At 33.0% G+C, this 60,948-nt stretch overlaps 1 protein-coding gene across 1 annotated transcript; it reads left to right on the top strand.

Moving 5' to 3' along the window:
* Window positions 1-323: 323 nt before the first annotated feature.
* On the top strand, window positions 324-46,962 carry LOC147075762 (uncharacterized). Its single transcript, XM_085942376.1, has 10 exons — window positions 324-500; window positions 6,100-6,337; window positions 7,509-7,639; window positions 15,197-15,349; window positions 17,721-17,868; window positions 35,276-35,391; window positions 38,796-39,030; window positions 40,666-40,796; window positions 42,096-42,248; window positions 46,802-46,962. The coding sequence occupies exons 1-10, from the start codon at window positions 440-442 to the stop codon at window positions 46,960-46,962; spliced, it is 1,527 nt and encodes a 508-aa protein (XP_085798502.1). The 5' UTR covers window positions 324-439.
* The last annotated feature ends 13,986 nt before the right edge of the window (window positions 46,963-60,948 follow it).

The following is a 60,948-nucleotide window of genomic DNA, read 5'->3' as shown; positions in this document are numbered from 1 at the left end:
TACTGTGATACGGAGAAATGTAATATATGCAATAATTTATATCTAACCCATTATTCCACCCTGGGGCAAAATATAAACACAAAATAATATCTAACGCTGCATATTTTTAAAACTGTGTTAAATAATAAGTTACGCAAATAACTACTATGTTAAACCGAATTTTGTTCAGGGTTACAACTGGTTGTAAATGATCTCAGCAGTGTTGCAGTTGGGTTTAATTGAGTTCGTTCTTACAGTCTAATCCGGCCATTTTATAGCAATAGGTTTAATTCCGATATATAAGGAGTCGACCGGACGTAGGCCGTGCGTACTAATCATTTTGTTCCTGACGCAATCGGGTCGTCTATCTACAGACAGATATCTCGATATAACGAGAAAATCTTGTGCCAAAGAATTTCAAGTAATAATAACTACTGTTGAGTTTAGTAAACCAGTGAAAATGAGAGTTATATTGTTATTTGCGTCAATTTTATTCTGTGGTAGTGAGGCGGCTGATCTACGTATGTATAAAATATTAATATATCTATTTCATGTTTTTATTTATTTATTATTTAGTTATACTAAGTTATACTAACTTATTATTAATATTAAGTTATACTTCACTTAAGTAATAACCGCGGAACCAAATGCAATAGGAATATTATTGTTTCAAGTTAAATATTTTAACTCGAATTAGGGATAGGTATTTGCGCTGACTGGAAAAAAAATATCAGGCCTAAATAATCATCTTGAATGTTGACAATGAAATTGATTGATTTCATTTCAATTTAAATTTATTTATTTTATTACAAATATGGTGAACAATGAATGGCAAACTACAAATTTAACGCGTACACAACATAATATAAAAATAAAGAAAATAAGTGTTTAGAAGATGGAACTATACCGAATGAGCTATGTAGATCATATTTAAAAAAGTATATATATAATAACGCCCAACTGAACTCAGCTGATGTAATTGGAATATATTAATATCCGAAGCGATTTGGTTGAATCAGTGTTATCAGTGTTATTGTTATTACCCTCACATTTGCCATTTACCAATGGTATGTAAGTTCTGTATCCTGGGAGAACAAACTGCTGTCGATCCAGATTTCTAAGAGACAACAAGTCAATACTAACTATTTAGACAGTTACTTAATCAGTTAATCGTAGATCATGTAAATATTATTTTGTTCTAATTTATGTCGTTTGTAAGTAGTATACTGAAAATAGGGAATGGCCATTTGTTTATTTTCTTCATGAGAAAATTAACTGATGCGATAAGACATGCAGAGGGTGGTAATACACATACGCCGTATTTATGTTCCGTGATACTGTATGCCAATATATTATATTAAAAAAAAAAGTATTAGGGCTTGTTTATATGGGCTTGGTACTAATCATTAGTACTCACTACTCGCACGACACGTGGTGGCCGGCGTTATTACTAATTCGGTCTGTTGGTGATTACGAATGATTAGGCTTACTATTTTAGGTGATAACAAATGAATAATAGGTACCTAAAATAATATGTAGTTATAATTGGAAAATATGTTATTAAAATTTCATAATTAGGTGCTAAAAAAACAAAAATTGGTGCTTTAAAATTTAAGTATTACAATAAATCATATATATTTCAACAGTTTAATTTATTATTTACTCACAAACAGAAAACGCTGTATTACAATAAATAATAAAATAATGCTTCAAATTTTTGAAAATGAATCTTTGACGATTTGATCTTAGCAAATTTTTATACATGGAAAAAGTTCTTTCCACTTCTACAGATGTTATTAAATATTGCGTATGTAAATGAAACTATTTCTGAAGTAGAAATAATTGAAACAACTGAGGCATCTGATGGATTTTCCAAACCAGCTCTAATATTTTCTGCAGCGTTTGAAGTCCAGTATTTTTATTTAAACACTACATAACTATTTATTTTGTACTTATTTTTATTCCAATTGGTCCAAGAACATTGAAATTTTGTTTTGCAAAAGTGTTTATGTGAAAATATGTAATTATCCAGAAATATTTAAAAATAGGGCTTAAATGTCTCAAAATTGTCTGAAACACATAGATATTTTTGATATTTTGTTGTGGGGCCCGCTCAAAAAAATATTTAAATACCTAAGAATCCTAAGCCTACTAATGATTAACACTAAGCCCGTGTAAACAAGCCTTTATTCATAATTACTACACTCAGTATTGTCAAATAACTTCACTGCTATATACCGAACGATTGAGGTATACATTTAAGAAAAAAAATGCCAATAGAAATGGCGTATTTCAAAACAATACTACCTTATTCTTATGTCAATAATTATTATAAAGCAATCATTATTCGTAAGATGCTTATCACATTCTAATGGTCAAAAACATAGCTTATAATCAGTATCCTTAGAATTATCTACAAATGTGTTAATTGTGCCCATTTTTTGAATAATAAAATGCCCAATTTTTGTCAAAAAGGATCATAAATATTATAAAATATATTTTTTTATCGTAAATATGTCACTAGATAATGTTAACATTAATTTTATTAATGGTTTTGTAAATGCGTTTAAAAATTAATAAATCTAAAAAATCTTAACACCACTTCACATGGACGTACTGAAATATGACTATATTCTAAAACTTAGATCGAGATGTTTAAACGAATACTATTTTATGTAATAAAAATACTTTATACAGTAATCAAATGTTTAAATTAAATATAAAGGATAATAAGGCTTCAGAATTATATAAACAGATTATCTACAACGTTTAAGGAATAAGGAATGTTATTATATGTGTACCATGGACCCCACATCCTGAAGCGGGCCCCCAGGCTAGAATATTTGGCGGCCCCCTTACCTATTGCTAAAGTTAAAGGCAGTGTGACGATCTACAGTGGTGTATTCCAAATAGTGTTCGAGGTCAAATTTAGGGTATTTTTTTATCGATTTTTTGTATTTTCAATACACCCACCTGAATTATGGACTTATCGAATATTGACAAACAATAATCAAAAATTGCATCGTACAACCACATGATTTTAAAACGGCCCACGTGCTCGTCGTAGGTCAAAATTGAGTTTTTATTGTATTTTCAAACCATGATCCTGGACACTCCTTAAACGTTGTAGATAATTTATTTATATAATTTTGAAGCCTTATTATCCTTTATAGTTATTTTAAACATTAGATGACTGCACAAAGTATTTTTGTTACATAAAATAGTATTCTTTTAAACCTCTCGCTCTAATGTTTTAGAATATAGTCATATTTCGGTACATAACTGTGCAGTGGTGTTAAGATTTTTTACATTTATTAATTTTTAAACGCATTTATAAAACCATTAGTATAATTTATTACGAGATAATTTTTGTAAAATATTCACGATAAAAAATTATATTGATAATCTCTGTGATCCCAAATTTGACAAGAATTAGGCATTTTATTATTCAAAAAATCGGCAAGATTAACACATTGGAAGATAATTCTAAATATACTTATTATAAGCTATGTCTTTTACCATTCAAGTGTGATAAAGATCTTATGAATAATAATTGCTTTATAATAATTATTGACCTAAGAATAAGGTAGTGTTTTTTTGAAATACGCCATTTCTTTTGTCATTCCCCAGTGGTTAAGCTACAACATACGGCCGTAGCCATAAATTGACAAACTATAATTGAAGTAGGGAGTAAAATGATATTGACGCGCGTATTTGAACATGTACCGTTTAAAAAAAAATAAAAAAAAAATTCGGTTAGGTACATGTTCAAACATGCACGTTAACATAATTTTACTTCCTACTTTAATTATAGTTTGTCAATTTATGGCTACGGCCGTATGTTGTAGCTTAACCACTGGGGAATGACAAAAGAAATGGCGTATTTCAAAAAAACACTACCTTATTCTTAGGTCAATAATTATTGTAAAGCAATCATTATTCATAAGATGTTTATCACACTTGAATGGTCAAAGACATAGCTTATAATAAGTATCTTTAGAATCATCTTCAAATGTGTTAATCTTGCCGATTTTTTGAATAATAAAATGCCTAATTCTTGTCAAATTTGGGATCACAGAGATTATCAATATAATTTTTTATCGTGAATATTTTACAAAAATTATCTCGTAATAAATTATACTAATGGTTTTATAAATGCGTCTAAAAATTAATAAATGTAAAAAATCTTAACACCACTGCACAGTTATGTACCGAAATATGACTATATTCTAAAACATTAGAGCGAGAGGTTTAAAAGAATACTATTTTATGTAACAAAAATACTTTATGCAGTCATCAAATGTTTAAAATAACTATAAAGGATAATAAGGCTTCAAAATTATATAAATAGATTATCTACAACGTTTAAGGAGTGTCCAGGATCATGGTTTGAAAATACAATAAAAACTCAAATTTGACCTTCGACGAGCATGTCCCCCCTTAAGTAAAATAGCGCCGCCGTCGATATTTTTTACTATTATTGCAATTTTGTGATGTGTGTTTATCTCACTCGATCCGCCAGGCCGGGCCTCCTTTAAGCCCGGGCCCCCAGGCTAGAGACCTGTCAGCCCCCCCCCATTGTGGGGGCAATGATGTGTACCATTATAAAATAATACATATTATTTTGAATAATCAGGAATACGTCAAATAAAACAGTCATATATTTTTTTTTTTGACCATGTATGATTCCTAATATGATCATATGGGCCTCCACAGAGTAGAGGTTTGTATTAACAGATTTTGTTTTTTACGAGAAATGGATGTCAGCCACTTGCTCAACCTATTAGGTCCATACCCTGACTCACACACAAACTGAAAAACAATAATATGTGTACTTGCCAGACCCAGGATTCAAACCTGAGACCCACATCGTGATAGCCCAACGCTTATGCCGCGCGGCCACTGTGGGCGATAAATTGCGTATACGTTAAAATAAACGAAATAATTGTTTACTTACCTAATGAGTTTCGCGTAAAACAAAGGTCACGTGTTGCATAAAAATATTCCATTACAATAAAAGACGCCTTGAATTTTATCCATTGCAACGGTTAAACATAATGATCATTAATTACTTAGTAATTTTATATTATTTATTTTTATAATTTACAAGAAACTGTGAAGGTAGCACCATGTGTATCTAACATAATCGTTAGATTATTATGTATGCAAATTTTATTATTTGATAATGGGAAATATATTTTTTTAGGTAACGTATAAGATTAGTTTCAGTTTCTTCTCACTGATGAATCTATCCAGCTATATGATTTATTAGTAGCCATCTTATTTAACTTTTTGTAGTCTATGACTGTTGAAAAAAATGTAATCACTATTCCCACTTCCGTGGGAGTTTTTGTCAGAAGTCACAAGTCAAAGATAAACTTACAATTACAATTACAAATAAAAAGGATTTCATGTTATACACATTTATATTTTTATAAAAATCGATGTTTTTTTTAAATAAATATAAAAAATAATAAAACTATGAATTAGTCAAAAATCTCTATGTCAAAACATAGAAAACTTAATAAACTAAATTTTAATAATAAATAAAACCATACAAATAATGTAATAATAACCGTAACCTATGTACCAAATATGTGACAAATTCACATTTTTTTTACAATTGTAAGTTTATCTTTGATTAAAAAAAAAATCTTTTCAGATACATATTTATTAATTAATACAGATCAATAGTGGAAGTAAACCCTTTTACCTGTACAGGCGTCATTAATTTACAAATTCACTTTATGAGATTTTCAATTCGAAAATGTTTCAACATTTTTTGTGACTTTGTATTATACAATCATACACCTGATAAACGGGTTTGTTTGATTGGTAATAATTAATATTAATTTTTGAAACTGCGTTCAGCTGAAGCTACTGAAACTGTTTTGTAAATCAGTGATTCTGAACACTAACCTACTAATAACCGAACTAATTGTCTGGCCGTTGATAGTAAAATAACCTTGCTAAGAAAACTGATAGGTATATAAAAAAAAACTACTCGAATATTATATTGGTACCTAATTTTATCTTTTTCTTGAGGTACTGTCTGCACAAAGCTGAAGAATGAGTCACATTGTGTATTCACCTTATTTAAGATGCATTATTTCATTACAGCATCCTACTTCCAAATATGCAAAATTAATGGTGCCAAATTAAACGACTGCGTTCTGGAAGCTGGTCGAAGCGTCCTGCCAAAGTTCAGCGGAGGAATTCCAGAGCTTGGGGTGGAGCCTCTTGATCCTCTCTTATTGGGGAGGGTGGATATTGCTGCGGTAGGAAATGGAGGCCTGGGAATAGTCTTGCAGAATACGAAGGCTCAAGGCCTCGGAAAGGCGCATCTGTATTCGATAAAGTAATTCATTTATTTTGGCAAAGTACGCAAGCGCGAATCCAGTGGACACGGGTTATGCCTCGCCAGGCGTCATTTTTATCTATTATTATTATATTGTCTGAGTTGTTTTCTAACCTAACCGAAAAAAAAATATCTTTTTTTTAACAGTAGGTACATGTTAAAAAAGGCGCGTTATCATGATCTTACTACCTACTTCAGTTTTAGTTTGTCAATGTATGGCTACGGCCGTATGTTGTAGTTTAACCACTGGGAAATGCCAAAAGAAATGGCGTATTTCAAAAAAAAACTACCTTATTCTTAGGTCAATAATTATTATAAAGCAATCATTATTCGTAGGATGTTTATCACATTTGAATGGCCAAAGACATAGTTTATAATCAGTATCTTTAGAATGATCTTTAAATGTGTTAATCTTGCCCATTTTTTGAATAATAAAATGCCTAATTCTTGTCAAATTTGGGATCACAGAGATTATCAATATAATTTTTTATCGTAAATATTTCACTATAATAATGTCGACATAAATTATACTGATGGTTTTATAAATGCGTTTAAAAATTAATGAATGTAAAAAATCTTAACACCACTGCACAGTTATGTACTGAAATATGACTATATTCTAAAACATTAGAGCGAGAGGTTTAAAAGAATACTATTTTATGTAATAAAAATACTTTATGCAAAATGTTTAAGATAAATATAAAGGATAATAAGGCTTTAAAATTATATAAATAGATTATCTACAACGTTTAAGGAATGTCCAGGATCATGCTTTGAAAATAGAATAAAAGCTCCATTTTGACCTACGCTGAGCATGTCCCCCCTTAAATGATGGGGTATTAGCAAGCGGTTCCCGGTGTGCCGCGAATTTATATGAAAAAATAAAACCCTAAAAATATTATATTTTTTTATTGTATATTATGTAATCATATTATTATCACTTTGTATTTCAGTTAAGTATTTCACTATGATTCTAAGAGATGGCAATATATATTATGTTATCCATTAAATTATTTAAGATAATCAACCGGGACTTGTATAATTAGTGTAAAGTACACCGTATCTGCACGCTCATTTTCTATGGCCGGCCTTACGCGCACGGAATCGTTGAACGTGTAAACGAGCTTGAGGCATACATACATCTGTGAACATATTTTTTATTTGATTTCAGAGTGGACCCGGGGAAACAAAAAGTTGCCGTGAAATTTGCAACAAGTTTGCATTTGAAAGGACGTTATAAAGTCAACGGACAAATTTTGATCCTGCCAATAAGAGGAGACGGTGACTTTACTATCAAAACAGGTGATTATATTGTTATTTCATCGATTTTAATCCGTTACAAGTACCTAAGTGTAATAACTTAAATTATGTTTTTAAAATCTGTAAGAATTAGTTTAATTTTATTATTTTATTTAGCATAACCATCGCCATTATCACCATACCTTGATCAATCAATCTACTGTTTGATAAATGCCTCTTCTAGGTGATTTCTTATCCTGCGTTCTACTGGTGGTATCTTATACTAAGTGTACATATTTCATATACTAACATGTTAAAAGTGGATACACATTGTTTGAATACTTTGCTTCTTAAGCACAATTGGGGTCTACTTTAAATACATTAAACAAACTGCAAAAAGGAATCCGGTTCAGTTTCATATTCGGAGAAAATCGCCAAACATACATCTATCTATAGTAGGCGCGTACGGAAAAGGGAGGGTTCGGGTTCGGGTTCGGGTTCGGTCCGGGTTCGAAACCTGTAGATAGAGTGTAACTCCTCTGTAATACAGCTTATTGCTCGTTAAATGTACAGGCTGCCAAAAGTACCATAGCATTAATCTGAGAAAAATAATTATTAATTTAAAGATTTCCATTTTTTTAAATGTAAGAATTCTGTCTATCAAAAACTGAAACCAATTTAAAAGTCTACGAGTAATTTGAGGAATCCAACATACTCCAAAATATCTTTCTCGGCTACTTTCTTGACTAAAATGGCCTGGTCATGTTCAATGGTTCAATAAACCTGGACCAATCAGCCTGGAAAGGTTTTGGTGTAAAACCTATTGGACTGAGGAGTGTTATGAGGCACAGATTCGTGTCGTTGTACGTCGTGGTCCAGGTTTGCGTGAATGGAATCCCGGATTGAAAAAAGATAGTGGAGGATAAACCGGACTGAAGAAAACCACTTGGAGGCCAATGCCTGCGTCCGATGATGAACCGATTTAGATATTGCAAGCAAATTGTTACAAAAATGACTAAACTGCGTCTATTAATAATTGTGATCTTCCCACTTTGTGTATATATCTCGGTAACTGTAAAAACAAAGAGGAAGGGTGACTACATTTTTAATATGATACTGGATAAGGATTTTCTCTCGTGGACAACATAAAGTAGAAACGATCCAATCGTATTTGGTCAATGTCAGAGAGGAAATTAAAAAGGTTCATTCATTTGGAACATTGAAGAAAGATACCTGTCAGTTAAATTATCACAATCTTCAGTACCGACTAATCCACGAAATGAGAGTATTGAATAATCGCCATTATTATTTGATAAGGTAATTCCGAAAGTAGGCAAGTCCAAATTAACAATTAGTTCTCGATTTGGTATTTTTGGGGCAGCCTCGACCTGAGGTATTTAAGTCAATTAATACATTCGTTAAACATATGATAATATTCATTGATTTCATCATATCCGATTAAGTCTATAAATTGTGCCCGACTCTGATTTAAAAAAAGTTCAAATGGGTGATTATTTATTTCACTACATAGCACTTAAGTGTTGCGTATCATATTAAAATTAGTAAATCAGTGGCGTCGATCATAAAATTTTAAAACAATATTATGTTGTAAGCTGTTACTTTTTACAGGGTATTGACGAGTTTGACGGTGTAATATGGTTTCGTTTTTTATAATATTATACTGCATAATGATAGCACGTAAAAAATATATGACAACTATATAAATATTCTAGCTAATTCAGTTGATTACGATCTCTTAAAACGTTTAGCCAGGACTAATGTAATACTATATTTGAAATGTAAATAATGGTACACCATAAATATGGATGAATAGTAAACTAAAATGATATAACAAGGTAAAATTTTTGATAGATTTTAAATTTAATCTAATCAATTATCGGTTGTTGAACATCGATAACATCACCATAAAATAATTACAAGATAATAAAAACTTTTTATATACAACGTTTTTAAATTTTCTGTTTAATTATCATGCTCAACATGCTCAAACTTGTACTTGATACGAAGTAAATAAAAAGCAAACAAATAAATATAGAATACTGAAATGTCATTTTGACATGTCATTTTGATTTCCATAGTAACGCACGTATATGTTAATAATTTAGTTGCTAGGACCACCCCCTTAGCAACCAATAATAGTCTTTTACTTTTTACGGATTTTCTGAAATAACTTTCCATACAAAACAGAATTAACTGAAAATGAATTCAATTTTGCTTAAAGATGGCTAAAAGTATTAAAAGAATGCATTGGCATCGTGATCTGATATATATTCTAAAAGTTTGAAATTATCGTTTTTTGACAGTATAACACGAGCATTAGAACTAAATTGCCGGTTTATCTGGCCCTTGTAGTGTAGTACTTCAGGCATTTCTGATGAGTTCACAATAAATGTATGACGTGATTTTTTCAAAACCTGGGTGTTTGCGATCATCTGAAATTAAATGATTTATATAACTACACTACTGTTACTGGACCTGTGACCTACTGTAGTTTTAAAAACAATGTATATACACATATCAGTGACGAGTGATGGAGATATGCTGTTGAGATTCGACATAAATAGTGCACACTAAACTTTGTCAGTCAAATTTATTTGTTTTCATTGAACTACGAATACAATTTGCAGATGGCGCTGGTTAGTTTTTAAAATTCAATTAAACCCTGCACAAACCTAACCACAATAGTCTAAGTATGTTAAAAAAGTGGTGCAAACTTTTTCAGTCATACTTATTTATTTTCGTCGAAGTAAGAATAAAATATTACATGTGGTGTTGGATAGTTTTTTTAAATTCATTAAACTCTGCCTAACTAAACCATTATCGATAAAAATATTATTTTATATATAAAATGATGAATGGTTTAATAGCATAATTTTACCTATTTTATGGATAAACGGTTTTTGTTACTATTATCTACTATGGCATGAATTAGAAAAACTAACAAACATTATCTACACATTGTAGTCTTAGTTCAATGAAAACAGATATGTATGGCTGACAAAGTTTAGGGTACACTATTTATGTTAGATCTTAACAGCCTAACTCCACCCTTCGTCACTGAAATATATATATTTTTTTCGATAAAATAGCTCATAAATCGTCTAAATAAAAGTTGTTTTGGATTTATAATGGTTACAAATTAGAATGATGAAATGTCAAAACAAGTCCCATTTGCCATTTTTAAATGCACCAACATAAAGGCGAATGAGGCTTTTTCTATGGTTCCATATTCATCACACTAAAACGTGTTAATAATAAAATACAAACATATGGATACCTCTAGTTATCCATAGTTTAAGGACTGATTTAAATGACTACACTAATGAAGTGCATTCAATGTCTACTGCGATACTATCTTAAAGCGTCTGCAAATATTTAATATTACAAATGTCAAATCGCTTAACCCGACTACAGTTTTTTCTAAGCGTATGTATGTTTCGATTATGCAAAGCAAAAACGAATCAAGTATCAGACGGCCCACGTAAGCGTACAATAATCCTAGTAATTTTAACCGGTTTAGGACTAATAGTGAAGTGCAGTAGTCAGTAATAAAGTGGCTCCAAACCCTGCATTAAAGCCCGTCTGGGATAGAATCAAGAATTACAGGGAGTCAATACGTTGCACATTTTATAATTCGACACACATTAATAGATTAGGATATGCAGTTAAGATATCTGATGGCAAATCCCCTCAGTTACTACGATCTCAAAAGTGAGATTAAATTGAATGTTAATAAAGATACAGCCATCTCATAACGTTTACGACACATTGTTTGGAAAAACTAAGATACGTGTCAGACCAATTATTATGACATAATATGACACCGGAACCAGAGCAGACACATTCAAAATAAAAATATATATTGCGTGAAAAAAAATCAGAAATCATACAGCTCCGAGAATTATGCGGAGTGTAAGATGTGGTCAAATGTTGAAGAAAAAGAGAAAATTAAATGCACACGTTGAAAAGAAACTAATATCTAACAAATTGTGATGGTGGATCCGCTGGCTGTAGTGCCTGCAGCAGAACTATGTAATCGGCCTAACGGTTGAAGGATAGCTAGGACTCAACCTTGTAAATATCTAAATGAAATACACTCTTAAGAAACAGAAGGAAGAGAGACCAGCTCGTTGAGGAATATCAAATATGTCCTGGTATTGGGGAAAACGGGTGAGCTTGGTAAAATTGTAAAGTTTTTTTTTTAAAGAGAATTGAAGAGAGGAATTTGAAAATGGTTTTTCACTCAGAGGAGAAAAGGTGGATCGCAGTCAAAGCTTCAGCAACATTGTAGACAGTTTATGAACTATATCTGAAGAATATGAAGCCAAGTTACATGAACTTGAACAAAATGTCTCATTTTTATTGATCGGACACGAGCTCAAGCTAATATCGAGGCCAAGAAGATAGTTCTATGGATACGATATTTTTGATGATTTCATGAGTGAAAGCAATTCGAAGCTTTGCAATGAGTGTCATGTTCATGAGATCATTTGACATAGCATGCAATGCCTCAAATCTGAGCGATGCTGAGTCTTAGGAAAGTTGAGGACCTGATAATTTTAATCTGTTCTAGCATCGCGGAAGACAGAATAATAATATAAATGGGGTGCCTGAATAACGGCTTCTCACTCAGAGGAGAAGACACGGTTTTACGGCGGCTCGCAGCCAAAGGTTAAGTAATAATATAAAAAAGATTTAATGACAGAAATTTAATATAAGATAATGAGGTTTTCCTAATAAATTAATGAAGACATTTATAACTTAATTTCAGAAAATATGCCATTTAACGAATTACCGTTATATACCGACAATATTATGATTTTCAAACATTTATTGCAGTCAATTTCAAAAATTTGTACAAAAGAATATGATTTGTATCCCCTCCAGTAAAAGACTATCAATAAAAACTCCATATATTTATAATTAAGTAATATCACTTTCTTTTTTATTGAACTTGCGTTTGTGTGGTAGAACTCCATTATAATGGTTTTGAAACACAGTTATTTTTGAACATACTTAATTTTGTAAACACTTATGAGAAAATATATATTAAGTCACCAAGCAGGAATCGAACCTGCATCACTCGGGTTTGGCGCCCACGCGCCCATGCTACAGAGTATTAAGATCCATTAGTTAAAATTTGTCGTAATTAAGTATGGCGCCTATAGCATAGTGGTATATGTGCATGGGCGCGAAACCCGAGAGATGCAGGTTCGATTCCTGCGGCGTGTCTTACTTTATTAAAAAAAGATTTTTTCTATTGGTTATAAAATAATATTTTCTCAGAAGTGTTTTCAAAATTATGTATGTTCAATAATTAGAATGATACATTCTTAAATCTTGTGAATTATTCGTTGAATAAAAAAAATATTAATTAATACGTATTAAGTTATTTTTGTTAATTATTCTACTTTAAGGCATTTACGTTGACAACTGTTTCGGATAATAAGCCCACGTTCGGAACGGTTGACTATAACTCACTAAAGTTGATTATCCGAATAACCTTTTCACAATCTCGGGCTATTCTGATAGGGATTAAAGAACATAGATCGGCGCCTTTAATTGAGAAGAATTATCATCTAGAAGTTCCAATATCATAGTTGTTATTAGCCCTTGAATAAAAAATGGATCGATAGTTAAAAAGATAATAATACTCACATAAAAAGTGAATGATGTGAATTACAATCCCATTCGGTAAAAATTTTGCTTTTTTTCTAATTGGTAGGTTTTTAGAAGTGTGTTTTATATTTATATTATATCTAGTATTTTGCATTAAAAATTTTCACATATCTGAGGGTCGTTACCATCGGTGCGTCCCTGGCATATATTATAATATATTATGTGTTAGTAGACTCTGACAGAGATCGAGAGTGTACTCAATAGACAGTGAATATCTCGAAAGCCTTGGACGTAAACTTGTCCCTGGGCAGGTTGTGAAACTGGTTGCCATATTATTTGAGAATGCAGTTCACTAATTCATATTGTGTGATGGCACGGTATAAAGTAATCGGTACCCTGCTAATATGTATATATGATATTATATTAGTACCTCGAGTCTTACCATAGACACGGCTGTGTACAAAATTGTACTTTTAAATTGAGTAATTAGCACTCTCAGTCGATAGTATTAGTTTTAAGTCATTTTTAATTCATGACTGAATAAAATGTAAATTTTTTAAGAATGCAACATTCTTAATTAAATATACACAATATACCAGTAATACCAGTGGCGAAGGGTGGAGGTAGGCTGTTAAGATCCGACATAGTCCACAATAAACTTTGTCAGCCATACGTATTTGTTTTCATTGAACTAAGACTAGGTAGGTACAATTTACAGATGGTGTTGGTTAGTTTTTAAAAATAAATTAAACTCTGCGAAACCCAAACCATAATAGGTATATAATATTTAAAAAAAATCGATAATAAATAGAATAAAATATAAAAATAAATACATTTTTACCATTGAGTACCTACAACACGGTTGCATTATGTTATATTTTGCTCTCTTCTGAAAAAATCTAATGTGTGACAACAAACGTTTTATTTCTGACGTACCTACTGAATAACTGAAAAAGTGACAAGTGTAAGCTAATATTTGTTTATTATAAATATTCACTTGGCCCAGTTTGCATGTTGTATGAAGTTGTGGCATATAAATAATATATGCAATGCTATTCAAACTATATGCATCAATGCGAAGATTGATTTATTTAAAATAAAATATAATAGCTAGGTACTTACTTAAATAATGTATATTATGTTATCTTTCACAGATTCAATTAAGTAAAAGCTTATGATTATTTAATATGATATTAACCATAATAATATGGTTTTTAATTACATCACTGGAATGGTAATAGCATTTTAGTTGTTTATAGGTATAGATGCTATATATTGATATTAAGTAATGTTGTATACTCTTGCCGAATATATTTAATAAAAATATAAGTACGAGGTACGTAAGGGGAGAAAGACTCAATACCTATATTTACGGCAAAATACTATAAATAAAATACCATCATAAATCGTCCGGTGCTCAAATTTAGAACTAAGCTCATCTAAGTATAAAAAAATATTGAATGATATGTCAAATGTTAGGATGTAGCGCCTTCACTCAGCGGATAACTTATACTGGAGGATTTATAGTAGGTACACTGTATCTTATTATCAATGACATTAATATGGACGAAGCATCTGGATAAAAAAATGACTCACTTTTTTTGTCGGGTCTGCCGAATGGCATAATCTGTTTTAACGCCATTATAATAAAGGTGATATTGCTATAAATTCCCGAAACTTTTTGCCGGGTCTGCCGAATGGTTCGGTTCGAACAGGTTCGATCAAACGAACATTGATACTAGAAACACTTTTCTAACGCCGTTACAATAAAGGTGATATTGCTATAAATTCCCGATGCGTGATATCGCATAATGTATATTGCGTGACGTCTACCTATACACGTGCGAATATCACTATGGGCGAATTTACTTGCTAGCTACTGTACTGAGTGCGTCGTCCATTAATAATGTCATTGCTTATTATAGATCATTTTTTTACGAAATAATTATGTTTTATTAATATGATTTAATTTATTTTCAGCTCGATCAAACTGCACGTACAAATATGATTATGACATTATAAAAGATTCCCAGGAAGTGAATCATTTAAAAATAGTGATCGACGATCTCAAGTGTAAACTCGGAAAAACTACATTTAATTTGAAAAATCTCTTTGGTGGCGATAAAGCTCTCGGTAAGAAATATGTTTATTTTAACTAATTAAATGCCTAGTATAGACTAGTGTGTACGAATATTTTATTATTTTTAATCCTATTTTTAAAAACATTGTTCCCCAGAATACACACTAAAAATAAAATGATTAGGTTACCAGACTAGACGCTAATTACTGGTACGCGTTTCAGATTTTTTTTTTTAGCAAATGTAAATTATATATTATAAATAAATTCTTGATATACCGACATCTATTGCTCTACCCGCCAACTCTTTTTGTGATGATAATAATTATTACTGTGTTATAAGCCGTGTTTTGATAATAATATAATATAAAATATAATATTGAATAAATATTACAGTTATTAGTAAGTTGCCTGTTATGTTCAATATTGCGCCATCTCGCGGAAACATTACATTATTATTACGAAAAGATATTAGATTTTATTCAATAATTATAACATCAAATTATTTACCGTAACGGATGGTAAGTTGAGAAAAAATACTTAATATCCTTGACTTTTATACATAATTATAATAATTAAAATTTAATGATGTAGGTATTACAAATTTAATTATTTTGTAATAATTGTTTTGAAATGTAAAATATTATTTTCTTATAAAATATCTAATTGCTTTGAAAACAGTTCTCTGAATCGAGTATCTATATTCTTAAAGAAATTAACATTTTCAGAGATAAATCATTTTCAAAATTGTGTTTCCTATGCGACCCCTTATAACATTCCGCCAAAGTGTCACAAACTATGTTATATCATAAATACTTGATATTTTATTACTGCAGTGCAGTAGGCATCTCTCGATATAATTATCATGAGCAGGGAACTCAGAAATAATGGGAACCAACTGAAATATCTAACGGGTAAGGAGTAGAAGATAACCGATCTCGAATAAGAAAGAATCCGGGATATACTTAAATACGTGTCAAGAATACGCCATATGTCGAATACTGACAACTGCTCTCGGTTTATTGACGCTCATTTAGTATTGGTGTATTACACACACTATTGCACCGTATCCGGAAATTTGTACGCAAACAGTTCACCGCAAGCCACTTATTCGTTTACGTGAAACATGAGTTCGTTTAACATTTAATCAAATGACGAGTTCTTCGTTGAACATTTCACCTTGGAGTATATTTGTACGTATGCTACAACTTATGGCGAATTTTATGAGATGTCTTTACTAGGTTAGGTTATGGTTAATCTAATTGGAACAATACTATTTGCAAACTATCGCCGCATTTTGTAAGATACGTACACATGTATTCCACGGTGAAATGTTCAACTAAGAACTCGTCGTTTGATAAAATGTTATATGAACTCATGTTTCATGTACTGCGGCGCACGAACAAGTGTCCCACGATGAACTGCATACGTACAACTTACATGCAGTGGCGGCTCTTCCACTTTCTATGTGGTGGGGCTTAGCCATTATACCTACCTACTCATAATAATATGATTTTATAAATGAGGAAATAATAATTATTATAGACTAACCATTACCAGTTTTAAACAACGACATACAGCGAGCGTTTTTACTCACCTAGGGGTTATTTTATTCACTCCCCAGTATGCGTATACTAACGCTAATGCATTAACATACTTTGTAGAACGAGATTTGCAGGTACCGCGGCTAAGTTACCCCAGTCTGCGTAAAATAGACGTCATAGATTTCTTAATTTGTATATAAGTGTCACGGTGAAATAGGGCGTAGGTATTTAATTTAATTAATTACTTTAATACCGCGCAATCATCATTATGTTATTACACAATTTACAATCATCGTTTTATTTATTTGTATACCTAATAATAAATATCTCTATAAAATTGGGACGGGTTTGGTTGGATAAAATAAATTAAATAGTTGATTTAAACATATAATTATGTAGGTATATTATGACAATGATAAAAATATCGGACGTGTATTTTTGACATGAAAACGATGTGGGGATGGTCCCTACGAACCCTTAAGGTAGAGCCGCCCCTGCTTACATGTAACCCTATTGCACGTGCATAATGCGTGTTTCAATTTCGTAGGACACTCTATGTTGTGTATTGAATATATAGCCTATCGAAATTATATTTATTATCCTATTCTGTGATCATGAGATTATCCTATCATTTCTTTCCTCTCACTACCCGATTTAAATAAACGATTCCTTTGTTTACGTATCAGTTTATATTTAAAATTAAGAATTTGCGTTTACTCTTACACATTTTCATGTTGTCTCTTGTGCGTTATAGATAAATCAAGACACATTTTACTATATTATTATGCTTCACTTATTATGATTATCTTAGGAAGTGTAACATTAAATAAATGTTGTCGGTATGGTTTTAATCATATGAATTGATATTTTTTCTCGTTTCCAGGAGATACGATGAATAGGTTCCTCAACGAAAACTGGGAAGACGTGATGAGGGAGGTCAGTCCGCCAGCAGTAGAAGCCATCAAAGTCGCAACTAAAGGGGTGGTCAACAAGCTTTATTCTATGATACCAATGGACGTGCTTCTACCTCCGCAATAATAAGAAAAAAACTAATCTAAAATTTTCAATAAATGTATTTTAGTATTATTGTCAACTGTATAATTATATTATATTCTTAAATATTTTTTTAATAAGCGCATATCATGATAAGGTTATATTATATTGTTTTATTTAATACCTTACAAATAATTAAAATATTGAGAAAACATTACATAGTACAAAAAGTTTACGACTTGACACGATAGATACAAAGAATAAAAATTATAGGTTATAATATACAATAACAAAATCAGTGTGATATAATATATGTGTGTTTGTATCTCTATTTCTACTATTCCATATCGCAAGCATTTTTAAATTATAGATATATTTTATTAAATTACTACTTAGTTAACGAAACACAAAAAAATAAATGTGTTTGTTTTCTAGATTGTAAATACTTTATATAGATGCTGGTGTGTGCGTTTGTTTATTTCGATAACCTTTTGCCTAAAGATAATCTTTCAGCCTATGGGATAAAAAATCTTTTTATGAAATTATTATCACCTGTCAGTAAGTTTTTGGATTATCCATTCATTCCATTGCGCCATAAAATTGATCACGAGAGAAGCATTTATCAAGTTAGTTATTTATTGTCACATTGAATGATTGATATATTAACATATTGCTCATCGTCGTGGCGAAACCAAGGCGAACCAAGAATCGAAACCGTTTGAAAATAGCTGGTGAATTGATTGGAATCAATCTTTGGATTATGATTATGGAAACAAACATATCGATAAAAATTTCAAGGTTTTGAGTTAATAATGCCAATGAATGTAGAAAGATCTTTTCTTATTTAAAATTCTATATTTAAAACACTGCCGAATGACTTCGGTACAATATCAGATAATTTAATAACTAAATAATAAACTATTTTAATAAACAGCGCAAAGGTGTTTACCGAATTAGATGTATCTCACTAGACGGATCTGATGTCACGTGACCTGATGATTATACAAAATATGTCCGGAAATCCTTCAAAATAATCGTATAATTCAATAGTTGAGAACATATTATGGCGCGCGCTGTGGCATATTTTTTTATAATACATTACTGCATAAGTATATGACAGATGTCGTTGAAAAATTGAATTATTTGTATAGATAAGTATAGGTAAGCAATATGCAATTAAAAAATATTTTTCTTAATCGCCTAGTATGGAGTGTTCGCCACTGCCATCAATGTTGTTTTTTATGGTTTAACTGAATTTAAAAATAGTTTGGAATTGTATTTACGCATTTATCTTCCACTGACACTGTAAAATTTATTTAAAAAATATAATACTACCAAATGTCATTAGCGAACAAAAATTGTTTCGTTCAAGAATTTTCCGAGTTAACAGGTGACATCAATACAACACTGATAGAGCAGGTAACAACCTCAATTTTTTAGAGACTCTGAGGGATGCTCTTGCATGATTTTTGCATATGAGGCCAATATTTCGAACTGCACCACTGAAACAAAGATAAGATTAATGAAATAAATTGATTATCGAATTCAAGGCGGACTATATTCAGGCCATGGCACTTACTTGCGAATTACGATGGTAGTGATAGTTATTTATTATCTTCTAATGCAATGCGGAAACCTTGTTACTAATTATTGCAATGTTTAATTTTAACTTTTAACTCAAGGTCTGTAAATTCAGTCAAAGATTTGGGTAACTGGTCCTGAGGGAATGGGACGATTTGACACCGCGAACTGGCCTCCGCCGATTGGCCTCCGGTAATTGGCCGCCGGTACAATCGGACGCCGGCCCAATTGGACGCCGACCCAATTCGACGCCGACCCAATTGGCCTCCGGGAGGATTGGACGCCGCATAGTTGAATTAAATGCGCAAAGGAATAGACGTACGTTACGATTTGTTGGAGTAAGTAAGCAAGTCAGTTTAATATGCTTCTATCTTCTCAGTAGTTGTACCTTATACATTTCGCGCTTGATACATTTTTAATATAGATTGAAAATAATTATTATGCCTTAATATGATGTTTATTAAAAGAAAATAAGTCTTCCCTCGCTAAAACTTAAAGATGTGCATAATCAATTAGTTAATTGTCTATACACGAGTATTTATTTATATTTACAACAAATATTAAAAATAATGTTAGATGTTAGAATGAAAATTACATTATATTTTAGCGTTTTATCGACTTAATATTATAATAAAGCTTAAACATGTATATTATTATACATAAATGCGTATTTTAAGATAGTATGAAATTAAAAACAAAATATTAAGTAAGTTATCTGCTAAGTATAAATGTTTCAGTAGTTTGATTGATAAACTACTTAGGTACTGGGTGCTGGACGAAATCCCGAAGGCCGAAATCCCGAATGATGAAATCCCGAATGGCCGAAATCCCGAAAAATAAAAAAATACAAACATCAATAATTGCGCAATTTTTGCAAGAAAATGTAAAATACACATATCAATAATTGCGCAATCGTGCGCGCAATTTTTGTAAGAGAGACAAATCCCATTTTTGCGGAAAATGGGTTTTCCGATTGCGCAATTTTTTTCAGGAGAGACCATTTTATAGAACGAATGGATTTTGTGTCTCTTGTAAAAATTGCGCAATTCACGATTGCGCAATTATTGATGTTTGTATTATTTTTATTTTTCGGGATTCCGGCCATTCGGGATTTCAGCGTTCGGGATTTCGGTATTTGGGATTTCGGCTTTCGGGATTTCGGCTTTCGGGATTTAGGCTTTCGGGATTTCGGCCATTCGGGATTTCAGCATTCGGGATTTCGTCCCAGTACCTTCCCAGTACCTAAGTAGTTTATCAATCAAACTACTGAAACATTTATACTTAGCAGATAACTTACTTAATATTTTGTTTTTAATTTCATACTATATTAAAATACGCATGTATGCATAATAATATACATGTTTAAGCTTTATTATAATATTAAGTCGATAAAACGCTGAAATATAATGTAATTTTCATTCTAACATCTAACATTATTTTTAATATTTGTTGTAAATATAAATAAGTACCCGTGTATAGACAATAAATTAAGTGATTATGTACATCTTTAAGTTTTAGCGAGGGAAGACTTATTTTCTTTTAATAAACATCATAAGGCATAATAATTATTCTCAATCTATATTAAAAATGTGTCAAGTGCGATATGTATAAGGTACAACTACTGAGAAGATAGAAGCATATTAAACTGACTTGCTTACTTACTCCAACAAATCGTAACGTACGTCTATTCCTTTGCGCATTTAATTCAACTGTGTGGCGTCCAATCCTCCCGGAGGCCAATTGGGTCGGCGTCGAATTGGGTCGGCGTCAAATTGGGCCGAAGTCCGATTGTACCGGCGGCCAATTACCGGAGGCCAATCGGCGGAGGCCAGTTCGCGGTGCCAAATCGTCCTAGACCCTGGTCCTGAGACATTCCTATTCATACAAAATGATGCTTTTAAAGAGTGTCCTGCGATACGCCCGATTAAGACCGAGGCGGTGCGGGGCGGGTGTGGTTTATTGAGACCATTACCTTCAATGTTTGCAATAAATGAAGATTTCCGATTGGATATTTGCGAGTTGCTTCCAATTCCAAATTTAATTATTGAAATGGACATGTCAGTAGAATATGCCAAAGACACGAGCAATAGCACTAAACAATTTTATTGCAATATAGTTAGAATTAATTTGTCAACTACGTCATAAAAATGCAATTTATGTTGTGTATGCGGAAACATTTAGGTGTATACACCTTCAGCCGTGTTAACAGAATATGATATTACTCTATACCAGTGTTTCTCAACTTTTTTACACATGGAGACCACTGAAAATAGGAGAAACGTTTTGCAGATCACCAACGCAGAGATAAAAATATATTATTTTAAGGTAACGTAATTTGCACGAGTTTTGAAGACTTTATTGGAATTTTTAGCATATGCGCCATATAGACGCCATTCTCATAAAAAAATATCTGTTTCAGAAAGAGTGATATTTATGAATATTTAACATACATGACAATTATTATGAAAGTGGTTGAACAATGAACTCGAACTAAATTGAAAATAAGGGTGATTCTTATATATTTTCTGATGTCGTTGACCTATTCTGTAAAAAATATTCAATTTAAAGGATTTGTACAGGAGGGTGTATCTCGAATGTATGTCAATTTAGCGGACCCAGATTTATTTGAAAATGCTCGTTTCAGTGGGTCTTTTTAGTCTTTACAATATGCGACGTCCATTTTGTAAGTCAATTATAAAATATAAAACAATGGATTATTTCGGAATTAACAAAATGTTAAAATATTTGAAATTGAACGGAAAAAAATCACAAATGGATCTTTGTTAGACTTTAACCCTATTGCTATCCATTAGTCTCTTTTTTTGAGCGATGTTTTTATGATTATATTTTTGTCTATGGTAAACTAACTCAGTAGAATATCTTGGTTACTAATAATTGTTAACCGTGCATGCAGTGGCGTGCATCCTATGTACCTACCGATATAAGCACTACCTACTCGAAGATTTTCGTAAAATCACTCGATATGGTACTTACATCAGGATTTTTCGTAGGATATGTAGGAGAGACGCAATCACATAGGATCTTCAAAATCGGAGAACCACAGCATATGGTAAGTAGGCGTACAAAAAATCCCGAAGACGCTCAAGATACTAAGGGAATAAGATTCCCCAAAATTTGGTCATTCGAAGATTAAATTTCACCCGGTTCAGATTATAATATTAAGAACAACACTATACCAAAAACTAATAAAATAGTATTGGGCTAAAATTTTGAAATTAATATCTGATGCTTCGGTAAAAAAGTCCTCGTCTATGACGACGACATATTTAGGATCGATTGGTACATTTGACATTTTTTTTTTACAAATAGTAAATTAACATAGATTCGATCTGTTTGTTTGGGTGAATTGTATTAATCCAATAGCTGAGCAAATGACTAAACATCAGCGCACAACATTGAAAATTTTACAAACCGGAGGATTCAATAATTTTCCGAAAATATTGACATTGTTATCTAATTTTATAAAAATAAGTGTGTTAATTTTTTTGGTATATGGCCTTATACCTCAGACGGTTAAATTATGTTTTCCATTAGGTGGAGCGATACCCATTTCATGAACCGAAATGGTGCTCCGGTGTGCTCAGATCCATTTCGAGCCCTGGTAAACATCATCTGTTAAGATACTGTATACAACACTACACACTAGACTCAGCAATAATTCCCAACCTTCTCCCACGCCACATTAGCATAATTTTGTAGTAGATATAGCAGTGGCGAAGGGTGGAGGTAGGCTGTTAAGATTCGCTATAAATAGTGCACACTAAACTTTTTTAGTCATATGTATTTGTTTTTATTGAACTAAGACTACAATTTACAGATGGTGTTAGTTGGTTTTTAAAAATCAATTAAACCATGCCTAAACGAAACCATAATAGTTTTGGTCTAATTTGGGCAATACGACAAAATTGTACACACTTTTTCATTCATAGTTATTTGTTTTTGTTGGATTAAAAATACATATTACACATATTGTTGGTTAATTTTTCTAAATTCATTTAGCCCTGCCTAAACCAAACTATAATAAATAAAAAATATAGTTCTATTTATAAAATATTCAAAGTTATGTATGATTTAATCGCATAATTTTAGATATTTTATAGATAGACATGTATTTTTCGACTATTATCTATTATGGCTTGGTTTCTCAGGGTTTAATTGAATTTTAAAAACTAACCAACACTATCTGTAAATTGTAGTCTTATTTCAATGAAAACAAATATGTATGTCTGAAAAAGTTTAATGTGCACTGTTTATGGCAGATCTTAACAGCCTACCTCCACCCTTCGCCACTGAGATATAGTGAGAAAGCAAATTGAACATTATCTATATATAAAAATGAATTTTTGTTTGTTTGTCTGTCTGTCTGTCCCGTGTGCGTTTCTATACCATTAATTTGATTGTGATGAAACTTTGGTGAGTTATTGTGCGTACACCCGCGAAGGTTTCTGAATTAGTACAATCAACTTCTTCTTCTTCTTCTACTCGTATGCGTTCCTATACCATTCATTTGATTGCGATGAAACTTTGGTGAGTTGTTGTGCGCACACTCGTGAAGGTTGCTGAATTAGAACAAACATCTTCTTCTTCTTCTATTCGTATGCGTTCCTATACCAAATTTGGAAAATCCATGCTTCTCACATGGACAACTGTATGTGGCCTGCTCACGCGTTGGAAATCGTTTACGCACCAGACGGGAAAACAAAAAATATTGTCTATCCAAAAGCATTTCAGTAAACAGAATTAAAACACAAACAATTTCTTTCATTGAGTGGCATTGCAACGCATGCCGGGTACTCGTTAGTCATGAAATAAAACTTATTACGTGGATTCTTTTCACTTTGTCTATGTTTGCATGTGAATTATCAATCATCACATTTTATTTAATTTAAATTTTTTATGTGACAAATCAATCATTTGAATAAAAAGTTTTTGATAATTCTTCGTTATTAAGACATTCCCATTGATAAATGTTTCAAGCTATGAACCTATCCTTTGAATATGAGAAAATAAAACGAACGAGATAAGAAGGAAAATACACTAGTATGATTAGAAATAATTAATTATCTATCAATGGCGAGGTAAGGTAAAATTATGATCTCCATGGTACAATATTAATACATAATCACAATGGAGATCATTTTACTGGCTGATGAAGGCATCTACTAGTTTATCATTAACAGTTCTTATTTTTTAGCTGTCTCGTATTTTCAGTGAACATAGGTAATAAGTTTGATAATCCAATAGATTTAAGGGGGGGGGGGTAAAACTTGAAAAAAAACACAAAAAGAAATGAATAGGGGAGCAAACAAGAAAGATTTTCCAATATGATAAATATTTCATCAAACTATTTTTATCAGATAAGATTTATAAAATTTCTCTCTTCTTGGTCGTGCACTCATGGCTGAGGATCGTGACAACATTTAAATTTCGCCATCCTTTGAGCGACCAAGATTTTCCATCCTTCTCGATCTTCCGATTCTCTCAGGACAGAATGGATGGTGCCCCCAGTCAGCTCTTTCACTTGGTCGCTCCATCGCGCAGACGCTCTTCCTCTGCTTCGCCTTCCCTGGAGGCTACCCAAAACTACCAGTCTCTCCAGGTTGTCCGGTCTACGCCTGACAATATCTCCAAAAAACTGCAGAATTCTTCTCAAACATATCGTCGAGAGCCGTCCCTTTATCTTCAGTCTCTGGATGATTGACTGGTTCGTCCTGTGCTCCGTCCAAGAAAAGCAAAGCATTCGGCGCCAACACCACATCTCAAAGGCATCAATTGCTTTCCGTTCTCTTGCCTTCAGGGTCCACGACTCGACTCCGTATAGAAATATCGAGAACACTAATGTTTGGCATCATTTTTGTGGCAATCGAAATTCCCCGATCCTTCCATATAGTGGTAAGGCGTGTCATTGCATTTTTTGCAATCAGTGTGCGCCTTCTTATTTCAGCTTCGCAACCACCCTTTCCACTGATGGTCGATCCCAGATATACAAACTCGTCGATTGTTTTGAGGTTTTGGAGTGTATTCGGTGTTGGTAGAAGGTTGGCCAGATCAAAAACCATTAACTTGGTCTTATTCCTATTAATAAAGAGGCCGTATTTGCGACTCTCTTCCTCTACCCGATGTAGCAGCTCTGTGAGTTCTCTTTCATCAGCAGCGATTAGTGTGGTATCATCTGCGAATCTTAGGTTGTTTATTTTCTGACCACCAATTGTTATTCCGCCTTGCCAATGATATAGGGCTCTTCGCATTATATGCTCTCCATATATATTGAATAGCTGGGGAGATAAAACACATCCCTGACGAACTCCCTTCTCGGTTCGGAAACTCTCAGAAAACGCACTATTTACTCTTACCTTTGTGTTTTGATAAGACAGGTAAGGTGCGATGGAACTCCCATTTCCAGAAGAACCTTCCACATACAGTTCCATCTTACGCAGTCGAATGCCTTCTGATAGTCAATAACGCATAATATCTCTCTCATTTTTCAATTAGTTGTCTGATGTTCAGAGTTTGTTCTCGAGTGTCCTTGCCCATAACAAAACCTGCTTGTTCCTTGGGTATTTGTCGGTCGATGAAATGCTTCAGACGTCTGCTGATTATATGTAATAAGATCTTGCTTGCATGTGGAATAAGTGAGATTGTTCAATAGTTTTCACATTTACGTGAGGAACCTTTTTTGTGCAGGGGGATCAAAATTGACTCAGTCCAGTCCTTGGGCCATACACCACTCTTCCAGATCATGTTGCATAATTGATATATGATTCTTTTCCCGTCATCATTGACCTTTTTTAAGGCTTCTGCGGATATGCCATCGCCACCTGGTGACTTGTTGGATTTTAGTCTCTTTATCGCCTCTGTAACTTCACTAAAAAGTATTTCAGGGTCTTGCTCATCGATATGTACGTCAACCACCTCATCATCCTCTTCTGTATCTCTGTATAAGGCTTCACAATATGTTTTCCACCTTGCCGTGACCTTATCCAATTCTATAAGTAGTGTACGGTCCTCTTCCTCGATGGCCCAATTCATTTTCTTGAAATCTCCTGTGATTTCTTTCACTTTTTAGAAAAGATCGCGAGTTTATACTCTGACAGCATGGGTTTCGATGTCTTCACACTTATTTCTGAGGAAAAGATTCTTGTCCCGCCGACAGAGTCGCTGAACAACTCTGTTTTGTTCAGAGTACCTTGCATGTTGTATAGTTGAATTAAGTCCCTTATTTCTAAGATCGGCTCTTGTTTGTATGGCCTCCCATGTTTCATCAGATATCCAGATCTTGCGACGTTTCGGATGTTCCTTACTTTTATTGAGTCTCTGGACTTCCTCCATCGCGCATAAGGTGGCTTCCTTCAACTTATTCCATGTTGTTTTGACATTGTTGCTGGGGTCTACGTATAGTGATGACATTTTACGATTCACCTCCTCGCCAAATTGCGATGTCATAGTTTCGTTAAATATAAACGGTCGAGTAGTCTCACATCGTTTAGTCTTTTTCAACTTTAGTCTCATATTGGCAACAAGAAGTTGGTGATCGCTACCGCAGTCTACACCTGGGTAGGTTTGTATATTAAACACTGATGACCGCCATCTTTTATTTATTGTTATGAAATCAATCTGGTTTCTATAGCGATCACCAGGTGTGATCCATGTATATAATCTCCTAGGGTGATGTTGGAACCATGTATTCATGATTGCAAGATCCTGCTCTACGCAGAACTGAAAAAAATCTTCCCCTCTTGCGTTGCGATTGCAATGTCCAAATTTACCGATAAACTCTCTGAGATGATTGTCGTTCATGGTATTACCGACTTTGGCGTTCATATCGCCTTGAACAACGGTGATCTCTCTTTTGGGTATTTCTTGGATTGTGCTTCGTAGCTCCTTGAAAAATTCTTCGCTATCCTCGTCTGTTGATGCAGCTGTAGGCGCATATACTTGTATAATGTTCAGCAAACATGGCTGAGCGTTGAGCTTTATTGTTATTATCCTGTCACTGATCGAATTGTATCCAATAACACTATCTCGTAGAGTTCGTGGTACAATAAAAACTACTCCGTTTCGACTTTCCTTTTGTCCTGAACAATATACCATGTTGCCAAGTTCAGTCTCGAAGTGTCCGGATCCTGTGTTTCGCTTAAACCCATTATTATTGACGTCGTATCTCTGCATCTCTTTTTCGATAATTTCGAGCATTCCGGGGTGTTGTACAAGTCCCCTTACGTTCCATGTACCTATTTTCTTTGGGATTTTCGTGACCGATTTAACAGTATCTGATTTCCCACACGTTGTCTGATAAATCACACCCGTGTGCCCAGTACCCAATTTCACACCACGCGGCCGAGACCCTGCGTGGCGCCGGGTGTCAGCCGGATCGCCTGACGTACTGTTACGATTTTGATGTTGCATTTCATGTGGGTTTCGTGGGATTTTAATGTGGTGGTTTCCCGTTGCCTTCCACATTGCAATATTGAAACCGATCATAATGTTTTCATTATCGCCTTCAAGTGTCTGCTCTAAGGCTGTTCCAATCCCCTTGATCACCACCCTTAGTCAGTACTGAAGAAATTGCTGCCTTCCTCCAGTGGATCCCTCTTAGTCTGGCTCCTCATCATAGACCTGTCTGGCTTGGGAGACCCTTCCGATAGTTAGACTACCGCCAGCATAGCCCTACGAATCCTCGGAATGCGCAAGCCTCCTCACCACGACAAGGTGGAGATCCATTCGAGGAGGTAAAATTTCCCATTAGGTGATATATTTTTTTTATATTTAGATATAGAAAAAAATCGCTAATTCATAATCTACCATCTAAAAATGTCAATTTTTACCAGAATTTAAGAATGGTTGGGAAACCTGTACACTACAGCTCATGTCCCCATGTGGTATTGAAATAAAAATGGAGATTCATCTACTATGAAGGCTTTTTGTGGTCAAGTTTATTTACACAATTAATTTCACAGATGCGTGTAAGTTAGTCTTATTATTATTATGATTTAATGAACGGAAGTATAAATACAAATAGAATTAACAATGGTCTTGAACTCGGTGTAAAAATGCATTACAATTCTTTACAATTTAATAAACCCAATTACACAATTATCATTATTGTTTCTAACAATATACGCATATCTGTCGTATGTCAATCAAAAGATATTTATCGTCATTGAATTAATTAGCCATCATATTATTGTCTATTGCATTATAAAAAATGGCAATCATGTGTAATAAACAGGACGCCAGACAGTTTTATTTTCTAAGAAATACCACAGTATGCATAGATTAGTCCCAGGGCTGAATTTAATATAGGGCTAAAGAGGCTGCAAGCCTGGGGTCAAAATTTGCAAGGTGTCCGCAGTACCTTTCCAAATAGATCGAATCTTTTTGAAATCAAGTGAAGATCGCCCTGAGAATGCTACAAGAAAAATAAATAAAATAATAGTGTGATTTATTATTTTGCATATAACCATATTATGTAATTTGCCCGCACGTTTTCAACTCATGTTTTATATAATATTATTATAATATGTAAATACCACCAAGAGAAGTTTTCTTTTTTCAAATATACATTCTGATCATAATCCTCTTTCTATCGTTTATAATATATTTGCTATAACTTTTATAATTGTCTTCAAGTCGTCCCGAGTAGGTACATAAGGAAATATTCATTCTTTCAATGTTTTTCTCAACATTTAGATTCTGATTTTGTTTGGGGTCATACAATTCCTGACTAGCGGTGCTATATAGCGCAATAATTGACCATTATAACTGCAGTATGCTCAGTTTGAATTCAATCCATATGTATCAGGTTCAAAATATGATTCAATTACACCATTACATTTTTTATGTGAAAAATCATAGCTCGCACTCCCTTAAAAATTCTTACTGTAGTAATCTCGGAAAAAAATATGTCGTAATTTTGTATGTTTATGCGTATGCTCGAGTAAAATCGCCTTTTCACGCTGTCGCTATATATGTAAGCGACGTCTTTACTTCATTGTTGTGTTGTATTTTAGAACGTTTTTATTAGCTCGTATTCTTATTTGTCCGGTGGTTGTTTGTCCAGTACAAATCTTGCAATCGATTTTTAACTAATTTTAAAGCTAGACATTTGAAACTTTTAGAATATATCAGAACACGATGCCAATGCATTCTTTTAATACTTTTAGCCATCTTTAAGCAGAATTGAATTCATTTTCAGTTAATTCTGTTTTGTATGAAAAGTTATTTCGGAAGAAATCCGTAATCTAATACACTATTACCGGTTGTTACTAGGGGGTGGTCCTAGCAACTAAATTATTAATTAACGTGCGTTACTATGAAAATCAAAATGAAATGTCAAAGTGATATTTCAGTATTCTATATTTGTCTGTTTGTTTGTTTTTTATTTACTTTATATCAAGTACAAGTTTGAGCATATTGATCATAATAATTCAACAGAAAATTTAAAAACGTTGTATATAAAAAGTTCTTTTTATCTTGTAATTATTTAACTGTACACGTGCTATGAACTATCTTAACAAGTGTCGTAAAAATGAATTCTTCATTATTTTTTAATATTAAAAACATTACTTGTCTTTAAATTATATTATTCGGACGAAACAGGTACGAAAAATGTTGATACGATTTTAGTGTTTGTTTGATTCCTAGTGATGTGTATTCATAATGCCTCGTGGAACATAGCAATTCTCTCACTTGTTGGTTTTCAACGAACACCAATAATGAATGCTTCATGCCTTTCAGATCCAGTGATTGCAGTCATATAAGTCAGGATAAGTATATGCTCAGAATATCAGTCCTACGTGACATTTCTTTTACAACTGGAAAATATTTAAAATCCCAGTTCTCAGTTCCCAATGAATACGACGAAATATTCATCAGAATCACCACCGTCTTGCGCTACAAAGAATTTTTCTGGGTTAATGCAAGGTGGTTTCATAGGCCCCGGGCGAATTTAAATTAGCAATACCCGATGCGGGTAGACGAATGGTTTTCAATAAGGCATCTTTCTCAATCGGCACAATTTTCATTTGACATCAAGTAGAGTAGTTTGCGTGCCAAACTCCTTAAGGCTATACCTCAGCTGAGGTCTGATGGTCTAAAAAGATCGTGACTAGGCGATGCGCGGAATGCGGGTCGCGGGTGCAAATGACGGAAGCCGACCGAAATATAATTTGTCATAAAAGTTCAACATGCGTCCTTTTTATGTTATGTTTATTATTATATTCGTAATAATAATAGTATATTCATTGGCATGTTTTCTTTTTTAAGTACATACGTAAAGTTTTTTAGTCATCTTTACACGATTTAAGAATATTTTCATCCGACGCCATGACAAAACGAATCGACGTGCAGACGCCTCGACTATCGCTCTCCGAATGGCAAAGCGGCCGTAATTTCGTTCTACATACAGTTGAAAATTATTTGCCGTTTCACTTATGTACGCTCTTAAAGAAACCTCGATAGTAAATGCGAGGTATCCATAAAGGCATCTAAAAAAAGCCATGCATTCGTGTGATGTTTACACATAACAGTGCAAGTACTAATTTGACGCAAACCAAACGGAGCTGTTTACCAGGGTTCGTCCACACATGGCATTGCTGATTTGATATCAACTAAGGACAGCTTTGAGGCATGCGTCGTTTGGAGGACGGAATAATTCTGATCCCTCCTTAGATTCATCACGATCAACTCATGCCTTGCCTGCTTCGGTAGAGTTTCAGTACACGGGGTACGTAGGACATTAATGTCATTAAAGAAAAATAATTAATGATAGTCAAGATAATTTATTTTATTAATTCTTTCTTTAAGCACCAAGGTGCAGGGTTGCATGGTCAGTCCCGTTAGGCTTTATCTCGGGACAAGGAAGTGTGATATTAAAATGTTTCCATTCAAAAATGTTTATAGTGTCATGTAAGGTGGACGTTCACAAATCGCAGCTGCATATTAGTGACTGAAATCTTTCAAAAAAGGATTTCAAGTTATACACATTTATATTTTTATAAAAATCGATGTTCTTTAAAATAAGTATAAAAAATATTAAAACGATGAATTAAAATATGACCATAAAATATAATGTAATAATAAGATGTGACCCTGCATAAATTCACATTTTTTTTTACAATTGTAAGTTTGTCTTCGACTTAAAAAAAATCTTTTTAATGTTTTCAGATACATATTAATTAATTAAATACAGTTGAAATTGTAAATTATCAAAAAAAAATCTCAAATTGCAAGCTTCGTATTTTTCCTCTAGGTTCTCTGTTGGCATAAGGATCCCCCTTAACTGGAGGCTTTTGCGTGGATTAGTGCCTTTTTCAGTTCCACTCTGACAAGTTCTGTGATGATGCTTTTGTGATTTTTTTTAACCCACAATAATATATTGTAATATATATTATGATGTATGCTACAAATAGGATTCCGATTTAAGATCTTTAGGCAGTCTCGTTCTAATGCGGAATAAAAATGATAACATATTATTATTATTACCAATCTCTACATAATTGACAATTAATTTTATTTACAAAGTATTAGGAATGTAATTTTATAATTGTATTCAATTAATAAACATGTATTATTTCAATACATTGCTATAATACACTACCTACAATAAACGATAAAAATTATGTAAAAAAACTGTTATTGGAATATATTATATCTAATATTTACGGAGGTTGCTAATTGAGCTTAACTACTTGTTAATAATAACATCATTTTGAAAACACTTCTGAGAAAATAATTATATACTTAACCAATAGAAAAACCTTTTTTTTGAAGAGAATGAGAAGATGTCAATCCCCACGCTTTAAGCTAAGGCGTAGTTTCCTCGCACCGTCATGAAGTAAACTCTTTGCATGGTAGGATACTAACATGATGAGTGCCCCGAAGACGACGAAAACGAATGTCTTCAATGAAATACAATACCTATAGATAATTTTGAAAACACTTCTGATAAAATAATACGAGTATAATCAATAGAAAAATCTTTTTTTTTAAATACGACACCCAGCAGCAATCGAGCCTGCGTCTCTCGAGTTTCGCGCCGACACATATTGACCACAATACTATAGGTATTCTATCTAATTGCGACATATTTTAGCGACCTTATGGTGGAACCAGTTCAAAAGAATTTTTTGAGACTCCTTTACTTGAAATTGTATGGATACTATCCATGTCTTTATCCAACTGATTTTCTCTTAAGTACGCTTACATACTGTAGCTTAAATACAAGATGATATTTATATTTGGCCACGCATTTTTTCCGACTTCTAAGCGGATAAAATGAGAACTCTGCCATTCTTAGTAGTATTGACCCGTGGGTCCCTGATAACTATCTTAAAAATTGGAAGCATCTGTTGTTTGTTCTCTCAAGGTGCAGAACTAACCTGCCATTGATAATGTCAACCTTGACATATTCCACCTGCGTGAGGATGAGTATAGATGGGCATGGTTTTATAAATTCTTAAAATAGGGTCTGCTTAGATCATTCGGTGTACCTACTTCCTTGTATCTAATTTATATTTTTTTGTATTTACACTTTTCTACTGTTTAATAACTTTTATTGAATATTGTTTTAATAATATTGCTCTGTTTCTAAATGTCATGCTGTGAACGTCTTAAATTAATAATTTGTAATGTTCACCATATGTAAAAAATAAAATAAAAATGAATAATGTTAACCCCGCCCCCTCTTGCCACATTAAGAATCATTAATAAATTATTATGGATATTTTTTTTTAAAACGGACCCCCCATACTATTGTTATATGTGCGCGCCTGATAAAGCGTATCAGAATATGTTTACGTCTCTTAACCGAGCTGTCTAATTAGGAAAATAGACCGTACAATTAAATACGTATCAGTGGTAAATTACGTTTTTGTGCGTCAAGCGTGAATTTAACAATATGTCCATTTATTTTAACTGACAAACCTCTTTTTGCAATAAATACGTAGGTATATGAAAAATAAAATTTGACGTATCATCATTCATTTATATCACTTTAAACATCCGGTTTCTGTTAATCGTTAGGTTTTAAAAATAATCTATAGATCATTCAATGCATATCATATCAGATTGCACAAGTACGTGTTGTTTGGTAGATTTTAACAATTACGAGGTGTATTTTATCGATGTTTGTCATTAGACACTTCAATAATTATACTTACTTACTAAGCTGACCATATATATTCGCTGAATTTGTAGACACATAATGTTGTGTATTCATTTATTGAAATTAAATAACTTTTTGTCTTTAATGGCGTTGACTGTCAATTCTTGCTGGAATGCCATCATAGAAAATAAAATAAAAGACAATACTTAGTATTTATTCCAGATAATGTATAACAATCAGGACCGACTATGTCCATTTCAATGGGATGTTGTCAGTGCATTTTACTATTAATTTTGGCTGAAATATTTCAATGCGATGATTGCATTAGATAGGTGATGGTGTTTGCGATGGTCAAATCCAAATTTAATGTGTATATTCAAATGGCAGTGATGATCACGTAGCACGTAGATACATTTAGCGCTTGAAATGCACCGGAATGCACCGGAGCGCAGTTCCGGTTCGAGAAATCCTCGCCTCGAGCAATAATGGCACTCTGGGTCGAGAGCTGTTATGAAAATAATTACATTAATTTATATACTTTTCAGAATAAAGTTTACTAAGAAACTTGACATGTACACATTTACAAACAATAATAGGATTATGTGTTGTTTTATTTCAAAGTTCTTTGACATAAAATGTAGGTTGCAAAGTTTATTTTTTTCTAGATACAGGAGACGTAAAGAGAAGCGGCTTGTTGTTGTGTGGAATCAGAAAACATTGTGACTTAGTATTATATGTATTTTTTTTTTATCTGATTCTGATTATGTTTGGGTTTCTGTGCGTTAATTTTCGGGTGAAGACTTGGTGTCACTACCTATAAGAAATAAATAATTTATATTCTTTTCACTTGCCAAGATTTTACGAAAATAGAAATCGCCGTTCTTGTTTCCGGACCCTTCAAATTTAGTGCAATCATTAGTAAAAAAACCACCTAAAAATTTTTCTGTTTTGTTGTAAAAATTAAATAACTTATTTTCTTTTGTTGTTTTAATTTAATAAAGCGCAATTTTTTTGTAGTACTTATTCCACTTTGTGTCCCATATTGACCAATGTTTCGCAAAGCTAACAATATGAAAGAAAACAGGATAATTTTAAAAGGAAAGTTGAGAAGAATCTTTGGAATTGTATTCGAGGAAAAAGTCATCTCACACGTGGAAGTGAGGCGACACTTTTGGGCAGGCCATGTCTTAAGAACACAATAGGACTTATCACTCAAGCCTCTCCTCTTTGATAAACCCAAAGAAAAATGAAGGGTTGAAGGATTTTGACTGTAGTGGATGGTGGAAACAGACACACATCATTTATGAGACTAAGTCTTTGGAGGGAGCTTGCAGCTGATTGGGATGAGTGCAAACGTTTCCTGGAGATGGCCAAGGTTTACACGGCTCCAGAGTGCCAATAATGGCTCCTGACTAGAGGGAGTTTGTCCTATAACCCATCGTCTTCTTCTTGCTGCCCAGTTAAATTTATAATATGTATTGTCAGGTTGCCTGCTTTCCGATAGTCTCACGTTTGCGGTTGTTTCTCTTGGCAACTTCTAAATACGACAGTTCCTAAAAAACAGAACAAATGGTTAGTTCAATTATATTTTTTAAAATACTTCCCGAATACGTAATAAAAATAACTAATAATGATTGTTTTGACATGCAATTTGACAAGATGACCTTTACCTCTGTCGGCTCATTATTCATGAGTATTTCTTGCAAATTTTTGTCTATGATTAAAGCAGTTGTGTGAAGATTGTCAACTGAGACACATCTTGGGATACACTATTTGACAATGAATATCAACGTTAAGTGCCTGGCGGTTTTAGTCGCTCTGGTCAGCTGCGTAGACAGGGCAACACCAAGTTTACGTGAGTAGAGAAATATATTATAATAATAAGTGTAAACAGTTTGATGTTTTTAACATCTTCGACAATGAAGGAAAATAAAAATTATTTTATTTATTACGTACGTTTTATTAGTTTACCTATTGTTTTTATTTATTTAAAATATGATTTAAAATATCAAGGCACGGATTGACAACCTTTTTGAATCGTGACAATTTGAGACGTGAACAGTCAAGTGACCTGCGAGAAGTACATTAATTACATGCTACGAATAATCATTAAATTTATATTTACTTAAATAAAACTATCTTCGTTTCAAAGAAAACACTTTTTCTGGTATCTTGAAGATTTATTATTATCGTTTCCACCGGTAATTGATTGTTTGTAGATGTATCATCATTTGTTTTGAAATGTTTCCATTTTTAAACAAATTATTATTTTGATTTTCTGCCAAAGAGGTTAATCTAGTGTCAATCTCCCTAGTGTCACAATAATATATACAAGTACATTTAAAACCGATTAAACATAATATTACGTAACTATGAAATTCTATACGAAAAGGTCCATAATATTCAAAACTATAATTAAGTTATTCGAATATTCCGATACACGAATAAACATAATTTTTAATATTATTTATTTTAACTTTACATCCTAGTCAATTTTTTAAAGTTAACTATTTAGTTGGTAATCCAGTAGTAATTACATTGCGACCCTTCGGTGCTCACGACTTATGGGTTGGAAACCCACGAGTAAAATAGATTAATTTATAATGATGACGTTATTAAAAGCATTCGGAGAATATTCAATCATAACTATGAATACAAATAACTACTTAATACTAGAGTATACACTTATACATAATATTATTATGACTTCTTAGAAGTAAAACTTATTGTTTTTAATAAATAACCTAATCATCACCAGGCTAGACTTTTTCCTTTTCTCGAGAATTTCGAATTCAATAATATTTATTTTCTTGAGAATTTGAAATTGATTTGTTAATTTCTCGAGAATCTTCAGATTTTTTTAACCGAGATATTTAAAACTTCTTAGAATCAAGGTCTATAGGTTTTTTAGCTCTTCCGGGCATTTTTTTAAAACTAGAAGTTGAAATGAAAGTGTCTTGAATTATTCATAAAATACAAACGCACCCTTTGTTAGGAATATACCCTCTCAATAGTAAAAACAATAAAAAATACGAATTGTATAATACAAATATATTCACTTGTATAAATTATTAAAATAAAAGACAAATATTAATAATTGCCTAATCCACCAAATGATACAAAATTAATTAATTAAACCCTAATTGATTTGAGTATAGTATTTACTAGTATACTATTCTACTCTACTAGTATTAGAATAAAAAATCAGTTGAGCAAAACTCTAATTCAAATTCTATTAAACATTTTCAAATACATACGTTGAAATCAAAACACCACGTTTAAAAATGTATGGACATTATTTTTTCCAGTTTCCTTTTTCTTCGAATGGAGTAGATTACTGCAATATTTCGTCATCCGTCATTATTTTATTATAAAATTGTAGATATTAATTATGAATTATGAATCCAAGAGAATAATATTTTTGACATACCGAATAAAATGTCCTCAGGTATTTTTATTGATCCGTTCCCAAGGTTACACGTAACTGATAAATTTAAATATTATATAGAATTCTATTTCACTGTTGTTTCTCCTTCCGTAAATGGTATTCAATGGTATTGTATGGAACACTTCACATATTCATATCTCGTGAATTAAACTACAAATCCGTTCCATTTTTATTGCGTTGAAATTAACTTTGTCCAAAAAATATTCAGCAAATTTTTCAGCGCTTTTCACGGCTTCGTAGCTTTTAAATTCCTGCTAAACTTTGTGTGTTTATAGTACCTATAGATTATGAATTTTATTAAAAAAAAAAAACAAAAGAAAAAAAGTCGTTTTCATACCTATTGTCATTTTTTAATTAATTTTACGTGTTACAAGTCTAAAAAATTTAAATAATTATACAAAATAAAGTACCTAACATAAATTATTTAAAAAGATCGTTTTCAGTAATAGGTATATCACGTTATAAGATAAATTTTTAAACGTATATAGAAGAAATTAGCGTTTTACCCATTTGCTGCGTTATAATACCCAGAAAGCGCCCTAGGCGGGGATGTTAGGGTTACGCCCGGGCGGCAAAAGTTAGATACTTATAACATTTTTAATGAAAATATTGCTATAAAAATATAATATGTTATTCAATTGAATGAAAAGTAACTTTGTGATGAAAAAAAGCGTAATTTTCATACACGCCATTAAATATTATTTTACATTTTTGCTACTCTGCTCAATTGATATAATATGTCTTATCGATTAAAGTTATTTTACATTATAATTATGTTATATTATCTAATAGGTAAAATATACCTATATTTTTATTATATATTTTGATGATAATAAAATAACTGTTTCAATAAAAACTTCATTTTGTGGAGGCCCATAATTATGATCTTATCCAGTATTGTATGTTATCTCGGATATTGTCTAATAAATAATAATATAGACTTTGGTGTTATTTTCACTGTTTAAAAAAAGGGGGGGGAGAATTTTGGGTTAGTGCCCGTACAGCAGCTACCCTTAGCGCGATCCTGCTAATATCACTGCCTGGGTTCAATTTATAAGTTCTATTTTCTCAGCGAACATTACGCCAAGGTCCCCAAGGGGTTGAGCGATTGAACGAAACAATCAACTCCACACTGTGGAGCTCCAGGTCTCGGAGTGGAAATGTTAATTCGATTTACTGACAATAATTCTTAACATACAGGGGAGAAAACGAAGAAAATTAATTCCTGACAAAAAATGAACAGTATGTCTGAAAAATCTAGAACGTGGTTTTATAAACGCATAATCTTGATCTTATTATCAGCAGTCTCAAGGGTTGATATCGTATTGATGATTTCCGCCGTTCAAGGCGGCATTTAAAGAAAAATTATACATTTTTAATATGTAAACTACCTATCAACTGTGGTTAGGAAAAAGGGCGTAACCCTCGATTTTTGCGTGCTTTTATTAGATACTAACAATGTATACAACTAAATACACGTTCTGTAAAAAAGAAGCAAGCCGCAAATGTTGATTTATTATCTAATTTCAGGTTTTAATTGAGCTTTAACTAAGTTTTAATTTAAGATAAAAAGCATTTACCCGCAATTTTCATGATTTTTCTTTAATAACTCTTTAATAATTATTAGATCGAAAAGGTATTTCACCAAGTCATCAATCATCATGCACCCAATGTCTTATTTTTTTTTATTAATATTGAACCAAAATCATTCAAAAAAAGTTTTTTGCTTCTCCTGTAAAATTTATTCTGTGTGGGTTACGCCATTTTTCATAAACATTGTCGCTATGTAAATACTTTATTATTTTTTCTAGCTTCCTACATTACGCCATGCTACCGAGATGATCCAAAACTTCAAGAGTGTATCCTGAAAGAAGCGAGAAAAATCAGTAAACAATTCATGTCAGGAATACCAGAGTTAGGGGTGCCAAGTTTGGATCCGCTGGAGCTTGGAGACATTGATATGATGCCTGGACATGCAAGCTTGAAGCTTATCAATCACGGAGGAGTTTTAACAGGCTTTAAAAAAGCTACGATTATTGACATCAAGTGCGTATGAATGTTATTTTATACAATGCTAGTGGGGATCTGTCCCCTGGCCACTTACTCCTCGAGTTACGTTATCTCAAAAAGTTTAGCGATGACACCCATGTCCAATTATGTGGAATATATTAGTGAAATCAATTTTTTTTGTTGTATAGAGCGTTGTATGATATCTCACAAAGTCTTCGGGTATACGAGAAGTTAGCGGAGAATAACCATAAAACGTGAAAATATTGACTCAAAAGTGATAATATTCGCGATCGTATATTTGCCACCCATAAGCAACGAATGACTTGCTTACTCCCACGGGACGTCCCTATCCCGAAAATATAGTACATAAGCCTCAAACGTAAACTGGGGGTTTTATAAAAGCGAGGTTAATCAAGGTGTGTAAGTTGCCAAAGTGATTAGCGCAGTGTCTGCCAAACTTTTTTACTTCACGGCACACTGGTGAATATTATTTTTTCCGCGACACACCAAACAAAAATGCATTAAAAAAGGAAACGTACGTTAATAATATGAATAAAGGAAATCATAGTGTACGTCACATTTTTTTTAAATACTTAATTTATTATTTTATCAACATATATGTAGGTACATAGGTGGTAATAGTTTTATAAATGAGAAGGATGCAATTGATTTTTAGAAATAATTCTGTCTAAACCGGCTTTAAATTAGATAAACAAACACGTAACTCTTCATCTACCATCTGTAACCACTCTAGTTTTTTTATTTCATTTCTACGAGCACTGAAAAACCAAATTCAACAATAAAAAGATACGACGATCCAAACGGCAACCGAGATTTAATTGCTGTTGTAGCCAATCGAGGATATTGACTCCAAAGCGATATCCAATATCTCAGGAAATAAGGCTTTGTGCACAGGGTCGTTTTTTAGATCGATTAAAATTTCCTCCTCTGTTAGTGTCAGGTGTGTACCGTCGAATCTTGACCGATTGTCGATTTATGACACACTGGTACATTTGATAATCAAGTGATGGAAAATACTTGGAAAATGATGCAGAAAGGAGCATCGTATCGGCACAGAGCGGGTTCGTGTGCTCGCTCACTCACTTACTCACTCACACTCTCACACTCACTATTATACATATATACCTACCAGTGTCACTGTATCCCTGTGTGCGTCGCCACTATGTCTGTGCACGTGCATGGATTTACTGGCACCAATAGTGTGTAAATTCAACAATCGTAATAATAACTTTTTACACGTAAAAGTGCTGACTGTCTCGCAAATTTCATTATCCAAGCGTAAACGAGAAGCGACATTGTCGTTGTATGGTGCTATTTGTTTGACAGGTGGTGAACAAAAAAATACTCGTATATAGTAAGTTCGTATTATACGCCATGCAAGTTCCAACTATTGCGTGATCATTCATCAACTGCTGAACTTTTTTTGATTCATGCATGCAATCTTGTAACTTGCACGATAATACGTGGTTATACGTGCATTATGGCAGCGATTTACGTTAAGTACGCAGTATATGAAAAGTAGGCGACAATAAACAGCAAAACATGACATACATAAATACATTATTTGTAGATTTCGGTTTATATTTTTATATTTTAGAAATAAAATTAATTGTTATTGTTATAAATAAGATTCTTTATTTATTTTTTCAGTATCGACCCATTCAAATTGAAGGGATCGTGCCATATGTTAGGAGACTTGGTTGTCCATGCCAACTACACAATCAATGGACAGCTTTTAGTATTCCCGATCAACGGAGAGGGCAAATCCACTTTGAAAATGAGTAAGCTTTTAATAATAAATTTTGAATTTTTCTGTGTCTTACATCCGATTAAGTGCATGTTATTTTATTTTGATTTCGATAAAAGTAACTGGGTCACTCGATTTGGAAACGACATTGTTGTCGTTGTAATCCAAAAATATTTCCAGGATACGATGCATGAGCTTTTTTTCTACATGCTTTTTTAAAGGACTTTGGTAGGTACTTGATGCTAATTAAAAAAAAGTCTGATAACAATGTATTATTCAAAATCATTCATCTCCCCGCACTGGATATTGTTGATTGGAATTCGGCCAGCGCTTATGGGACCGGAGCATGCAAATGAAAGCAGCAAAGTAGGTTTAAAGATAAATTCCTTGAAAACAAAAGTATTCATAAACTATTTTGCTGGCTCGAAAGTAATCCATATCAATAAAATTAAAATCGAACGGTTCACCAGCTATATCTTGGACAAATAATAGCTGGCGATAGTTTTGAGCGAACTGTATTTGATGAAGTTGGAGTTTGGTGGAGAATAGTGGACGCAATGCTGTAGTTTAGGCACTAATCTTTTTGGTGGTCAAATGTTTGTGTGTCAAACTCTCGCGACGAGTCACCTTGTACTTGTTTTATAATTGAATTACGGTAGTGTTGACGCGGTGGCGGTAGAATTGTAACTGAATTAATTGGTTCTGTGCCTGAAAGACAAATGATTGGGGAGGTATACAATTTAAATGTTTGGTGGAAGTTTTGCCACAATATTGGCGCAAAAAATAGCAATTGGTTATGTGTTATGCATAATGAGATTGCTCGCATTATCAAACTGGCATGAAGCGAATTTGGTAGTTTGAAGCCTGCTAAGCTGTCTGTTTCTCGGATCAGTTGTTCCTAATGATTGTATTGTCATATAGGTACGTCGAGTCAATATTTTTGAGTATGACTGTTATAAATGCGTGTTTCAATCGAAAGACCAAGTAATTAATTTATTGATCCACGAGAGAATTGAATCTGGGGTTCCCAAAAAATATTTATGTACCTACTTCCGCCCGTTCTTGGGACCATCATATATCCATTTATTTTGTATATTATACTCATCAATATTGTATACTGTGGTTGGCCATGTTGATTGATCTTAACAAATAATAAAAAATACTTATCGTAGTATAAAACCTACTCTAAATTGTCATATGTACATATATAAAAAAAAGAAATTCATGCTAAAACCAAGATATGATTAAGAGTGTACAAGAAAATACGAGGGAGAAAGTAGAAAATATTAATTTCATATTATTATTGTAGTGAAGTGCACATTTTATTTTTCAGAAAACTTTGATTTGAAAATGACCTGGGAATACGACCTATTCAAAGGTAAAGACGGGTTAGACTATCTCAGAGTAAAGAATAGTAAAACCAAACATCAAGTGGAGAAATTAAATATGAAGATGGATGGTCTTTTCAACAATGATAAGCTTTTAGGTGAGTTCGAAAACCTTTTAAAATTTGGTTCCAGTACGTTTATTCCAACAAAACACTCATAAAACTATGCAGAATTGTGATAAAATGCTATGGTGTGTATTTAGGTAACTGCTTGTGCTGACATGTTATTGTGACATCGCACGACCTTGCCCGATGCACCACGAAGTCGAACTTTGGGCGAAAAACGGGTCTCATTTTAAACAACAACAAAAAACCATGTTGCATCTAGAATACCTCCATAACACATTATTAGGATTATTTCGGATCGCGGAAATTGTGTTATTAGGTGTTATGGTATTCGGTAGTTGGAAAAGACAATTAACATGCAATTATTACTACTTACTAGATGAATATTTAGAGCCTACATTAAGAAAAATAAATTTTAGCCATCAGCATAAATGGCGAAGACTCATTGGCAAACACTTCTTTAACATTAATATTTACATTCACTTGTATAGAAATCATTTTGTTACTTTTAGAATAATGTATTAAATTAGCACTAGAAAAGATAATATTTACTTGTGTCGTAACCCACGTTGGCCGCGTCGGCCTATAGTGTCGTGAGTTCCAGGTTCGAATCCTGGGTCTGTCAAGTACACATATTGTTTTTCAATTGGTGTATGAGTCAGAGAATATACGTAATAGGTTGAGCAAGTGGCTGATATCTATTTCTCGCAAAAACAAAATTTGTTAATACAAACCTCCACTCTGAGTAGGCCCATATGATCCTATTAGGATCTGACATTGTCGAAGAAGAAGACTATTGTGTATTTATTTAAATTAGGGAGCGAAATCTTCCGTAATCACATAAATCCGATGATTATCGCAGCTTTTACACGTATTTAAAATCTAAGATAATCCGACGATGACGTCACAAATAATATTCAAAATTGTATGGATAAAAGAGGCATTTCTTGAGAGAAAAATAAGACAGTGTGCTTGAAAGAAAATGTATAATAATTATAATAAATGATTTTAATAACAATCTATCGACGTAGTTTTGATCTCTTTAAAATTTGGTCTATTTATTTTGTGCCTAGTTTTATGTACCTACTAGCTGACCCGACGAACTTCGTACCGCCTCAGAATCAATAATCTTGTATTAATTTATTAGCTGAATTAAAATACTCAAAATGGATTAAGTTCAATAAATGTGCAATAATCAAATCAAAATGAAATAGATTACATAGTTTTGGTTGGTTCAGATTTCGAAGCATGATAACTACCAAGTTAATCTTCAGTTGTAAATTGTGCGGTGGCAAGCCAGGCAGATCCAATAAGTTTAAAAATTCATTTGGATGGTTGGTTGCTTCGTCTTCGTTTATTACACAGTTGATAGATTTGAAGGAATGCATTGGACCAACGATTTGATTTTGAATTTTGAAGTTTAAGTGATCCACATCTTTGTTCTTTGCCGCAAACATTGCTCGTTCACTCAATCAATTGTGATTTTTGTGGTTAGCAATGACGTTCGGGAACACTTTTTTGATGAGGTCGTCCTTTGCTGAGACGAAATTTCAAAAATTTAGCGGAAATGAAATCAATCCGTTCGATTCGACGACAGGAACACGGCAGTTACCAATAGTCAACAATTGCTTAGAGAAGTCTTCGGCAGATGGATCGTTTAGCAATGCAACTCGCATGTTCGTCGTCAGCTGAAGTTTCTTCACATAGCGCCACAGAGTCTATGATTTGAGGCAAGCGTTCATTTCATCGGCAGCGGTCGATCTTGGAATGACTGGTAGTATTTGGCGGAAATTGCCAGTTAGTAGAATCGTTGCGCCACCAAAACATCTTGAGTAATTGCGCAGATCTTTCATAGTTCGATTGAGTGCTGCCTGGGAAGCATGTCGAAATAATGATAGCAAATAATGTGCGTATCTGACTTGGAGATGCAGAAACAATTGCTACAGCGATTTTCATGTCCCAATGAATATCGTTTTCAAGCAAATTGAGCTGTTGACATGCAGCACGAAATTTTGGACACACTACACTATTGACAGTTCGAAGTAATTCAAATTATGTCGGCCCACGAACATTTACCATCAACAACCGCAAGTAGAAGCATTCGTCATTCTTCGAATGAACTGTGTAAATGCGACCAAGAGCATCATTAGAATGCACATCCGGATGATCAGGAACCGCATCGCCTTGCTTCCGACGTTGAAATTTCTTCGATGAAGCGTTCCAAGTGTAATAACGTGGCATCTCAGAGTAGAGCAACGTTTGTGCAAACGGATCGCTTTGACAAATTGAAAAGAAACTGGTCAATGTTGTCGCTGGAGGTGTTACAGCACGTTGAGCAACATTCGATGTGTTAAAATAAACTCGTTGACCATTCTCCAGATGCACCGCCAAATGTACAGCAGTGGGATGACGTTCATGAATGGGGAATGAGAAAATACGCCAAATTGCTTCATTGCAGGTCACATATTGACAAACTTGATAGTGTGTGATTTCATCGTTGGTATTGGAAGTTTGAACGCCAAAAACCACAATATCGCTGCCTTTGGTGACATATTTGCAGATGTATTTGATGTACTTTACTGAATTGCAATACTCATGAATCAGAGATGGCGGTGTATACGGTTTTTTTTTTGTGATTTTCTTACTTTTCCAAATTCATCGAAATCAGTCAATCAGTTCTATATCATCAATAGATTATTATTATTAAACTGGCGCTAGGGGCCGTTCAGGTCCATGGCCGACTGCACAACGTTTTTCCAGGCATCTCTGTCCAGCGCTCTCTCTTCCCAGTTGACTATCCCCAGCCTTTCCGCATCCCTTTGAATGTTGTCCGCCCATCTCCGTCGAGGGCGGCCAAGAGGTCGAGTGCCAGCTGGTGTGCCTTTGTAAATCCTATAGAGAGTTCTAGATCGTTCAGATCGTACAACGTGGCCCGCCCATCTGAGCCTTCTTGACCTCAGAATATTAGTGATTCTAGGTTGGTATCGGTCGAAGAGCTCAGCGTTTGTGCGGATGCGCCACCGGTGGTTCTCATTGACGGGTCCAAGTATTCTCCGGAGGATTCTGTTTTCAAACACTTGGAGCGCCTTTTCTTGTTTTTCTGTTAAACCCCACGTTTCACAATAGACATCATCAAAAAAGCCGTTCCATACGAAATGTATAAGAAAATGAATGTTCTTCATAATTTCTTTTTCTGTAAATTTTTCCGATGTTTTAATAGTTATTCTGCTATTCAGGGCGGAGACAAATTCAACAAATTAAAGATCATAAAAATCGGTCTAGCCGTTTTTGAGTTATAAAATAAATGGTGTAATTAACCCGACTTTGTTTTATATAGATAGATAGATTAGATCTTCTGGCTTGCGGCATTGTAAATAACACTGGAAAATTAATCACACAATTTAAAATTACATAATAAAGCAATTATCGATACGTGCACATTCACAAATTTAATAACCTCACAAAGTGAACACTTTAGAAGGCAACTTATCGTTTGAAAATCACGATCAAAATCGCTATTTGTCTACAACAAAGTCTTTCGATATTTTCTGAGGCTGAATTGAATCAACTGTTAAAAACACCATGTTCATACTTTCTTTTGTTTGTTTGTTTCTTGTTTATTGTTTCTGTCATGTATCAGAGATGGCGTTGTATACGGATTTAATTTTTTTGTGATTTTCTTTTGTTTTCGTATGCGCGAACTCCATCGTTTAAATTTATCGATATCAGTCAAAAGCCGTTCGATACAAAATGTATGAGAAATGAATTTTCTTCATAATTTTTTTTCCGTGATTCATCCGATGTTTTAATAGTTATTCTGATATTCGGGGCGGAGACAAATCCAACAAATCAAAGATCATAAAAATCGGTCCAGCCGTTCTTGAGTTATAAATGGTGTAAATAACCCGACTTTGTTTTATATATATAGATAGATAGATATACGCAACGCTCGAAGTAGAAATTTTACGAACCGGAGCGCTTAATACTTTTACGAACATATTAAAATAGTTATCTAATTTTATGTGTATTTTATAAAAATAAGAGGCCATCAATAGACTGAAAATATATTTCCATGAACAGAAATCATAAGTTTAGTATTGCACACGGTTCTAAGCCGCATACGGTTTCAGTCTATGGATGGCCTCTAAGGGTGTTAGATTTTTGTTACATTATGGGCCTATCTAGCTCAGTCGGTAAAATTATTTTTTCCACGAGATAAGTTTGAGGCAGTGATGGTTTGGGGCTTGTTTGAACCAGAACGGCACTCCGGTGCGCTTGGATCAATTTCAAGTCCTGTATATACGTTAATAGGTGTTGATTGGAACCGACGGGTGGTCAAATATTTTTTTGATAAAATATATAGTTTAAGAAATATTTATATGTCAATAAGTTAGTTACTGAAGATGAACAAAATTCAACTACATGTTTTATAAGTATGCATGTCCTAACAATTGTGCACTTATCCATGACTATGGCGCACCTTTTTCCAACAGGTACTCTTTGAGATAACCGTTTCCACCGCCGCTTCGCTTCACCATGTACGCACAATATAAATAATTATTAATGTGTTATTTAATTTATTTTAGGAGATACGATGAATCAATTCCTAAATGAAAACTTGGGAGAAATCATGAAGGAAATTGGACCGCCATCTATAAAGGCAGTGCAGGAAAATATTGTGAACATATTCAACAACTTCAATGCCCAAATACCTCTAGATGAACTAATGCCATTGACTCCCAAATAGATTTAAAAAAAAATGAAATATTAAATAGATTTAGTCCCAGAATTTTTTGTACTTGTAACATTTGAAAGAAAATTAATTCAATTATATCATGTCAAAACTACAATATTATATTGCTTAAAACTTTCAAAGTATTTTTACTGTCAAGACTGAAATACACCTACGCATATATTCTATACACAAGACTGCTATCGACAGCTTTCGAGGGTAATTTTGTATCGAACTATTAGCACTTATTGTAACAATTACAATAAGTTAGTTTTAATTCTTACAATAAGTGCTATGTTTTAACAGTTTTAATACATTGGACGCTAAAGACGCACCCAGCGCGTAACGATTAATGTGGCCATTCGATATAATTAGCAAGCTATTTAAATGTGGTAATTAAAAAGTAATTATCTAAGTCAGCAGTCAATGTGTTCAAATATACAGTTTTGACTATTTAGACGACTAACTTGTTGTAACAATTATAATACTTCAATACAAACATGTGAAAAACTACCCTCGATAGCTGCCGATAGCAGTCTTGTATATAGAATAGATGCGCTGACCAACGTTCCCTTTAATTTTTATATTGTTTATGATTATAAACTCATTTGAGCATTAAATTTTACAGACAAATTAACAGTCAATATTTTTTGCGTAGATAAATGAACAAATTATTGAGAATAAAAAATCTGTCGTGCTATAATTTATTATCGTGTTTGTATTATAAATTTGGTCCACGTACCTACTATGTACGATTTATTATACGTAAAAATACTATAATTTTGATAATATGCACAGTATAATGTTTTTCGAAATACTATCTTTATTTTTCAGTAGTTTTTACCATAATTACGCTAAGAAAAGATGGCAGTGATGACTGGTTCTCTCATTTATACAATATAGGAAAAGTTGCTACTAAAAAGGAATGTACATTTAGTGGTAAAATTAGGCGAAGGTGATAAAGTCGTGTGTGATTGGTTGTTGAGAGTAGAGGTTTATTGCCGATACATTAATACAATAAATACAATTATACTTTAATAAAGATGAAAGCTTGAGATTAGGTATAATCGCGGATAATGATGTACTGGTGAGATCTATGTTTTCAAGAGACTTGAAGTCGAGTGAAGGACTTGTGACAATAAAAGTGCATCTTGTGACAGACTCGATGAGTTGAGTGAGGATTCCTACATTGTCCTTTCAATATATATAAATGCAGTACATAAATTACAAGATATATTGTCGCAAGTAACTAATCATAACAGACCCTACTGATGTAGTTATGATTGAGGAAACGCTGACGATTATTATCGCTCTATTGTTTTTTTTTGTCAACAAAACATACATATTAAAGTGTGTCATTCATTTAATGCTAATTGGTATGATTGCTATATACCAATATTGTTTTACAATGTTATTGTAGTGTCCTATAATTTTACAGCTAATTCAGACACATTACACCCTGGAATAGACCCATTAGGCTCTGGAATAAACTAGTAAGACAAACGAGTGTAAGTATAGATCTACCAGTATAAGCTGTTCGCTGAGTGAGGGCACCACGTGCTAACATTTGACATATCATTTAATATTTTTTATACTGTAACGACCTTAGTTATAAATACGAACACTTGACAATTTATGATATATCTATGCATAAGAAATGTTTCAAAATTATATTTATAATAACATGAAAATGTAAGTATCGGAAGAATTGTGAAGGATCTAAAAGTAGATGGGTACTCGTTTTAACCTACCGTAATTATAATAAAACAGCTGTTTTAAACTCAAAAAATAAACTTTGTGTCTAGTAAAAGATTAGTTTTCGTTAAAATGCTCTGAAAACAACGTGTCATTTGGTTTCAATAATACAAGGCCATATATTTCTGATACACCAACTTACGGTGAACTATGATACGGCGAACTGCATACGTATAATTTTCCAGAAACGGAGTTGTACGCGGGGAAGAGCGAGTTAAAATTCCTCGCAGTTTATTCGTGTTGCGAACATCTTGAACTAATAATTTGTAATACATAATATATAACACCCACGATGGCCGCGCAGCTTAAGCGTTGGACTATAGCGTCGTGGGTCCCAGGTTCGAATCCTGGGTCTGGCAAGTACACATATTGTTTTTCAATTTGTGTATGAGTCCGAGTACGGACCTAATAGGTTGAGCAAGTGGCTGACATCCATTTCTCGTAAAAAACAAAATCTGTCAATACAAACCTCCACTCTGTGGAGGTCCAGTCTTATAAGGGTCGGACATGGTTAAAAAAATATATATATATATAAAATATAATTTGAATAAATAAATTTATTTACTGAATCGCACTAGTTGGGTAATTTTATAACTAACCATAATAGCAGTAGCAACGAGCTTTCTACTGATACAAAACTTATTTTCAAAATATATTCCTAAAACAAAAAACACAATAACATCACTATAGCAAAAAATCCAACTCATATAGATATTAATTAATTGTCTAGATTAAATAAAGATAATTAATAAAAGATGCAAAATCAATCAGAAGAATATTGAATGGAGATTTGAGTTATATTGCTTGATTTATTAATAAAAAATACTATTTTACCACGTTTTTCTTAGCTCGTATTCTTGTTTGTCCGGTGGTTGTTTATCCAGTTCAAATCCTGCAATCGATTTTTAACTAACTTTCCGACTAGCTAGACATTTGAAACTTTTACAATATATCGGAACACGATGCCAATGCATTCTTTAATTACTTTTAGCCATTTTTAAGTAGAATTTAATTCATTTTCATTTAATTCTGTTTTGTATGAAAAGTTATTTCGGAAGAAATCCGTAAAAAGTAAAACACTATTATTGGTTGCTAGGGGTTTGGGGTCCTAGCAACTAAATTATTAATATATACGTGCGTTACTAAGGAAATCGATATGAAATGTCAAAATTACAGTGTTTATATCAAGTACAATTTTTTTTAATCGTTTAAGCTAGTCAAGTCAAGTTTATATGATTCAACAGAAAATTTAAAACGTTGTACATAAAAAAATCATCTTGTAATTATTTTAGTTGAGTTGATTATAATGAGATAAAAGGCAACATGTAACTAAGGACCGAGAAGAGTGGATTGAACTAGGGGGTAGCCTTCATCTAGTAGTGAATCGATCTCGGATTTTTGCCGTGAAAGCTTTCTTTTTTCTTTTAACGAACTATCTATATTTTGTCAGTGTGCACTTGCTATTAGGTGGCCATATACGTACAGTTTTCGTAACAGGTTGAACATGGCACAGACAATAACTGTTCAATAACTGTACGTTAGTGGCCACACCACAGATCAGTTTAACCTCTTGCGTCCTGAGGTACACATATGTGGACGTTATTTAAATATTTTTAGCAATGATTTGAATGGATACTTGAACCGCATTTGACTACAGTGGTATAGATAGTATATTTTTCTACCACTAGAGCAAAACACTAGCCTATGTAGTTTTAAAATAAATTGTTATTTTGACTTTGAAGTTATGGATATTTGCACAAGACAAAAATGGCGGCTAAAAAGTCAACTCTGACAAGTAAGTGCTTTTAATTAAATATTAATATTTATTTCTATTAAAAACCAATGATGTATTTACTTTCACAATGAATCATAGTAATATTCCGTATACTTTAAATTATTTTTACACTTTAGTAAAATATTATAATCATAGTTTCAAAATTCGGTACACACATGTGTAACCCAGGTCTAGAGTGATATATTTTGACATTAGTATATCTGATTTATTGAGGTTATGTTTTTTGTTTACATTTAGACGAATCCTTGAATAGCCAGCATATTGGTGATATTTTGAATGATAATGATGTCGAAGTTGGTGGAGGATATAACCCTGACGATAGTAATGATGTTCACATTCATGTCCTGGGGCCAGATGATGACTTTATCCTGGAGAAGCAGTGAACTTGACCCACTGCTAGAGGCTGAGATACATCCTCTAAAATCACAATCCAGGATCCTATCCTGGCTTATGAAACCATAAGGTATCAATGCTCATATTATATTAATTTATCATTTAGTCACAAATATCAAACTTATCATTTTATTAGGCAAGTGCATGCACTGCCAAAAATCAATTAAGTAGGTACCAATTAAATTGATACAGTTTGAAAGGGCTTTGTGATCTCCATATTGAGGATTCCATGGACAGAATAATTAATATACTTAATATGCCTAGTGATTAATACTATTGGCCATTAGTATTTATGTTCCTGGTGTTGAGTACTTAATAAATAGGAATAAATGTATCGATTAATTCATAGTATTGTATTTTCTATTGTTTCAGTACGCTGAGCCTAATCAGACGAATGATGCTGAGCTGAAGAGTTCAGTTCATGGCCATATATGGTTTATTGGGTGCTGGACTCCAATTGCTCTATAAATTATTCTCCTTGTGGGAAAGTGAATCCTACCTATCTGATGAAGATACGATACAATCTCAATGCTAGCGCTGTGATGTTACTTTGGCTTCCTAACAACTGCCCTTGTACGTCTACACATATGACTTTTTTACCAGCTTCAACCTCACCGATTCGTTATTTCAGGCCAATACGTGTTATGATTCAAAGAAGACGAAGAACGATATGCATCACTCAGTCAGCTGTTGTAAAATACTGATTACAAGTCGATAAGCCGCATTAATCTTCACAGTGGTGTGTTTGCTTTCACAGGACATCAAGCATGTAAACTGTGAGGATCTTTGACCACTGTGGACATGGACTTGTTGGACATGGACATGAAATTGTTTGCTCATTGTACATGCAAACTTATAGACAAGAAAATATTCACTGTGATTGGAATACTTCATAGTCATGGAAAATCAGACTTGCAAACCCTACGATTTGGTATGAAAGTCATTTAGCCATCATTATCATCATCGATACAAGGTCATCCAAGAAACTCTTCACCATTAGCTTCCATAACACACCGAGTAAACACAGATCTACTTCTAAAGCAAAGAATGGTTGTCCCTAAACCTATTCCCTGAAGTGCCCTAATTAATGTGGGTTTTAGGGTTTTGACCGTTATTGTACTATATTTTTAATCTAAATAAATATAATTATCCAATCACCATTATATTATTATGATTATTGTATTATTTTTCTAATAAAATTGTATCATTATATGGATATCACATTGTTTTTCTTTCATTTCATTGTTTGTACTGTATCCAATATTGTACTCTGTTGTGACCTGAGATGCACTCACGTGCACGTAGTGGATTTTAGTTAATATATAGTAAAAAAAATATTTTTAATTTTTTTTTGTGATCTTAATAATATTTATTGAACAGAAAAATGCACAAATATTTTTTCTCGTGACTGGTTCTATCTCGGGTCTCAAGAGGTTAACTACCCCATTTAAATCTGTCGAACTGTCAACAGACGTGCCCATATACGTACAGTTATTGTCTGTGGCAGAGCAAGTGTCAAAAACTATGGAGGTTAGGTTCGCGGAGATATTACACAGGGGTATTGTTTCAATTAGTTTTAGGTAGGGTATACTTGAACGATGATACACGAATAATTTTACTTTGAATTTATTATGGTTATAATTGTTTTTATTAGAAACAAATTGACATAAAATACACACATAATTATGACGTTGGTACAATAAATCATGATTTTGCTAGTGGATTGTGTATTTTATCGATTCACCGAAACAATAGTATACACATTTGTGTAAATATAAAATATAATCTTTTCTTTTGAATAAATTATTCCCTTTAATGGACAGTATTAATTAAGTAAGAAAACGGTAATATTTATAAAGGTATAGATTTTATATACCTACAATAAATTTAAACATGCCACAAAATTATATTTACATCAATCATCAGTATAATAATTAATTACTATGATATTATTAAAATATATACTTAAATTTTATTTAGATTTAGCGACATTGTCATTCACAATTAGGTATATTAATTTATGTTGTGAACGTCTTAAATTAATAATTTTTAATATTCACTACATACAATAAATAGTGAGTACTGAGTTATTAGTCTATATTTTCACAATAACTTTCATTTTAACATTTATATTATATAGTATAAAATAATATGTTTACATAAATAACTATTACTTTGTTTTACTCTCGTAAAAATATATAAAATATAATATTTGCGATCTCCGCGTACATAATATTATTACATTTTTAATAATAAATGCATTTGTATTTTATAACAAGCAACACCAGCCGAAGTTGTATCGCGCGGTATATTCTACTTTACGTTACCAACATCTAACGTCACCCGAAAACTTTCAGCTAGTTGAAATTCCAACAGTTTTACAAAGACACGGGAGTAGGGGGTCGCTGGCAGTTTGAACATGGCAAACATCTGACAGGCCGAAAAGTGTCCGTCTATGGGCGCAGCAGATTATCTACCAAAGATAACTGTATGGCCGCCATTACGTATTAACTAGCATGTTCAACCTCTTACGAAAACTGTACGTATATGGCCGCCTATTGGGTGAGTGTGCATAGTGCCTGAAGATGACAATGGGTGAAGCCAGAATCGTAAAAAATACTCAAAATAAAATTGTACAACACTTAAATCAATCAGAATTTATATTAAAATTCAATCAAGTTCACTTGATTAGTAATTTTCTACAAATAATTAGTTAAATAACTGTCATTTATTTTTCTAGTGTCGATCCAGTAAAATTGACGGGGTCATGTCATATGACCGGGGACTCAGTTATGAGATCCAACTACACGATTGACGGACAGCTTTTGGTATTCCCGATTAATGGAGAGGGCAAATCTACCATTAAAATGAGTAAGGTTTTTGTAATAAATTTACTAATGAAGCCGAAAAGATAAATGTCTCGAAAACACCTGTTTCACCGAACAGAACGTGATCCACGTGAATTGCACTCAAATAGTGCGAGTTAATAATTATTATTATCTTGTAGGTACAGAGAATTGAAATTTTTTTAACAAATAAATATATTTTTTTTTATTAAAAATCATAGAAATTGGTTTGGAGCATTAATAATTGTTAACTAGTTCTTACGCCCCTTGTCTTCAATGTATCTTTTCAACAATATTTTTTTTCCGACCATGTCCGATCCTGATAGGATCATATGGGCTTCCACAGAGTAGAAGTTTGTATTAACAGATTTTGTTTTTACGAGAAATGGATGCCAGGCACTTGCTCAACCTATTAAGTCCATACCCTGACTCACACACAAATTGAAAAACAATATGTGCACTTGCCAGACCCAAGATTCGTGGGTGTGTAACAATATTTGAATGGGTGTAAATATAAAGAACACCTGGAATTTTATTCATTTCAACGATGGTCATGTATTGAATTGAATGTGGTCAAATAAATTGTATTTTTGAAGTTATACTTCTTTCGGGGCGTTTGGTAGAGAGTAAAATTGAGAGCTGCGCACGCACACCGTTATGAAAGTGCGCGACAGTATGAAGTCACTCAGCTCTATACACACGCAAGTTTGATAGAACCGTTCCATCGCCTAGGCAACGAATTTATTATTCTCGGCCATTTGCAATTCCTTACGTAAACTAACGATTAAACGTCAGACCGACAATTGTTACTTTAAAAATAAAAACAACGAGAAATAATTATATAATTTAGTAATATATGTTAAAGTGTGTATAAACCAACGGCCCGTTTTCTTGAATGTGTAATTTAATAAGATAATTAAGAGCTAGTCGAAGAATCTAGGTTATCACAAGTTTTGTTTTTTTTTTGTTACTTCAAAGAAGTATAACTTCTAAAGCGCGTACTTGTACTCACCGATTTTTTTTATTTTAATACGTTTAAATGTTGAATATTATAATGTATATATATGTAAATTATGTCTTTATCCAGTGGTAAACTGTCTCCACCTATCTTGATTATAATAATTCAAATTTATTTTACAGTTATAATGAAAATAATATGCTCGATTTATTTTCAGAAAACTTTGATTTACTTTGGACCTGGGAATACGACCTCTTCAAAGGCGTAGACGGACTAGATTATGTCAAATTGAAGAATACCAAAACCAAACATGACGTGGAGAAAGTCCATATCAAGATGGATGGCCTTTTCAACAATGATAAAGTTTTGGGTGAGATGGAAAAACTTGTTTTAAATTGTTTCATATTATTATGTTATTTTAAGAAACCTCCATTTTCTCCAGTGTGCTTCAATTTATTTAAGTATTGAAATATTATGTGGTTGATGACATTAATAATGTATGACAAGGTGTATGTAATAGTTGGTAGTGACATCTAGGGACAGAATTAGAGAATTGCATGTTTCGTAATTTTGTACCGTTAAAAAAAAAATCGGTTAGGTACATGTTCAAAGACGCGCGTTAACATCATTTTACTCCCTACTTCAATTATAGTTTGTCAATTTATGGCTACAGCCGTATGGTGTAGCTTAATCACTGGGGAATGCCAAAAGAAATGGCGTATTTCAAAAAAACACTACCTTATTCTTAGGTTAATAATTATTATAAAGCAATCATTATTCGTAGGATGTTTATCACACTTGAATGGTCAAAAACATAGATTATAATGAGTCTATTTAGAATTATCTTCAAAAGTGTTAATCTTGCCCATTTTTTGAATAATAAAATGCCTAATTCTTGTCAAATTTGGGATCACAGAGATTATCAATATAATTTTTTATCGTAAATATTTCACTATAATAATGTCAATATAAATTATACTGATGGTTTTATAAATGCGTTTAAAAAATAATAAATGTAAAAAATCTTAACAGCACTGCACGTTTATGTACTGAAATATGACTATATTCTAAAACACTAGAGCGAGAGGTTTAAAAGAATACTATTTTATGTAATAAAAATACTTTATGCAGTCATCAAATGTTTAAAATAAAGGATAATAAGGCTTCAAAGTATATAAATACAGCGCTCGAAATGGAAAAATTTACGAACCGGAGCGCTCAACAGTTTTCTAAAGATTTTTACATAGTAAAGTTATCAAAGTTTATGTGTTTTAAAAATAAGTGTTAGATTTTCTATTATATGGCCTATCCAGCTCAGACGGTCAAATTATCTATTCCACGAGACGGAGCGAAAATTTTACCGATTTCACGAATAGGATAATCTGTATAAATAGATTATCTACAACGTTTAAGGTATGTCCAGGACCATGCTTTGGAAATAGAAAAAAGCTCCATTTTAACCCACGCTGAGCACGTCCGCCCTTAAGGGAGCCATTTTTTAAAATTTGTTTTGCTCGTTAAGCTCAAATTACATTGGTAGATTGCGTCTGGTCCGCCGTCTGCCACGACTGTCAAAATCTATTCTCTATGGTTTTCAAGGATCGGGAGCGATATTGAGTAAAGTGGGACAATTCTATTTTCCGTCGACCCGATCCAAGTGAAGATTGCCGAGAACGTACGAAGATATCCGAACACCGCCCATTAGGTTTGACAGCTCAGTTTTGACGTACATTTGCGCGGGAATGTTCAGTGTTGTCACCAATCTAACGAAGAAATAGTTTTCGGTCAATATATATTTTTAATAATTGCAACACTATGATTATTTTAAACCAATCAAAAATAAGGACCAACGCGGTTGAATCGTTGCGTGAAATTGCAAATAGTGTAAAACGTTGGCCACGACGGTCGGCGTGGATCGTTGGATCGGGTTGGGTCTGCGCGTCTGCCAATGTAATTAAGCATTTATGCGAAATGCTTGTTATGAGCGGTGCTCGTTATGAAAGTTCCACTGTAGTAATGTGACAGCAGAGATGGCAACACAAGCGACAAGCGGAAAATAGGAGAGCACTCAAAACTATAGCAACCAAAACCAATTGAATATAACACGAAGGAAAAACACCGGCATATATTTTACACACTATTGCTGTTATTACTTATATAATCGATAAATAAAATATTAAACTATTATTCTAAAGTACTAATATTATTATCTTAATTTCAGGAGACACCATGAATCAATTCCTCAATAACAACTGGCGGGAAATAATGAAGGAACTCGGTCCACCAACTTTGAAGGCTATAAAGGAAAAAAATGTAGATATCTTCAACAACTTTTACGCCCAAGTTCCATATGATGAACTTCTACCACTGACTCCTAAAAATTGATGAAAAAATTAAAATACAATTAAAGTAAATTCCTTAAATGTACATAGAAGAGTTTTTTGTAAATATGGAAATCATTTTGTTAAAGCATTAAATAAAAAAAATATTCATTTTTGAAGTTATACTTTTTTTTGCGACGTAGTGAAATTGAAAAACCGTTACGGAAGTGGAAATGACGTCGGCCGCGTATGGTTCACTCGTCATAAATAAATATTTAAAATTTCTCTTTCCCACTGTTTAGGTAAATTATTTTGTAATTGTGAAACGATGACGAAAATATGCAAACTATACAAAATAAATTCAATAACTAGAAAAACGCAATTAATATAATTTAATGTCTCTGCAATTAGCGAATAAGTGATTTTAAGAGCCCGTGATTTTTCCCGATATGGTAACACTGGAGTCTAGTCCGCCATTAAAATTTTATTACTAAACGTCACAGCCAAGTCTACACTCGGGACTTTTCCATACGTCTCACGAATTGAACTCAGGGCATGCGTCATCGGCCCTCAAATCGGTTTGAAAATGGCCGCCATTTTCTGATGAAAGTACTAACGCACTGCGATCTGATCGCCTTGGATTTCCGTTCAACACCCCAGCAGCTTCGTATTTTTTTGGTAAGATTCGGGTCGTCCGTGCAGTTGCCTGTCAGTTGTCGTTGTCAATAATATACATGTTAGTATTGAAATATTACGATTTTTTGCAAAATGTCGACTGAAATGATGACAATGGATTTTATTGAGGAGTAAGGGTACATTGCGCATTATGGGATATAACCATAAAGACTATACGAACAAACTGAAGCGTAATTGCTTACATATTATTGGCAGGAAAGTTTGGAATGTCAGTTTTAGGGGTAAAAAATAAAATAAAAAGTTGAAGGTCCTACTTTCCCAAGGAGTACCATAAAACAAAGGAGTTCCACAAGACTAAGGAAACAAAGAGTGGCGCTGGGGCTGACAGCAAACATGAACCCTCGTGGTTCGCATACGAGTCACTGTCGTGTTGTATATATTATCTAGTTGGAGTATTGATGTGTCGTATTATGTAGGTTAATTACCTTACGGGCAATTACCTTGACGTAATCTTTCAAACATTCAATTACCTACCTACCTACCTATTGTTTTTAGCACCTCTGCAAGCATTATCGAAATATACTGCTTTGATACTTTAAATAAATACATAAGCGACATGAGGAAATCACCGATAGGTAGCCAAATACCGAAGGGTGAAGTCTTAATTAAACTATAGGTAGGTATACTGAAAAAAAGTCGTTTTATTACTTAATAATGATATTATTTATTGATAAAAATTAAATTGTAAGTAAGGTATTCATAAAATTAAATCAATAAGCTATATAAAAGTCTATAGAGATATGAATTACATCAATTCTCTTTAAATCAACAATTGCCTCCAAGTCAGGATTGTATATTGTTGTTTTTAATTTTAGGCACGATTCCAGGTTTTCATCAATAAGACGACTTCTCAATTTACTCTTGATAACGTTGATTAGGTAAGGTAAGGTAAGATTGTTCGCATGAATATATAAAAAAAGTATGGAAAAGGAAAGAACAGCAAACGCTAGATTTTTTCAATTGATCATATTATGAGTCAGTAATACTATTTAATTCCAGATGTTAAAAATCATCATTTCTTCCTTCTGCAGGTCTTTCAAAGTAAACTACTTGTGCTATGACCCATATTCATATTAGTTTGTCTCCAATATATCCATATCAGCACAGAAACGTTGACATTTAGAGCTCCATAATTCTTCATTTTTTTTAAATCCAGCAATTGCATTTCAAAATTTCAAAGTTGCCAATGACAACATTAAAGGGAAAAAAAAAAATTCTGTTACCGTAGCATTAAGAGTTTTTTTTTTAACAAATTCTAACGTAGTTTTGCTGTTTCTGAATTCCTGGAACCTGTTGAGAAAAGCTTCCTATTTAAAATTGTTGTTTTGAAATAGCAAATGTCAATATCAGAATTATTATTTTCGTAGTGATGTTGCAGCAGCAGTGAATCGAAGATTCTCTTTCGAAATCTTAAGGAAAAAGAGGATAATTTATTTTAGAATGAAATAACTTCTTCTAACATTGAAAAAAATGCGTTTCCTTCCCCCTGCAGTTTAAAATTAAGCTGATTTAGATGAGACGTAACGTCTCCCATGAAATAATTTTTTTGGATCAACTGATTGTCCGTTACCTATTTCTAGATAGTGAACATCCTTCTCAAGGAGAAATGCTTTAATTTATGTTAATAAGGAAGCGAAACGATTTAAAACGTTTACTATTGATTACCAACATACCCTGTTATGCAGCAGAAGATCTGTGTACTAAACTAACAAAAAAAAAATTGGCGAAGGTTAAGAGCTATCTTTGAAAACTTTTTTTGGAAATGTCTGGGAACAAAGCGCTTTTTGACGAATGATACAATGTGCTTATTTTTTTCTTTCAAAATAGTATCAAACCCTTTTCCTACACTGGAATGGAATATGATGTTTTACAGCATTTTGCAATATCTTATCCGCGTGTTTGACCTTTGAGTGGCAACAATCCTTAAAGTTCTTCTGTATTACCTGTAGATGAAATAAATCGTACAAATTTGTCCTGTATCATTTATGTCACAAAACTCATCAACTAATATTAATAAAGCTGAAACCAATTTAAGTTCTTCGATTTGCTGATTGGTTATATTCGAAGACATTTGACTGTTTTACCTTTCAATGTTTAAGTCCATACGTGGTCGTTTGTGGTAGAGCCACACTCAATGGGCCAAAGAGCCACGCGTGGCTTGCAAGCCGTGGTTTGCCGACCACTGCCTTAAACGAGTATTTTGTTTTTCTATCTTTCTTTTTACCATTCCCAACAATATGTCAAAGTTTGCCTTTGACATCCGTGTAAAGTTCTGAAAAAGGACATTTTCATTAGATTCTGTTGCCCTCATTATTCCGAACAGTAGTCAGAAAATATATTATATCATTAAATTTAAATCTCTTCAACTTAAATTGATGTAATTACAATATACATAGTATAATTTTAATATTTATTTTGACAACCAGAATATTCAGATGACGTTAGGCATAGACTATTTTATTTGCAAAGGTGAATATTCATACAAGAATACATATTATTAATGTAATACAAAGTACACCGATAGATGGCACTAAACTAGTTCCATGACTGATTTTGTCGTTAGGACACACTCAATTATGCTTATTTATTACAAATATGATTGTGACAATAAGTTAAAAAAAGTAACTAATATACATAATTAAGTATTTGTTATTCCAAATCTTACTGTTTTCTTTTAATTTTTTCCACAGGTTTCCCGTACGCTCCGTGGCGGCGCTGTATTACCGTGAATAATTATATTCATCACCTGCGAATCTATTTCAATATATAATCTATAACTCAACGAAGTGAAAGCTGTGATGAACGAATGTAGACAGTAAAACGGATTCATCTCCTCTGCGCATGCACAAAACTTCTCGGTGTAAAACCAGAATTTAAAAGTTGAAGAGGAAGTCGGCGTTGAAGTGACTAAATGTGGACTAGGATTAAATGTCCATTGCCGACTCGAGTAGAATATGGCGGATGGCGCTGAAACGTCAGATGATGTTATTATTGTCGGCCATTTGCAATTCTTTACGTAAACAAAGGATTAAACGTCAGAGTGACAGTAGATGTTACTTTAATTTAAAAATAACAAAAAGAATGAGAAATAATTATATAATTTAGTAATATAAGTTAAAGTGTAGAGAAATAAACCAGCGGCGCTTCAATAATTTTATTTAACAATACAACAACAATAACTGTTTATAAATACATAGCATTCTAATATTTGATTATGCTTTTTAATAGAAAACTTTA

Source organism: Rhyacophila brunnea, unplaced genomic scaffold (genome assembly GCF_057557595.1).
Source record: "Rhyacophila brunnea isolate RB1 unplaced genomic scaffold, BYU_Rbru_1.0 scaffold_14, whole genome shotgun sequence".
In the NCBI taxonomy this organism is placed as follows: domain Eukaryota; kingdom Metazoa; phylum Arthropoda; class Insecta; order Trichoptera; family Rhyacophilidae; genus Rhyacophila; species Rhyacophila brunnea.
Note: the sequence above shows the minus strand (reverse complement) of the source record. Positions and strands in the feature narration are given on the sequence as shown.

What these genes read in the sequence shown, in the direction of transcription:
- LOC147075762 (XM_085942376.1), top strand. Translation starts at nt 440, where the DNA reads ATGAGAGTTATATTGTTATTTGCGTCAATTTTATTCTGTGGTAGTGAG. An exon ending in GCTACGATTATTGACATCAA is followed by an intron (nt 39,031 to 40,665) that starts GTGCGTATGAAT and finishes TTATTTTTTCAG; the next exon opens with TATCGACCCATTCAAATTGA. An exon ending in CAAATCCACTTTGAAAATGA is followed by an intron (nt 40,797 to 42,095) that starts GTAAGCTTTTAA and finishes TTTATTTTTCAG; the next exon opens with AAAACTTTGATTTGAAAATG.